The sequence below is a fragment of the Lagopus leucura genome, unplaced genomic scaffold (assembly GCF_019238085.1).
Source record: "Lagopus leucura isolate 7727_CA_CO unplaced genomic scaffold, USGS_WTPT01 Super-Scaffold_100017, whole genome shotgun sequence".
In the NCBI taxonomy this organism is placed as follows: Eukaryota; Metazoa; Chordata; class Aves; order Galliformes; family Phasianidae; genus Lagopus; species Lagopus leucura.
The window spans coordinates 10,509,081-10,581,169 of NW_024962271.1; the positions used below are offsets into that span (position 1 = coordinate 10,509,081).

The window sequence follows — 72,089 nt, forward strand, 5'->3', positions numbered from 1 at the left end:
AGCAATTAAGTGTAGTTTTCAGGAAAATGCCAGAGGCATTACACTGTCTGGATGGGAGTCTCAACCCAATTATTTTCAGCTAGTTGTGAACTGTGGAAAGTGGACTTTACTTCATTATAACTTCAGTTCCCACTGATTAAAAGTCTAGTGTGTTACAGACAGTAAGGAAAAATGAAAACAATTAAACTTTCCGTCAATAAAATGGCTGCATATTCTTCAACATAGGAGTTTACTTCTCTCTAGAGAAGTGATTAAAATGAACTGATTGAACTATAATTTGATTGACTGAAGAGCCTCAATCCATTGCACTAAAGCTTAAATTCCATCTTATTGCTCTATTTAACTCTGAATATAAAAAAAAAATTACTTGCAGTGTCACAAACCTCTTACACAGTCATCCAGTTGAAATTTCTTACTACTCACAGGCTGTGGTAGATTCTGTTCCTTCTCTGCATGGTTCACAATAGACTGATGCTGAAAAGTGACAAAGACCCTTAAGAAATGACATTAATATAGCTTTAAAATCTTCGTCTTGTACCTATCACATAATCGTCATTTGGGGATTCTAAACTCAACCACAGATTGAGTTGACCTAAGACAATGAAAAAGAATGATGTTCAGGTTATCTACAGCTGTTGCAGCAAGAAAATAATCTCCTCATGAAAACCACAGCCATGAGGAAGCCTCCTACCACAGATCTGCCTTCAGCAAGGTGTAAGGTTGCCAGATGCACAGGTTTGTTTGCATACATACACATTCCTTCAAGGAGATACTAAAGAAAGAGGCACATTTAGCCTGGTTTCAGTGGTAAATTGTGTTGGCTAAGAATCAAGATGCCTAGGATCTCAGGCAAAGATCATTTTCTTTGGACTCAGGGCAAATTTCTACAGTGTTTATTCTACAAGACTATCATCTACAGCTGAGTAACTGTTCTGCCAAATTCTGGGACTCCTGTTGCACTAACAAAAGCTAGTCAAGAAACATTAAGGCATGCATGCTTTCATTGACAAGCTACTATGATATCGAAAATACCCAACTTAGCATTCACCACTCTGAAAATTTAACTGAAATGGCATTCCGCTTTAGAAGGTTGCCACTCTATTGGTTGACATTTTATTTCTTTAGTTCATATTTGGAATTAAAATACAGCATTTGAAATACAGCTGTACTGCAGTAAAATTGAATTGGAATATATTATAGCTTTAAATTAAATTATGTTGGTAATTAAGTGAATGAGGCTGGGTAGGATGAGCAAATAAAGATGGGCAGCAAGCACTGGGCTAAATTCTTACATGCTTCCTTTCACAGGCAGCTCGAACTCCAAAGGAAGTCAGTAGATATTTTTCTATTACCATCAGCATGAACTGGGACACTGATCCATGAGCTGTAGTACTTTGTTGCTGAGCTCAGTCTGCTGTAGAGCTTTACTCTTCTGGCTGTGACTGACCTACAACACTAGCTCCACAAGCAAGCCATAGCTCTAACACAAACAGTTCCAACCCTTAGATTCTGCCAATCCCAGCATTACAGGGATTTCTGACCACACTCAAGAGTTACTAATTCACTATACTGTTTGGTTTTATTATGCGTAGTTCATACCACAAACATGAAATTCTCCAAGTTTGTTAGCCAAAAGCTACCAAGACTGCACTGGAGTCACTAAGGGAATATTGCTGCACTAAGGTAAAATGCTGCCTCTACCATTGAAGGTCCACTTTTGACAAATTACATAACTCTTAATAGCTGCCTTGCATTACTGGCCTTCTCTTTTGTTTCTCCCTTCATTCTGATTACCAAATGCTATGTCATTCTCTACTCCACCTCAACATCTGTAACTTTGAATGACAGATACACAATAACAGGAAAGGAGACAAGGGCAAATGCTCAACCACAAATTCCAGGGTGCCTCTGGAGACTGCAGGATATTTGCTACATTCCCTGTTCCCAGTTTTACGCTACACACACCAGAAGCACATAGGGCACCAAACAGCCTAAATGCCTATTTGAACCTTTCAGTTCTTACATAGACAGATACACTCACAGTTTACAAACCCACCTTTATCTGCATAACAGCTGCATAAGAAAGAGCTGTGTTTGAAGTCATTTATTTTCTTGCAGAACAAGAAACATTTTTGACAGCAAAAAGACAAGCCCCAAGCGTGAAAGTAGCCTCAAGTCTTCTCTTTTTCTGAAATTATAAAGTGGCATTTATTTGTCTTTCATAGTGCTCCTACAGCCATGGTAGCAAACAGCACATGGGCAGGGTTTCTTACTGTGCTGACAGAATGGTCATGAGTAAGCTGAGCAGCATGCAAACAATGTCAAGATGAGGGCAGGACAGGGCCTTCTTCCAAGTCCAACCTGTGAGAGGCAGATGAAGGATTAAGAGGCATTTCCTGACTCAAGCAATTGCTTAATATATCCCCCTCCCTGGAAAGCATCATCAACTGTATGGTTAGGAACTTGCCAACACTTCCACCAAACTACACTGGACATCAGGAGAGAAAAAAAAAAAAAAAGAGATTCAAGTGGGTTTGATGCACTTCCTGCATGCAGGATCAGCATTTTCTCTTTTCAATATCAAGTTGATTTCAAATATCTGTAATTATGAAAACATATTAAAATGTATTAGCCAGTAGATTTATGTTTGAAAGGTGCCATTTTAATTAGACAGGCCACAATTCTCAGTTTTTGAGCAAATGTGATTACTGCAATTTCTTCATTGAATTATAGCTTCGCTACTTAAGAAAACATTATTTAAAGGGCAGTGTTAGCCACCTACACCACACTGATGAAAATCTCAGCAAAACATAAGGAAACACTTGAATACACTCTTCCTAGCAACCAAGGTCTTTCATCAGAAAAGCAGCATATTTTATTTGTTGATTTGTGGTGGTGTTTTTTTTTTCTTTCCTTGAACATTATATTTCTAGCTTGCACTCCCTCAGCTAATTCATCAAATCCCTGGAATATACTTTTCAGTGAAAATGTAAGCCATTGACAAAGCCACCTTACTGTTTATGTGCTAAAAAAAATTAACTGAACTTTTTTTTCCCCAAAATCCATATTCGAGTGCTTGTGTCATCACTATTTATGTGTCGCACTGTGGCAGTGAGGCCACATTCTCAGAATTCTGAGCATCCCTGACTTCCGCTAACAGAAATACCAAGAGGTTAATTTTCATTACTAATCTTCTTCACATACACTGACCTGCTGTATTACTTCCTAAAATTAACAGCAGTATTTTAAGTAATGCTGAATTTCTACAATTCTTACTGAGTAGAACATAGAGATATCAAATACTTACCTGAATGTTGGTCTGTCTTTTCAGGCTGGGACAACTTTGATGTTGTTACTTAAGAAATGGTTATTTTGGATCTCCTAAGTACTTCATAGAATGCTGGAGATCCAATTAAAAAAAAAAAAAAAAAAAAAAAAAAGAAACCCAGACCTGTTAAGTTAAATATTAAGTAAAAATGAGCGCACTTTGATAAAGAAAAACAAAGACTGCCATTTTGAATAGGTTTTTCCCAACAGACAGTACCATTTCTTCCATGATGTACCACCTCTTTTCTCCTACAAAAAGAACTGTTTTTAGGAGAATTTTCTGCTTCTGTATATGCCTTCTTTTCTTACCTAAGGGTTTTTACTCCTATATTTCTTTCTTTCTTGTAGGAGGCAGACCAATGGTTTTGTCACTAACTCTTCAAGAAAATCAGAGGAGCAAAATGGGAAATCTGTCTTCCATGGAAAAGAGGAAAGATGCTAAGGGACAGGATGTATCCTCCTTGACATAATGTGGTCAAAGAGCCAGCTTCCTCACTTCTCCCTAAAGAGCTCTCAGACAACTGTCTAGAAAAGCGCACAGTGTCCCCAGCTGTTAACAGCAGGATATACTGCAGCTCTCTAGACTGCTGCTGCCATGTCGTTTCTGCGCCTCCAGGGTCAGCTTAGTGTATTAAATTAACAGTTTTCCCAGGCAAGGCAAAATGTCTGTGAGCAGAATGGTGCAGCATAATAATGGGATACGAGGGGAAGATACCTCCTGAAATATTAGATGTTTTGGTAAGAGCAGGAAACATTGAAGTGATTCTGACTTACATGGCTTAGTGCCAAACAACATGTTATCATGCAGAAGTCCCAGCACAATGTGCGTCTGTTTACCACCACTTAACATTTTCATAGCTCATTTTAGAATTGTTGCTTTTTTTTTCCACCCTTAATAATTTATGAGCTCAGAATTATCAATAACGTGAAGCTTCATTACAAGCTATCTGGAGGATTCTCATCTGACTCTTCCCATTAAATTATTATTCCCAAACATGATTTATATTTGATAAGACATCAACTGGACATCAATAAAATAATAATTAATGAACTATATCTTCATGGAAATACTGAGCTTAAATACACAAGCAAATGCAGTGTGCAGTCTGCAGGTCAGCTGTCAGATCTCTCTGAGAATATTTGTCTGTTTAGTATTTAGAATATAATAATAAACCACAAAAATATTTAATTGCTATGGTCGTCGGCTAGTTGTTGTGACAGTTGTGAACTACGCCAAACTACGAACCTGTAAGGCAGAACTGGGAAGTAACAATGTGTTCAATGTAGGTGAGAAGGTAATCTCAAAACAGTACAAATGCTGAAGGGACTTCACATTTCCACAAAATGAAACGTTGAAAGAATTTTGGTTTGGGTAACTATCTGTTTGTTTGTTTTTTCCTTAACATTATCTATCGGATTGAAATGCTCTATTTCTCCATACAGAAAGTTAAAATAAAGAATTTTAATGACTGAAACTTCTGCCTAAAAACAAACAAACAAAAAAACCCACCACATTAAAATAGCTTAGCATTCAACAATGTTGTTTGGGTCTTCTGTTCCAACAAACTATCACTCCAAAGGACAAGCTTGACCAAATATTTGTATTCAGAAAGAAGTGACATTACTTCATCCCAGGGAATTTCAGCAAAGGCCCTTAATCCTATTGCACCTCACAGCTTTGCAGTAGTGTTTATCACTAATCAGGGACCACTTCTGCTTACATTTCCTCAACATACACAGATCCCACATGAATCTTAATGGAGGATGAGAAAGAACAGGAGTAAAAGTTTTTCTGGATTTTTTTCTTAATTTCTAGGGTTTATTTCTTGCTTTCCCTTACTGTTCAAATTTCATCAGGGATTGAACAAGAGCTTTAGATGGACAAGGTGACCACATTGTCAGTATCACACTTACCTTCGTCCCAGTTCATTAAGAAGCATTTAGCCCCTGCTCCCTCAGACCCTCACTCATGTAGGATTTACAAAAGGGCTTTAATTGCAGATCTCTGGAAGAAAGCCAGAAGACATTACCATCCTTCAGTGACAGCTTGATTTTTTTTTTTTAAATATTCATTGAATCTCCTTTTCATCCACAACATGTGTCTTTTTTAGATGCTCATGTCCGCTATTTGGCTTCTCCATTACACAGTCAAGGATTATAAGGGCAGCTGTCCTCTGGTATAAAACAAAAGGACATGAACATATCATGGTCCCATTTAAAACCTTAATGCCCCTTGAGCTTGAGATGCTTACAGCTCTACAGAGATGTGCTATTCAAACCCCAGCATAGAGAGGTTTCAGTTTAACTTTCCTAAAACATTAAGAGCTGAAGAAACTGTAAAAACATTCTGGTCTGACCTCCTACATCACGTTTTTTCTCAGTCACTCCCACCTTAATTCCCATTATATGCCTGAGTCAAACCCATCTTCCTGAAAGGCTTATATCTTATTCTGTAAATAAAAAAAATAAAAAAAAAATAAAAAAAAAAAATCAATTTTACCACCACATAATTACCTCACACTCCAAAGTACAATTGAGAAGCCCAATCGAGCTTCTCGGTTTGTCACTCCCACCTCCAGCCAATGATTTTTACTTTTCTCTGCCGCTCAGTGGTTTGGCATTCCCTAATTTGGTCCCTTGAGGGAGCTAGACACATCGGAGGTCGTAGCATTTCTACCATCCAGAAACATGCGAGCAATAGCACGCACACACGTACGTCTCTAGTATGTCTTCTTACCTTGAAGGACTCACCAGAATCCAAAACCAAGTACACCTGCTGTGTTCTCTTCCTCCTGAACACATCCAAGTCCATTCCTTTCTGAGATGCCTTCTCAGGGAAATGCTGGAAAGTTTAACATGGAAAGAATGTGCCTGTAGCTTTGAGACAGCTCTATTTTTAAAGCAACCAGCTTACCACATATTCCATTTTCTCCCACTTAACCAGACAAGTTTTAAAATAATCTCTCTTTTTTAAACACATCCACTCCAGACTAGTTTCACCACCTCATTCAATCAAAATACTTGCTAATTTTAATGGATATTTTTCTTGAGTAAGAAATAATATAATCTTTGATTTCCGAGCCTTCTTTACAATGGATTCTGTGAAAGTCAAAACAAATAACATACAGCAATTCACCTTTAGGTAGTGCAAAAACAGTCCCCAGAGTGATAGCTTTTAGTTCATCTCCAGTGAGAGCTGTATAAGCTGTAAGCTCTTCTATAAACACACCAATGAATAACAATCAGTCTCTTACTCCTCTCAGTCTCTCGTGTGACAGACCCTTAATTATGGCTATTAGATTATTACTTTCTCCAGAGAATTCTGTAAGGCAAAAGCAGTGTTCTTCTCCAGACATCAAAGACAGAATTAAGACCCTGCTTCGGAACACTCCTCAGAAACAGCTGCTGTTCATTCCCACTAAGGAATGCCCTGTTTGAGACAAAGGGCACAGCTGCAGCTTGCTGCCTCCTACTCTGTATGAGGCAAAAACTGATACTCTGCTTTGAAGGGAAAGATGCCCACCTAAAACACAAGGAAGCCCACCCCCTACTAAGCTCTGAAAAATTATTCAGATTTCTGTTATCTTAGCCAGACCTCTGTATCCTGCAAAGATCACCCATTCTCAATAAGTTCTGGACCAGCAAGGCTTGCAAAACAACAGCGCAAAAGCAGGACCACAAATTACGACTTTGTAGCAGAGAAAAGGGAATAGAAACCACCCACCTAAGGCACTGCACCACCAGCATCTATTAGTGCACATATCTTCTTTTTACGTGTAATATTTATTAGCTTCCTTCAGGGATAGCTCTGCATGCTCCCACAGTCAACTAGGAAGAACGTCTGACCCCAAGGAGAGAACAACGGGGCAGAATCAAGACTCAGGCTGGCACCACGCAAACAAATGATTCCTGAACACTTTATATGTAGGTAACACGAATCAATTCTTAAATAGTAATTACTAGAAAATTAAAGTAACTGCCTCTCAGGAGAATTACTGGTTAATACTATTATCTTCTGTGGGCACAGCAGATGAGAACGTGTGTTATGATAACCTATGTGGTTTAGGCTCATTTTGGAATACTGTAGCAACTTATTGCTAACCAACATCTTACAAGAGCACCAACATAAAAAGTAATGTGTGGCAATTTATCAGTTCTTAATAAAACACTGTGCTTAGAAGTTCAACTGTTGAAGCTGCTCTTGATTTTGATTCAGCTGATTTTTGTCTGGGCTCAGCACTATCGCTTATCCCTGCTTTTTCCGGGCTCCTCTAGGATTTGGCAGTTCCAAATCCTTACTTGATTGGACTTAAAAATAAATAAAAATTGGGAGCTGCTTATGCAGCACTGCCCCTATCTCTCCCCAGCCTGTGTGTGAAATTAACATTGGTTCAAAATGCTGGAAATGCAAATTTGCACATTAAGAGCATAGGTTCCAGGGCGAACATCACACTACCTGTGAATTCCACAACCTAAATGCATACTGTCACTCAATTAAGTGAAATCCAGGTAGCCTGTATGTGCCAAGCAGGTAAAGTATTTTCACATGAAACACATTAGTAAAGGTAAGTTCTTTCAGAGTTGCACAGACACATGGCTACTAAGCAAAATATAAGTACATTTAAAATGACTGCCAAAAATTGAACTGGTTCCATGCCTATACAATTGTAATTACTTAGGTGCTTCTACGGCACGACTGCATTTGAAGCAGAATATATCACACATCACAACTGTCAAGAACTGTCATAAGCCATTATGATAAACAAAGACGTGATCCTCAGTTACACACAATAGGTAACACTTCTGTGTGAAAGCTTCTCTGTCCAAATATCTCTTGCCTGCATGCATCAAATACTCTGTGAGATACATCCCTCAGCTGTGGGAGCTCAGCACCTTTCCACCAATTTAAGTCAACTAATTTGGATTGCTAAAGATAACTCTCATGTCATTCTGAGCTCTCAAAAGTGTTGTGAAATGGGACATTTAAACTATTTACCATAATTCTTGTTGCAGTTTAAAAGCTGCACAATATTTTTGATGAAGCTTTGTGATTCCAGAAATCCACTGTCTAAATGAAGGTCTGCTGGGAAAAGAAAAAATAGCCGATTTGTCACAAAAATCAATCTTCCACTGCCCAATTCCATTCTTAATGAATGAGACAATTCAGAAACCTATGGGAACATGCTTTATTGATTCATTCACAAGTCAGTAAAACCCACTGCCTGGGCTCCCTCCAATAAGACAAACCGCACAGTGCTTCAAGTGTACTGAATTGCAGGAAAAGCCAATGACTCCACATCTGTTCTGCTGGAAGTCCAGTGAGACTAAACATAGCCAATAAATCTAAAGGAGCACACCACTAGGTTAATGATAAATGTGTGGAGAAGACAAAGAGACTTGTATTTCCTCTTTATTATCCCTTCAGTTGAGCCACTGCCTTATCTGTAATTTATTTACCCAGGACAGTTGGGCCCAGATGCATACCTGTTTTTTTTTACTGAAGTACTTGTTTTTCTCCATTTTGCAGATGGATTAAATAAGCCAGGAGGAGGCCAACCTACATGTGTGAGGTCACACAGAGAACTGTAATCTACACTGCAGTAGATGCCTGAATCCATTCAAGTTCAAGACCTAATTTGGCATAAAGCTAGCGTGTAGCTGTACTGCACTGTATATTTTATAAACATATCTTTCAATAATCTCCTGTGCTTCTCATGAAAGCAATAACAAGCAGTAAGAACAGCTGAGTCTGTATTGGGCAAGCTTTCCTATTAAATTCCAGCAATACATCTCAGCTGTGACCTGTAGCAATTTGGGTAACCTAATAAGGCTGACTATCCCATAAGAATCAGGGATGATACACTGTCTACCCGCAAGATATGAGGAAGTACAAGAGAGCAACTTTACAGCAAGGATCACCTAGCAGAGCAAAAGTGAACCTAAAGAACAGGTCTAAGAAAGCACAGTAAGAGAAAACACATTACTGAGAACAGAAAATTTGTTTATGTAGTCCGATAGATACCACCATTTCAACATTCATTTCCAGCTCAAAACATCACATCTGCATGTCCTGTTTAATGGAGTATGCTAAACTGAGACTTCATACAGGGCTTTCTGGGAACTATAGTTAGTACAGTTATTCCAGTGCACGTTACCTGAAGTTAGGCATTTTGTCAGACTCCCCACCTTTTGCTAGAAATCCAAACGGTCTTCTGTCTTACGATGCAATAGCATTCAAAGAACTCCTCTAAAAATCATTCTCATATATTTGCTTCCTTTACGTGTGCATTTAGTAAGTGTGCACAGGTCCAGTCAGGCATATATTATCTCTACCTCAAAACTCACCTGTTCAGCCGTATTATGATTTCCCTCCCCTAGTGGTTCTAGTACAAACTTGCCTACAGAATGGCCTCAGAAAGTGGTCTCTGCTCTCGTATCTGCTGGATAAAAAAAAGCAACAAGCAATTTAGAGGAGGACAGAAGAATTAAACAATTTTTATGCACTTCAATGTTCCCCCTAATTCTAAAAATCAACCAAAAACTTCAATATAAAATTCACTTTTCCTTTAGAAACGTCTCTCAGCAGGGTGGTGCTCATAGCCGCATTGTCACTGTGTGTTCAAAGCCATCAGTATTCAGTGTGCTAAGAAGCAACACTGAATTCTGCAATCAGAGCTACGAAGTTTCAGAAGATTTCAGAATTTATGTGAATATAAATAGCTGTACTGAATGCTTCAAAGATTGAAAACATTGTAGAGATTTACATTTCAGTTTGTTTTGACAGATAAACAGACAAAAATATATTTTAGAAAGGAGCAGTAAGATTTCCACTGTAACACTTCCCATAATTAGATTGTAAGAGACACTGAAATATTTACATTCACTGTACTGAAGGCTTATGTCTCAGTTCTGCTTACTACTTGAGCTCCAGAAAAGCACTTAATTGTTTAACATGTACTACTGTGAGCCCCAAGCTTTCTGCAGATGTTCACACCCACCATCATTTTTCCCACCCTGCTCACTGCTCATTGTGTAGTGGAGAGATTCACATTTTTCAAAGGTTTTCTCTTCTTCTGAAACAGAAGCTAATGTTGCTTAGTGCTTAATGTTAAGCATTAATACACATATCAAACTAAAAACATTGATAAAACTTTCCTCTGAAAGGAAATGTAATTGGAAAGATGCTTTTTCTAACAGTGCTTCCTGTCCTCACTCCAAACGACTGAAATGTTTTTTATTGTTTTCTGTGTTCTCTCAGTACAGCATAATTTGTTTGAGTTCCAAATCCCTCATGAGTTCTGTAACCAACCTCGAGTGTGTTTCCAGGACGTAAAGGTCAGAGCTGGAGAAGACACAGACAGAGGATACAGAAGAAAAGTCTCAGAACCTCTTGCTTCAAATCCATCACTTTCATAGAGAAATAAAAAGACAGCAAAGTGCTCCTCTTTTAGAGGCAAATCAGCCATGGTGGGAACCTCTCAAACAACTGAAAATGGGCACTCCTGAAATCAAGGAGAGAGGATGGCTTTCCCAGAGAACTTCTGCATGGAGATTTGACTTCTGAATTTCTTGGATTTCTTAAATGAAAACCTTACACTGGGAATTCCAAACAACACAGCCTGTAATGTTCGGCTGGCGTTCAGGATTCAGTGAAATCTCCTGGGCTGTGTTCCTGGACTTGTCCCACCCCCACACTACAAAGATGCCTTTCTCAGCCAGCTCTCTGCCAACCAAGTTCCTGCTGCTTTGGTCTGAACATTGGTTAATCTTCCCCATACTGGCAGGCTCTGTTGCTGTTAAAGAAATCCCATCCAATCTCAGTCCCAGTGCTCCCCAGCTGCTTTATTCTCACTTTTACATTTTATACTTCTTATAATTACTTCTTAGGAATAACTGTAATACTAGTTAGCGGAACAGGTGTCATTACCAAGAACATCTATAAAAAGGAAAACCAGTATCCCACCAAACATACATAGCAGACGCACCTTCCAACATTAAAGCTCTGATTTGCAACCTGAAAGAATTCTCTGCTGCTTTTGTACAACAGGCTTAAGTTTCACCTTATTTGTTGTTGTCTGTTTCATCAAGGTCTTCCACGGTACAAATGTGATCACCAGTATGCTAATCACTGCATTAGACATGCAAATATGTAAACATTTGTGTGCCAAATTATTAAGTTTTTGTCTATAGTGTTATGCCCCTATTTACTATCTATCTTTTATGTCTTATGGATTTCCAAACATTTAGATTTATATCAGCGCTGTCACATATCTGCAAGCAGAGACAGTTTTACGAGCACTAAAAAAGCTGCAACACGCAGACACTAAATACTAATGACATAAATGGTATCCACTAATGGTCTCTATTTTTATTACAATGCAAAACTTCAATATATTGCAATTACCACTGCTCTCAGACTGAGCCATACACGGCATATAATGCCAGCTTCCATCTCTACAGCATAAAATGGCATTATTTGTTGCATATAGTTCAGCCCTGTACTGCAGATGTTGACTGAACGCTCAAGTCAGCAGTTGCAGCTAAAATTCACTCTATTTACTGAGTCTTACTGTTAACTAATACCCTAAATTGTCAGATATGCCAATGCATTAGACATTTTTCAAAGCCTACTGCACTAATAGCATGTAAGCGTAGCACGTCTTGTTGTACCTGTCAACAGCCCAGTAACTTTGCAAAGGTAAAACATGTCAAAAAATGAAATTATCTTTCTATGCGTCTGTCTTCAAAAATCTTCAGCAAGAGATTTTTTCCAAAATATTTCAATACAAAAGTGCACTTGACAAAGCTTATTCTCTTGTAAATGAGTCTCCATTTTAGCTTTTTAATGATAAATGTTACATTTTTTGTTCATAATTAGAAGAGTCTCTCCTTTTACAGCAGCTATCAGAGAGTGAAAAGTTTGTTCTTCAGATTTCAAGACAGTAGAAACCATGCATCAGTTACATCCATAAAACTGGGTGAAAAAGGAATATGGCAAAATCTCGTACAAATATTTGGGAGGAAACAAAACTGATTTCACCTACACTTTTTACTTGCCAGAAACTGTCACCAAAATGGAGCGCTAAGACTTTCTTGTATGTATTTATCTGGCATAAAACAAGCATAGTTACTCCTTTCCATTGACTTCAGCTGAGAATATCCTCCAGTAGGCTGGAAGCTTGTAAGAAGCAGCATTTTTCCTATTTCCATGCAGCTGGGTACTCTTTCACACAAGGAAAACACTGGAGACAAAGTAGGTGTCAGACTTGGTAGCATTTTACATGCATTTTCTGACACAAAGCAGACAACAGAAACGTGCACACAAAAATATTTCCCTTCAAGGACCAGCTAGTGAGAACAACAAAACCTAGTAAATCTGTATACTTATTATAGTTATCATATATTTCCAAATGATACTTGCCTTTAAAAACTGCAATGGAATTATTACTGTTAACTTTAACTGTGATAAACCACTCCACTGGAAGTTAGTATTTTCCTAAAATGTTCTCACTGGGCTTTGCATAAATCTAAGCATACATGACTGACTATAGAAGAATGACTGATGCAAAATCCATAAAATAATAATATCTAGAGCTTCCAACTGAGAATACTGATATGGTATTCCTTATTTTTCCCATCATATTTTCTCTGACAATAATATTGAATATGACAAGTGCTTTCTAATGTAATCTGTACCCACCTCAGTGTTCTAATCTTTTGACTGAATGGGTTTCTATCAGTGATCCTAGTTAACTGCCTCTGTTATGCAGTTACAGCAACAAAATTCCAACTGAAAATTCAGTGACAGTTTAATTTCAGAAAACAGGATTTCTCAAAAGAGCAAATACATTGATTTAAGTAGTTGGACGAAAATACAGGTTTTCAATATAAGTAAATATTTTAATTCATTTTCTCAACTGGAATTGAAAGTTATGGCTCATTTTCTCAATTCCAAATGTTGATTCTCTTCATTTGCAATCCTCCCAACACAACGTTAGAGTTGAAACAGTCTGATTGACTTTAGTAACATCAAAATGGAGAATTTAAGTACATGAAAAGCATTTTATTTTCTAACGAATTCCTTCTTTCTCTTAAGGAAATTTCTGGGTAAATATAACCACTTTGAGGTGTATTTTTGGACGTTATAAAATTTTGTCTTTTGCATACTCTGTTGTTCACCAAAGTTCCCTCTCCTTGCTTAACAATAACTTTGCACAAAAGGAGAAAGCTCTTTCATGAACGCCATGGACAAAATCTGAAGTATATCAGCTTGAAAGAAAACATTGACTAAGTTTCTAATTTAATTCCTCAGATAGAAAAGAAGCAATAGACCACAGATCTGCTAATGTCAGATCAACAAGAGCCTTACCCACTTTTTTGTTGCTTTTCTTTTTTCCCTTAAGTTGGACTTCACAGGTTTGCCAGAGCAGCTCTCTATGCAGCAAGGCCTGGTGCCATCCCTCCATTAGGGAACATGGCACTTGGATCCCTCACCTTCCACCTGGCTGCATAAAATAAAATTTCCTTCACTGAAATTACAATAAAGAACCTATGGAAACTAACAAGAGCCTTTCTTACACTTCATTGGATGGTCAAAAATCAAGCCCTAAATTAAAAGCCACTAACCTCTCTTACTTGCCTAGAATATTTGGCTACAGATGGTTTTCTTTTCACATGTAGACATCAACTACCTTAAGAAGTGCATTCTAAGAAAGTCAGTTGCCTACATTCACATGCCCTCCAAAGGAACTGAATTAAAATATTTATACCTAAGGAAAAAGTTCTAAGGTTTCTTCTTGTAACAATTCAATAAAACAGCTCTATTATAATATCTGGAAGATTTAGACTTTTGTCTTGTATCCCTGGAAATGGATAGCTCCAACCTTTGAAAGAAATTGCAGTATGAATGTTGGTTTTACTCTGGAGTTGTGTCTGAGCAGACTATTAGCAGAATACTGATAAATGTTACAATAGCTATTCTTTTTCCTCCCCTTCTGCTTTTATGCCACTGCCAATACCTGCCCTTCCCCTGGTGCTTTCAGCTGATGCCTGTCTCATAACTCGCCAGCTAACAGCATTAGAAGAAAAAGAAATTAAGCTCAAATAAAACTGCCAGGTAGAATTCAACATTACGAGATTACGACTGAATTGTTTTCAGAAGCAGGCACATATATGCACAGTTACAACACTAATGACCTACAAAGGACTTACACGATAAAGGTTAATCACTATAAAGATATATATATATATATATATAAATATATATATATATTTTAATTTTATTTAAAATATATTTTTTTTATTTTTTTTTATTTTTTTTAAGGGTAAATATATTGAAGCTGATTATTTTTCCTCTTCTGGTAGTTCTACAGTGTTTAATGGCAATAATTAACTTTGTCTTCTCCATACCTTTCCCAAGGTCCACATTTGTAGCATCCTACACTGCTCCGTGTCTGCATACAGTCATTCAAAACACGCATGTTGTCAGGACAACAAGCAGGCAGTCAGGCACACAGTCGCATCTGTACAATTCTAAACATTTGCACTTTTGTAGTAAGTTTGCAAACATAAGGAGCTGCAAGCACAACTGTCCCGTGAGTAACAATAAATCACCGAAATGATGGAAAGGAACACACAGTATAAAGACTACATAATATTTATGAAGAAATTTGAAAAGTAATTGCAAGCCATGTAAGTAAGAAAAGATGAGTACTCGGTTGTAACGTCAGCTTAAAATAGCAGTATAGAATTGTTTATGTGCCTTTGTGAAACAAATGGGTGAAGCCTAACACATCACAGAAAAGTTACTCGTGCTATAATTTATGCCATATATTCATCTTCAAACCACAGTCATATATTTCTCTGGAGCAACTGCCATCACCATCAGAAACAATCAGCGCCTTAAACGGCTCTTTCAAGGCAGCTGAACAACAAAGCGTCACAGAGAAGAAATAAGGTTTTTGCTCCCAGAAGTAACATCTTTCGAGAGCTTAAAGGAAGCACCTACGTTCCAGAGCAGATCATAAGGCTGTAATTCATGTTCCATTTTTTTGAATAAAATGTATTTTGTATTGCTCTTACAGAATGAGGGTTAGTAAAAAATAATGCATGTAATGAGAGAAAGAGAGAAACAAAAATCTCTTCTTCTCATAGAAATCTAAATGTGTTTGAGAAGGAGCAGAAACTTCTAGATGTTTGTCCAATCTAACACAATCCAACATAGCAACTTTTTGTGTGAAAGGCTTTAACATGTCCATAGTGACCATAACAGGCCTACTGAGTAATAAATTGACTTGCACAAATGGAACTTATGAATAACTAACGTTTGCTCATTGCCAAAAGCAGCATTGGCAGAAAAGCAAAGATGAGCAGTCTTGGGAATACATTATAATAAAATTAACAGCAGAACTCAAAGAACAGTGTGTGTGAATATATGTGTTGAGCAGGAGATCCAAGGAAAAAAAATGGGAATTTCCAGGAATGCTGAATCAGCTGCTGCTCTGTTGGTTGGAAGCCTGGGCATCAACAGATGTCAGAGGAAATCCCACATATCAGCCCACCAAAAGAAAACTGACTCGTGGGGATTGCAGTGCACAAAGGGCTATAAATGCATTAAAACACTATTAGAAGACTGAAAAAGAACTAGCAGTACTAATGGCTGAATGTCAATGAATGCCAGAAGCGCTAGAAATTAGAATGGTGCAGTAGTCATGGTGAAGCAGATATCAAAAGATAAAAGGAAATCAGAATAGACCTATTCTGGCAGAGAAAATTGACAAATGATACATAAAGCAGCAGCTGATGTAAAAATGGGAGTGGCAGTTAGGACAGAAGAAATAAAAAGAAGCTAGAACATTTATCAGGAGATCTATGCAAAGTGATTTGGAAACATGCCTTGATATCTGCAAAAAGCAAGGATTTCTCTTCAACTATTTTCTCCTATTTTCACCTACGCACAGTTTCAAGGACTGCCAGTTTTGGAGATTACATCACATGCACATCAGTCTTCCAACATACCAAAACATTACTTTCTGACCTTTCCTGAAGGTCTATATAATTTAGTCTGATTCACATAGTTCCTAATCTGTCATCGCATCGAACATCTAAAAGATGCAGAGCACAACTATTTCAAAGAATGAACAGAGTAAACAGACCTGCCGATATAGTAAATGAACAACTTTAATGACTTGCCTAGAAACTGTGAGAACTTTAAACCTGCTCTCATCACTTTCTTACCGCCTTCCCTGTGGATGCACAGCTGTGTTCCTACGTAGGTGAAGCACACACAGAGATGGAAATGGCTGCTAAGCAGCTCTAAGTAAGAATGCTCCTTCCTCTCAAGTTCTATCACCAGAACTGTCCCCTTCCACACGTCCATCTCATCTTTGTGATGGCTAACACCAGTATTCTCACACTTTCCAGATGGTAATCAGCTAATGAGGATCTTAGAACATTGGCAGTAGCGACTCGGAATTTCACACAGGGCTTGATGAATACCCTGCTTACCAAATACAACCTCAGGAAAACCTCCAGTTAATTTTCTCATCCTGTCTTGCTCGTACTCATGCTGCAGAAATGGCATTTAGGCTTCCCTACTTCCCATCCCCACCTTTAAAACTATGGACAAAGAGAACAGGCCACCACTGAGACAGTGAAGCTCTAATCAGAGTCCACTAGCTGGCAGCTGTTTGCTTTCTACGGTCAGTCATTCTCATCTGTGACCACAGCTAACAGGAGATTCCCTGCTAATGCCAGCTTTCACCAGTATCTTTTTCATTGCCCTTTCATATTAACCATTGTACAATCAACAAATATACAGTTATCAGAGTGGCGTGGTTAGGATGATATTTTAGAGGTTGCATAATTAGAAAGATTATTGTGGTGGAAAGAGATAACCAAAACATAAATGAAATGCTCACCCATGTTCTAGGCTCACAGTAGAAAACTCCAAAGGGAACAATCTCCATAAAGAGACCCTTCCCCAGTGGCAGTCAGCCTTAAATGAGGTCTACCCCTTCCAGTCACACAGCTGAATTGCCTTCACCTGTGCTCCCAGGGCTGACTCAATGCTTGCCTCAGGTGATCAATCAGTGGTTCAGGCCATGATTCAACAGTTACCACACAACCATAAACTCCAAATATCTGAGGTGTCTAATTATGGGAATGAACCAGAACAGACTTTAAAGGCATCTGCAACATGAAGGTTAAGAGCTAGGGATTTCTTCATATAGCTATGCACTAAGCAGCGAGAAACTAAATTAAATGCAATAGTAAAGCAGAGCTGAACTTTCAAATGCACCCCCTCCACTGGATACGTCTCTCCTTCGTAATGAAGATAGTGCTCAAAAACATAAAACCTAACTAGCTGGTATAAACTAACTTTACATAAGCAGTTATGACCTAAACAAAGTTTGAAGAGTACACAGCCTCTGGGTACTCTTGCCCCAGTAAGACATTCCGAGTTTAAATTTAGATTTTTATTGCCCTTGGAATGCTGAGATAAACTTTTAGTCCCACCGGTGCAACTCCAGGAAGAGACTATATTAAATTTTGCTGTTCGTGAGGGAGCGAGCCTTCCTTCTATTCATTACCAGGCACGCAAGCCAGGTAATAAAGCTGAGCTGTTTTTATTGTATACAATGTGCACCTTATTATGGCTAGCAGAACTCTGCAGGAGCAGTTGCTATTACCAGGTGGTATCCCATCAGCTGGGAATTACACCAGGGGCTGGAAACACAGACCTGACACACACTGGGGCCTTTCAGGGTGCATTCAGACTGCATTCTCTGCTTCCCAGCCCTGAGACAGTTACCTCTGATTTCACTACTGCTGTGGAGGAACATTGGGGAGTAACCAAAATACAAATGTACCAGCCTACTGAAGTGGCACTGTGACAATACAACAGCTAGATTAAACACATGAGTTTTGAAAAGACAAACCAAGGACCTGTTATTTGACAAGGAAAAAAGGTTCCAAATGCCCTAATGTTAATAACATGCATTAGTCTTAAGTGCCTAACATTTTATGAGCAAAACAAAATAAGTACTTATTGCTAGGTCCAAGTTATTCCATCAGGAATAACCTGAAATACCAATAGAAGCAAAAATCCTGTTTCGTCTGTGGTTTCAGTTAACTGGAAACACGAAGCAGCAACCTTTGTCTCACAAGTTGCAAGGAAAGATTCATTCACTTCATTGCATTTTGAGTCTTTTTAAACTAGAAGCAGCATTCCTTATTTCAGCTGTAACAATCCATAATGTTGCACAGGCCTTAGGCAGAATGTTTAAGGAAACTGTTTTATTATGCAATGAAGTAGTGATTCCTACACATGAGAACCAATGCAAATTATCATTTGACTCAATAAAATAAACTCAAAAAGCAACATACTCAAAGTTACACAGATTCTAATAACCTGAAACCAGTTTTCAAGGCAAATAATGGAGTCACCCCTATGACAAAAGAAACAAACGCTGTGTTATTTCTGGCTGTAACTTGTCATTATCTCATTGATGTCCTCTCATCAAAATCTCATGCAGTTCTGCTTTTATTTCAAGCAAACCATTCTCAGCCTTCAAGGCACTGTGCTCATGCCACAGGCTGATGCTCTCCACTGGTGGCAGAAACATTTCCTTTCTGAGAAAACAGACAGAAGTTACCCAGATCTTGATCCTGCTAATAGCAGCTGGAGTTGGTAGGAAATGCAGTGCTAAGAATGAAGCACACAGCACCTTATTGATGTCGTTCTCCATTTCATTATTTGCTTTTCAAGTAGTATGGAATTGAAGCCCTATGGTTTTAATCATGTTCATTAAAGGAGAAGAGATGCTGCAATCTCACCTCTGACATATTTACTAACTTTAAAGGAGAATCCGGGCTTTATTTGTCCATGTTTTGACTGAAGGAAATTTTTAAGATTTATAGTTTGGACTCCTTGTTGTTATTTGAAGACAGAGGAGGTTTGATGAGAAAGCTGCAGGGCTGTTTGTTTATTTTTTAAACACTGTCTCTGTAATATAGTCAAATCGACTGTGCTTCTCTGATCCCTTTTACCCAGAGGAAAGTTTGTGATTATTTTTTTTCCTTTCTGCACATAATATTAATCAGAATTCCTTAACATTCCCTGCCTCTTCAGTTCCTAACCTACTCAGAACTGGCTTAGATGAGATTTCCTTTTGCTGGTTTGGGGGACTTCCCCCATCTTCCGGCCTCACTTTTGAGTCTTTCTGAAGTTGTTTCCTCCCAGAATAGCTCTGATTTGTGTTCCTCACTCTGGCCCTTCCTCCCCTTCTACGGTGTTTTGAAGTTAAATAGTGCTTTTGATTTCATTAAGTTGGTTTTCCTTATAACTCCTGTAGCTGTCTCTTCTTTCTGCTTTCACAGATATTGATAACATTATGAATTACATTATACTGTGCAGAAATAAAGCTCAGAAATAATTGAAACTCACTGCCATTTTCTTCCAGTTTTTGCAAAGGGTTGAGACTCTCTGGGAATTTATTTAAAACTCTCCTTTAATCCTCATGCAGGACTGATGTTTCCTTTCAGAAAAGGAGGACACTGCTCCAGCCAGAAGAAATGACATAGCATGAGGAAAAGAGGAAAAAAGTCCTGAGTCATGAAAGCAAAGAAAAAAATGCAGCTGAAATAGAATTGAGAGACGATTAAACTCCACAAACTGCAAGGGACAGAAAAGTAGGATGGAGCTCTAATTGAAAGGAAATTGAGGACTGACTCTACAGAAGAGCTAGGCAGATCAAGAAGGAGCAGGAATTTGGCCAAGGGAGAGCTGAACTACAGAACAACTCTCACCTTCCAGCTCTGCTCATTATCCACCCTCTGTCTTCTGTTCCCACTGAGAGCCTGGGACCCTTCTGACAAAACATTCTCCAGCAACAGTCAATCCAGGAGCTCAGGAGCAGAGCCTCTGGGACAGGAGTTGTTCTAAGGTCAAAACAGCACTGCCAGGGTGCAGTAGTGGATCTGCACTATCCTCAGAGTGGGGGCAAATATCCGAACTCCAAGGGACACCAGTCACTTCTTGTTCCCACATCACAGAGAAGAGGAAAGAACTGTATCTCAAGTTTGCAAGCTGACACACTTTGTGAATAAGCACTTCCCTTTGTTCCCGGTACCCTGAAAGTCTGATTGCTGCAGAAGCAAAAAACAAAACCAAGAAAAGCCACCAACCCTCTGCTAAGAGCTAAGCACACTGCAGCTGTCTTTCAGACATCAGAATGCCTAATACAGTCATCAATAACTAACCACCATCCAAGATCACAGACCACAGCCTGCTTGCCTCAACTGTGTGCAGTCTAGCTGATTCCCTGCAGACCTTTTGTCAATTAGAAAAGCTTTTTTTTTTTCCACCCCATCCATAACAGGCGCATTAACCTTCTTCCTACTCCTACAGACCATTTTGGAAAACCCATGTTTACAGTAACTGAATCCACTCTCTGTGCTCATCAAAAGAAGTGTGAACAGTGTTAAATCAGAGCCCACAGTTACAGAAAGTACTGCTTAATCTGGCATTCTTAGCAGCTCTCTAGTGTGAGGTAACAGCATTCAAAGCACAGCAGTGCCATATTAAAAAGTGGAAAAGGGCACTATTTTCTGCAGAACTGGATTAAAAAAAAAAAGTGTGATCCTTTAATACTCATCTTTCTCAAGTGGACATTGAGAATTCTCTGAGCATTCTGGACACATTTTAAAGATGAGTCCAACAATTAAAAAAAAAAATCCTATGCAAAATTAATACATTTCCTAATAGATAAAAAAGAAATATCTCAATGTATGACATGTTTGCCACATAGGTGATATATGATACTGACATCCTAATAATAGGAGGCTATGAAGATAATCTGAAATTATTTTCTGTTCCTTCCCTATCTGCTCTTCATCCTCAGGTTCTTCAATGAATCAGATTTGCCAGCAAAGCAATTTAAGCTTCCAGGGATAACAAAATTCTTCCTTTTCTAACAGAGCTAAGAACTATTGGATGAGGACAGAAAGCCCAAGAGGAAGAGTTATCTATTGATACCGAGCTACATTTTTATCCCTAGGAATAGAAGCAGCACTATTTTGGAAGAAATAACATTGATTTAGCTAGAGCACAAGGAAGACATCTTCTATTTAATATACGTTGCTTCCTGGGCAAGGGTAGGACAATACTTGTATGCCCTGAACTAAATGCCTCCTGCTGTGTTTTCACTACTATTTAGAGAGAAGTATTTTATTCCCTTGTAACACTGAGCTCTGAACCATAAGAAACTTCATGCTCAGCCATGAACCTGGATGGATGCTTAGTTAAGGAGCCACTTTTGGAGTAATTCTTCTAGGCTCTTATGTCATGTATGACTGGAAAAGGGAAGAGTTGCTGTCCTGTCCTGCATACATCATGAAGCAAAGCATGCCAGCCAAAGTAACGGGTACAATTAATCTCCTTGTTCAGAAAGCAGACACAGAAACCAGCCATCCCTGAGAACAGACATAAGGTTTGCTGCAACCTGGCCACAACATAACAGGAGGGAAATTTCCATGGACTGCAGAGGTGGAAGGCTGAGTGAGAGGCATCCGAGTCAGGTAGGAGCTTCCTGCACTAGGAACAAAAGCTTCAGTGCAGCATTATTGACAAGACATTAGCGTAGGTACAGAAAGATGGGAACACAGAGCGGTATGACATGCTGTCACTATGACGGTAAGATGTGACAGATGTATTCAGGAAATATAAAATATGTTCCCATAACTTCAAATTAAGAGAATACACGGGAAGCCAAGCTGAATAAATAACCCTCCCTTCTCTGAAACATGCTGATACTAGCTGCACTAATCACACCAGATCTAATTACGTCAATTTAGAAACAACACTCCAATGTTGTATTTGCAATATTTTTCAGCTTTGCTGAGAACACAATAAGGGGAACATTAAAAACATGCGTAAACATTAAACTAAATGTATCATCCTGCAGTTGATCTATAGTTACACAGGACTCATTTATCTTCCCAGCTGCTGAAATACAACCAAAGGGATGTGGCTGCACTACCACCATTCTTGCCATTAGGCAGCCATAACCACACCTGAGGTACTGACCAGTTGCCTAGAGAATGCAAACATGGGCTCTCTTGCTTTCAAAAGCATCAGCACTTCCTGATACTCTGACAAAACATGCCATAAAATGCACAAAAACACATCAGCAACAAATGCTGTATTTCTGTTCTTGTTACTGTTCTCCATGTTTTAATATGTATTTCATTTGTTTTGTTTTAAAACAGCTCCAGCACAATTCAACTGCTCCTTCCTTCACCCCCCCACAAGACAATAATTTAAGTCTTCAGTATCATTTAAGAGACTGTCAGTGAGTGGAGGGGAGATTGTTTCTTTATAAATCCATCTACTGTTTGAAGAAAAAAAATGAGAGATGCTATACAATGAAAACGTAATAATTAACTTTTAACCATTTCTCTTCATTTATAACCACTTATTAAGGACACAGAAAATATTTTAAGTAGGAAAAGCTTCTCATGAAACTAGAGTAGGTTAGGCAACTCAAACCCTATACTGAGGCAATTTGATGTGACCATCACCAGGACCACTGGACAGCCCTGACCTTTTGATACAACAGTTATGTAAAGAACAAACAACACTTATCTTAGACATCTTAAATTTCGGACAACAAAGCCATGCCTTTGCAGTGGGATGCCTCCAGTAATCCGAAAGTTTTAGGCAATCTTACAAACAAGGGTAAAAGTTGGTTACATAGGCCAAAGGAAAGATAAGAAAATGGCAGAAAGGGAACATGGATGTGTTTCTTGCCAAGTTTGAGTTATCCACACCACCTCTGCCTCATGCAGGTACAGCAGCTGCATGCCACAGCAGAAGTAATAGGGCTGGAACACATTCCTGTAGCATCATTTCCTGGCTTCTGCCACAAGGTCCCAGGTGTAAAATAAGATGCAAGAATCTGCACTGCAATACAACTAAGCAAATTTTTGTCAGCAGAAAAACCTCATTTAACAACCCACTGGAATTTAAAGCTACAGTTTGAATCCTGAGCCCTGGCACCACTGCTGTAACAATGAAAGATCCTCCTCCTCCTGAAGATTGCTTTCTCTCAATGTACCCTTTCCAAAGTACCTTTAAGTCAATGAAGTCTTTTCACTATGTACATTAGGAAAACAAATATGACTTTCATAGATCAAAGATGCTGCATTAAACCAGTACTTCCAGACTCAACACTGACTTATCCCAGTGTGGGAAAATAATTTAATTCTGATCAGACTCACACAATTTTTGTGTACGTGGCACACAAAATGTGGAGTTGGTAAGTTTATGCATATCGATAGTAGTGAATTAATGGCCAGATTCCCAATTAGCTTAATCAAGCCACAGTAGAGAACTGGGAATATGTTGCAGGAAATTCAGTAAATATCTCTACTCAGTTCACCACTGCATGATGTTGGCCACATGACAAACTGCACGACTACCTCCCTTATTATTTCTATTATGTACCTAATAAGTGCTGAGCCTCATTTTGTTATTATAGATACGAGTGGTTGTGCCATGTGTTTTAACACCACAGGCTGCAATCCAGGTTCTAAGAACAAGTGACCCCTTGGAAAGGTGCTCCAAAGACTGAAATAGTGAGATTAATCACCAGAAAGGAGACAGCAAAGGAACAATAAAACCAGATTAAAAAGAGACAGATCAGAAGCTTCTCTATAACTAAAACTTAACAGACAGAGCAGTAGGGAAATTCAGTTCTGTTGACAGCTTGGAAGTACAAAACCAGGCAGAAGAAGTGACATAAACACTCAAAATGGAGCAACAGATCAACACCAATGGAGAATTTGAGCAGGCGACTCAAAATATGTACAAGGATTATGGGGAAGATAGAGTATGAAGGAGAACTGATGGGATTTCAAGTTCTGAAGACCAGATTTTAACAGTTACGAATCCAGGAACACCTGAGTGGGAAAGAACACCGTGTTGCTCTGTTCCTCCAATGGAAGTGTTATTTATCAGGTCAGCAGACCAGGCAGCCTGACCAGCACCCCACAGCGCTTCACAAGGAACGTTGAAGGAAAGATGTTAGAATGAGAAATACCACGTTTACCTTTTCTCCTTCCCCTCTCTCCTCCCTCTCCCCCCAAAACCCAGCACTTTCATTTGATAGCAGAAAGAGAAAAGTACAACTACTTTGGTGACAGCTGCTCTGAAAACCACTGCCACACAACTACTGGCCGTTTTTATTATTAATTCTGGATTACAATATTTATCTTTGAAGTAGCATCATTTACCACTGACAAAGTTAGGAAACACTGCCAATATAGAAGCTCAAGGAGGATGGCCTCGACTTGGTTGACCCTGAGCCAAAAATACCAAAAGCACATTAAAATGTATTAGCATTAAGTGCAAGTATGAAATGAGAATTTTCACTATGAGCTGAGGGACTTCTAATTGAAAAATAAAGCAAGAGTCCTGTGATCCTCCAGTCCTTGAATGAGGGTTGCACAGACAAAACAAAAAGCAGAGCCCCACGCTATTTCTGGATGAAAGACATTTTCAGCACTTCTGATGGGATTTATAACTGAAGGAGTTGCATTCTTCAAGGAACGCTCCTAATGCTCAGTGCTCTGTTGCCAGTGATACAAGCACAAAAAGCAGGAGAGTCCTGGGCTTTGCAAGTCCAGGTATTATGCAGCGTTAGAACCTGTGATAGCACAGCTGCCTTCCCAAGCGCTTTCTCAGCCCCAAGGCCCGAACTCAGAACAGCAACTGTTGCCTTTCAAAAACCCCACGCTGTAAGAAACTAAATTCAACTCCTGCAACTTAAAAGGCACTTCCCTCATCATCGCAGCGCAGATCCGAAGAAGCAGAAGGACAAACATCATCATCTTCCTCACTCGTCCAATAGAAGGCTCAAAGCCGCTATAAGACGAGGAACGGAGAGCCCCGCACCCAGACGTTCACATCGTGGCAGCGCCTGGCTGTCCCAGGGCGCCTGGGGGGAGGTGTGGAGACGCCCGTAGCGCGGATACCCGCGGTGCGGCGCGCAGCCGCCGGGCCGTGCCGGGCCTTCTGGAGCGCAGCGCTGTCCCGAGGCGCGCAATGACCGACCACCGCCGGCCTCGCTGAGCCCTTCCCTTCCCCCCACGCTGCACGTGGCTCCCGGCACTGCCCGCACACCCACGGCGCTCCCGGCAGCGACGTAGCCTGCTCACCCTCCCCATCCCGCGCAGCTGCGCCGCGGGGCTCCCGCAGAGCCCTATTACTCCCCCCGCCTCCGGCAGCGCTCCGACCGCTGCGCTCCACAAAACCTCTCGCGTCAGCGGATCCCTGAGGTCACCCTCGGGGATAACGCGCCGGCAAGAGCCGACGGCTAACGCGGGCTGCTCTAACCCCGCGCCTCGCGCTCCGTTCCTCTTTCCCCGCCTCCCGAATCCCACCTGGCGTCCGCACCGCACGGTCCCGGAGGAGCGGGGCAGGCTGGCTGCCGGGGGCGGCCCCGCGGCGCGCTGTGCGCGGATTTCCCCCCCTCCCCGGTCGCCCGGCTCCGAGCCCAGCCCACACGGCACGCGGCAGCTACGGGCAACGGAACGCGGAGCCCGGACCGCGAGGGGAACGCTCTGCGCGGCGCCAGCCCCGGAGTTACGGCACTTTTCCTTTAGGACCAAACTTGCCATCTCTTGCCGGCGCCATTAATCTCCATCCCCGCACCGCTCACGCAGGAGCGAGGCGGTTGGCTTCTCCTTTTCCTCCCCTCGCCCCCACACGCGCTCCCTAAAAACCCAACAATTATCAGTGTGGATTTTTTTCCTTAATTCCCCTACATCTGCGTCATTATATTCGCATTAGAAATCAATCAGCTCCGGTCATTAGCATTAGCGATCTACTCATAAAGCAAACACCCGTCACGCTAATGAACTGAACGAGGCATAATTTCTTGTTGTGTAAACCGATGCTCAACTCTAATCAGCAATAAATTCAATCAGAAATTACTTACATCAACCGGAGAGTGACGGCTGAGAGGAACGGACACCCCGGACGCCGGCAGAGCGCTGCGGGGAGCGGAACGCGGCCGTGGAGCCGTTGGGGGGACGCAGCCCTGAGCCTGAGGAAGCACCCGGCTGCAGCCCCCACCGCGTGCCCGACCTCGAGGTGAAGCCTCGCGCTTCTGATCAGAGCAGCGCAGAGCGGCGGCGCTTCGCTACAATCGGACAGAGCGAACTCCAGGTGCAGTGACTTAACGAGGCGCTCGCAATCAGGGGAGAACTCACAGCTGAAGGTGGGGGGTTAGTTACTTTGCGTAGGAGGACAAAAGAAAAGAGAGAAGAAGGGAGAGAAAAAAAAAAAAAAGACATCAACAGCACCTGCGGCCCTCAGACGGTTTTCTGCAGCCCGGTGGCTCTGCGGCTTCGGCCCGGCCGCGGGACACCGCGCTGTGCTGCCGCGCTCGGGGGAAGCAATGACGGCTCTGTGCGGGGCTGCGGCGCAGCTCCGGGAGAAGGCAGCCCGACTGCCGTCGTTATCAGCCCTTCCTCGCAGACCTCGCAGTAGTTTCCCAGTCGCGCGGCTGCGGGCTCCCGCTGAGCTCCCGAGGGCGGGTAGCGGGGCCGGGGCCGGCTTCCCTCCTCGCCCTGAGCTTCGGCGGGACCCGAACCAGCGGCCCCGGGCGTGGGCACAGAGCCGCCCCGCCGCCGCGCGCTCCTCGCCCCGCTTCAACTCGTCTTCGCGTTTCGTTCCAACCGAAATCCTCGTCCGCACCTTTTAATAAAAGTAGTTATCTGTCCGAGCGCTGCAAAATTATAGCATTTCCACCTTTAAAAGACCGTAAACAAAATAATACTGGCGAATAAATGCTGCTAGCATCGAAGGATAAACACGTCGTAAAGCCGCTTCAGACGGCCGTACAAAATGTGCTGCGCTTTATAGGCTGGAGTACAGACAGACGCATCGATACTGCGATCCGGGAGCCCCTGCCCGGGGCCGCGCCGCCGCCTGCAGTGAGGAACCTCAGTGCGGGTTAAGAAAAATAAAAGTCCCATTTAAACTTTATTGAATTAAAGCAAAAATTAATTTTCAATATTCACACATATATTACAGAGTAATAGTAAAAGTTCAATATACTTCCTGGCGTTTAGTTGGGCCACATTTTACAAGAGCAAAACAAGCATCAAAACATTTAGCAGCCTTAAATTTCACAATCACTCAGAATTACATAGAAATATTGAAATACTGCGGTCAGCCCTCGCTGCAAACAGTTCTTCACGTAGAAACGTCTCCTTCAGCCCGCACACAGCCAGAGCGGCATCTGCTCTTCCACCGTGGCATCCACGTATTCAAAAATACTTTGCACTTTTGTTTTGTTGTGTGGGTTGGTTTTTTTTAAGTTAAAACTCAGAGAAAAGAGTCGAGATTAACATGTTTTAAAAACAAAACTACAAAATATGCTGTAAAGGACAATGGAAATACCTAAAGTCTACTTGTGCGAGGCAGAAACCATGGGGAACGATGGCCGATTACACAGTGACACAGAGATGGGAACTAATTCTGTGGGAGGAGAGAGGAATAGAAATGGGGCTGTGATCAATTATAGTGTCTCCTGCCTGTTGGCTGCAACACAACAGAAATAAGGAGTAATTCTTCAAAGCGATGTACACAACCTAAGCAGGATTTAGCTTCTTAAATATTTGCACGTAAAAAGTCCGCTGTCCACAGCTCCGTACACCCAGCTGGGGCTGGGGAACTTGTAGGAGATTCTCTGACTTGCAGCTCTCCCTTCTCTCAGATGAGATGTGGTTTAAAGCGGGAACACCAGAAATCCAGAGAATGTCGAGTACTTCCAGCCCCCCATCAGGTTCCCTCTCTCCAGTTTTAGATAAGCTCTGTCTCCTTTCTCCATCTGTATCAGCACTCCGTTGCTGGCAGCTTCTCGGGTCACATCTTGGTCTCCTGCAAAGGCAGAAATCACTGGCCACCCATTTAGCATCAAACTCACCTAAAGAGCAAGATAAAACAAAGCCCTCCGTCAGTGCAAGGCTCGCCTCGCAGGGGAAAGTCGTTAGGAAAGGGCCTCTTTTGGCAGCTGCAACTCCAGCCCATAAAAATGAAACAGCGATGTGAGCCTGGCTGAGGTGTGCCCTCCAAGGGAAGAGGGCTTTCACCGCTGTTTCAGAGCGGCAGCCACATCAAAACCCCTGGTGCATATAGAACAAGGCATTGATCCTATTCTGAAGGATTTCAGTGGGGTGCCCGCATGTTTTCAGGCTATGAAAGAGCTCTGCTCACACTCAAAGGTGGCTCTATGCGGAACCTCAGAGCCGTGTGGAGGGCTGTCACAGACACCCCTCAGCACATCTGAGGTGAGTTCAGGGGTGTTTGCCTTTGCCAGGCAGCAAAGACAGTGTGCCACAACAGTCAATAGGCATTCCTCGGATCACACTGCCGACCCCAGGACTGTGTACCCCGCATTAACAATGCGCTCCCTGCCCAACCTAACATGGGAAGCACTACGTCGCTGCAGCTGTGCGTTCACCTTTGCAATGCGCATCGCTGCACAGACATTTTCCGCCTGGGTTCTGCTACCTGGCTTCGGGCTGGTAGTTCCATATCCCTACCCAGAGGTGCATGTGCACCGAGCCACACACCAGAGGCGTGTACGGGGTGTCTGCATGTCTGCATGCGGCGCTGCATTCATACATTCCAGATGGGTCCGCGTCCCGGAGCCCCCCAGCTCCCTCGGTCCCAGGAGCCTCCCCTCCGGCGGCCGTGCAGCGCTGCCCTTGATCCGGGATTTCAGCTCCCGGCCCGGGGCGGCTCTCGCTGCCGGTGCAGGCCTCGTGGCCGCGCGGCCCTCGGGCGGGGCGGCGGGGGGTGCCCGGGGACACGGCACAGCCCCGCCGCGTCCCGCTTAGCTCCGCTCCCCCCACGCCGCTGCTCCCGCGGGCTGACCTGGATGGTTTGCCTGTTGTAGACTTTCACCACGTGAAAATTAAAACTGTAAATTCCTTTCCTTGGCGCTATGAACGTGCTCCTCTCCGAGTCGAAGTTGCTGCCGATGTTCACTAGTACCTGCAAGGAAAGGGCACCGTCAGCGCTCCGCCGAACCCCGGCCCCCGGCTCCCCCCTGGGGCGGGCAGAGCCCCGCGGGGCGGTGCGTCCCCTCCTAGCCCCGACAACTTCCCGTCCGCAGCCCCGCTCCGCACCTGGTCGAAGTAGATGATCATGGTGCGGTTGCTCATCTCGGAGGGCTCGTGGTTGGTGCTGCGGATGGCGGAGAAGGCGACCTTGGCGCTGCCGGAGCGCACGGAGATGCCGAGCGCGGTGCCGGTGGGGTCGGACGTGGGGTTGGAGTCGCACACCACGAGGCACTTCCCCTCCAGCACGATGGGCTCCGTCTCGTTCTGCCCGCACACCAGCCACGCCGCGCCCAGCAGCAGCCCCAGCGCCAGCGCCGGCCCCGGGCCTCGCATGGCGCCGCGCTCCCTTCGCTCCGCTCCGCGCCGCGCGGTACGGCACGGCACGGCACGTCCGGGCACGGCACGTCTGGGCACGGCACCGCTCCGCTCGCCCTGCCCCGCCGCGCTCAGAGAGGGGCCGGGAGCGCCCCACCGGGAGGGAAGCGGCCGCGAGAAGGCACGGCAGCACCGGCGCACATAGCGCGGAGAGGTGCGGGGAGGTGCGGTGCGGGGCCGAGCGAAGCCGTCCGCAGCCGCGCGGGGCTGAGGGAGGCGGCGGGAGGCGGCGGCGCTGCCGGGGCTGCCGGCGAGCACAAAGACGGCGCGGGGCGCGGCCCCGCCTCCCCACCGGCCCCGCGCTGGCGTCAGCGCCCCGCGCCCGCCCCCGCCGCGCCCGACCCAACCGGCGCCGGTCCCGCACGGCCGCCGCCAATGGCCGCGCGGTCCGCCTGCTGCTGCCGCGCTTGTTAGGCGGCGCGGGCGCGGGAGCAGGTGCCCAGCAGCAGGTGCCCGGCAGCAGCCCGCACCGCACCGCGCAGCGCAGGTAGGAGCGCGGCGGCGGCGGCGCCGTGTGGGGCTGGGGCGGCGCGGGGCGGAGCGGGGCGGGGGGTACGGGAAGCGAGCGGCTGCAGGCGGGGTAGGGGCCTCCCGCCACCTCCGAGCAGCAACGTCGGGGCGTGCGGCAATCTCTGCAGCCGGCCCCTCCTGCGTTACGGGACGATGCCCTGACCGCGCCGTCTTGTTCCGCAGGAGCGGAGGGGCTCGAGCAAGAGGCGCGGTCCCGGCTGTAAGCAAGAAAATTTCCTCGCTCAGCGAGCCCTCTTCGAGCAGCGCGGCGCTCCGCTGCCAGGGAGCTCCTGGCGCCGGTCCGGCCCCGCTGCCGCCGCCCCCCGCAGCGCGCCCCGGCGCCCTTCTGGCTGCGCTTCCGGCCCGACGGACCCCGCGCCGCGTCCGTGCCGAGGGGACGCCGCCAAATCTGGGCCGGAACAGAAGGGATTCACTGTGAACTATGAGTGCCGCAACATAAGTTTTCTAAATGGCAAATGCGTCCAAAAGTAAACTTGTATTCAGACATTAAAATCAACTGGAGTTGGTAGCATCCTCTCTGGAAGTTAAATATCACTGAAAGCTGGGGCGGTAGGGGGGTCGGGTTGCGCGTAGCCGATCCCTCGGGCCCTGCGGGAGCCGGTACCGCGGCGGGGAGGGCACCCGGGAGCCGGGTACTGCTGCGGGATGGGCAGCAGCACTGAGGCGGCTGGGGGCAGTGCAACTGCAGCAAGGAGACGGGGGAAGGAAGACGGACAGAGCGGCGTCGGAGACAGCAGAAAGAAAAACTCCTGAGAAGTGTGAAAAGAAAAGGAGGGGGAGGAGCTACCCACAGGCTGCCAGGAGCCGTCCCGCTGGCAGCTTCTGGTCTCTGCTGTATCGTTGCCGAACTGGGCATCAAGGTCAGAAACAGAAACTTTCTTCAAATCAAATCGTTATTTCTAAATATGTCTAAGGGCTAAAGCAAATCAGAATCAGCCACAATAAGAATTTTGCTTCCTTATCAATACTGGTGAAACGGCAGAGGGAAACGCAAACTGAAGGAGCGCAACTTTGTAAAAAATTCTGAGTGCTTAGCTGCGTTCTTCTGACATTACGAAAAAATATCTCTATGCTCCTCTTTTAAGGCACTTCCTCTGCACAGCAGACACATTTCTTGTGCGCTGCTTTCTGTAGCACTGTTCTGATGGGTTCCCTCCTCAGCTGGAGTTCGCCCATGATGATTCCGGGGGACTGCTGTGGCAGAAGCAAGGTTGGCTCTGGTTCCCAGCTCCGTGGGCTCAGAGGGATGGAAGTAACAGAGAACAAGAACTGCAGGGGCTGGGAAAAGGAACAGATCTGTCGATTTCCTAGAAGCCGTACCCTACAAACAGGAGATGGGCAGACAGGCAGGGGGAAGTGCAAACCTGCCTGTGCTGGACACCATCATTCCTATGGACTATCAGCCTTGCACACTTGACTTGCGCTGTAGCGCCCAGCTTCTGCAGCTCTGGCTTTAATAAAGTAACACCAGCCATGCAAATGAGATATTACTTCATTTTCATTAAATGTCACATGCTGAGCTAGGCAGTTATGATGGTTTTCTCTGCATTGACAACAGGCTGTTATTTGTACTGGGAACAGAGAAAGGATGCTCAGCAGGAGGATGTATGTACTGATATATAAGAACATGCCTTAATTAGTGATGTGTGGCAAAGAGCTCCCAAGCTAGGAGTGCAGATTTGCAAATCCAGATGTTTACAGAGGGATGAGAATTACACGACTCCATCAAATTACAAATTGCTTTGTTAATCAATGTCACTGAGATACAACAGGACAATTGCTGTTCAGATACAATGGCAACAATATTAATTCGTTGACAAACTATAGTATTTGTTATTTGGTGTTAGACTGAAACACAGTCTAACTCTAAGAGATGGTATTTCTCATGTAGGGCCCTTTTTTTTTTGTCTTTGTTTTCAGAAACATTTCTGTGGGTAAGGAGAAAATGTGTGAACCATCTACCTTGTGGTAACTAGCCCTGAGCTGGTTATGTGACTGGTTGGCTGGTCTGGCTTACAGATTCAGAATGGATTGTCAGTCTGCAAAACTCCCCTAATGCTTCACCTGGTTGTGAGGAAAAACACCAACTTGGAAGTAATCTGGAGGAAAAAAAATAGTTCAGTGATTCTCATAAATTTCTGATGATCCATTTCAGGACTGGTTACTGTCCTGCTCAGGCAATGAGAAAGTTGCTTGTTTTAGTCCAGAAAAATACGGGAAGACCAAAAAACCTTTTTGTTTGTTTTTTTACCTTACAGAAGGAAGTTAGAAGCTCAGAGGTATTGAATTGATGCCTTTAGAAACTGAAATATAATTTAGCCATAAAGCAGTTTAAACCATGAGCAACAGCAGCATTACCTGCCCTGCATTACATTGTCAGTAAGCCCTAATCCTGTTTTAGGGAAATCACCCTTGGAAACTCAGTCTCACTGGACATTTAACTAGCTTCCCTTATAAAGAAAACCTCTAAGGGGAGAAACTACAAGCTTCTGAAAACAAATACAGAAAAATCTATTAGAAGCCTTTTTTCCTTCAAGAGAACGATTTATCAAGAGTTTAGCTGGCTGTGTATAAAACCACCTTTTCATGGACTACATGCCTTTTGATTTAATCCTTTTTGAGTTATAAATACAAGGTCTGGCCTGTAACCAGATAACTTATATGAAATGTGGTTTGTTCACAGTTCTGAAAATGCAGTTTGTTCTCTGCTATATTAGTTGAACAGCAAAAAGGCAATTCAGGGATTCATCTTTGCCCTTATAAACTTCAGATACCCCTCTCCCCTAGCATCTGCTGGGATTTTGTACAAAGTCTGAAGATGTATGAAAATGAGATTTAAAGCAAAAGACCTCTTGCTGATCTATACTGTGCACTACTACAACTGTTTGATTTGCAGTTGTAAGAGAGATTTGTATGTATTTATGGTGATTTGCTTATGGTGTCACCTTCAGCTTCCACAGCAAGCAATTAAGGTATCTCAAAGAGCAGGTTGAGTCAGGTGAGAGCACACAGCAGGAACAAATAAGCTGTTGGGGTCCCACCCAGCAGCAGCGATCTGTCAGCCCACTCCCTATGGAATAAGAATGACTGCAGATTTGCTGCATTGTGCTTGCCAGCACAGGTTTTGCACAGCAGAGAAAAGACAGAATGGCACAGGCAGGCCGTTTCAGGTGCCAGTGGGGAACAGCACTGGGCCTAGGGAATTCTCCTGTGATTACTTCTTCTTGTAGGAGAAAACAGGCACAGAGGGTAAAACCCAGCCAGTAATGTGAACAGCTAAGGAGTGCATAAGCTTTCTGAGGTGTGCACCCAAGAATAACTGCCAGGTAGACAGTTGTGTAGATTCATATCCAAACATTCTGTAATTTTATTTGGCCCAATTAAACCAGATTGGTTCCCAAATTTAATCATGCCCCGCTTCCTATAGAAAAATAGTTCTGATTTTCTACTTTCAGATCTTCTGCCCAGAGACTAACAAAATAACATTGGTGTTTTCCCAGAAAATTGATGTATTTTAAAATGTTTGCAAAGATTGTGATAAGATGTTTAAATAAAAATTCACATTTTCCAGTTACAATTTTGGCAAATCTCAATCTCAGAAATGAGAATTTTTTATCTTTACAGGTAGCTGTAAACAGGAGGATAACAGGGAAACTGTTAGATGATCTTAACCAAACTGGGAACGGCAGCAGTAGACAAATACAAAACTGTTGACCTTGAAGGATCATTGGGCTGCATGGACATTGGGTTCTGTACCTTCTGAAGAACAAATTTATTAAGACAGTGCCAGTAGTGTCATCTGCTGCTTTTCATTGGGTGCCTGCAATGCAGTCTTTGACTTCTAATCTCCCATTCATACATTACATTGGATGAAGTTAAAAGTGAGAAAATATTAGCTCAATGTAAAAGATGGTTACAGAATCACAGAATCACAGAATTGTAGGGGTTGGAAAATCATTAAACATGCTGGTTTATATAGCCGTAATTGTCCATATACCCATAATGCTGCCAAGCATTTCTTTCTTTCCTATTTTAAACTAACATTGGATTTCAGTCTTACCTTGAGAGAGCATCTTCTTCAGAGGCAAATCTCTTTGGTATTTACTGATGCCATGAAAGTTGCTCAGATAGGATATCAGCAGGTTTTCTTTCAGGTGCAAAGAATTCCTAAGCAAGCAAAGATGCAAGTGTCAGGAGCTTGACCTGTTTTTTTTGTCAGACGCTTCTGTCAAAACAAGTGCATTGTTACAAAGAAATAACTCAAATTGAAAATTATTTGCTATTCGAATGGGTAATTGTATTTTAACAGGGCAAAATCCCAACCCAACTTGCCAGAGAACACTCAGCTAAAGCCAGCATGTGTTGGAACAGCATGTGTGCTCACTGTAATTGTAAATGGGGATACTGTGACCATGCTGCCTCTTCTGATTTAAAAGAATTAAAACCAACACTGTCCAAATTTTAACTGAAACTCCTAATAATTAGGGGTTATTAGGGGCTAGCTTTATTTTCTGCAACAGTTCTGTTGTATTTGGAGATTCTATTTAAATCTAGAATTAAGAGCTGTGTTTGAACAGGTAATCCAATCTTCTCTGTGTAATTTAGCCAATGATTTTTTTTTCCTGGTCCTTAGTTTTGGCTGTGTTTCAAGATAAACACTGAAACTGCAATACTAAAAATAACCTCATTCAATATATTTTACCCAAAAGGATATACCAGGACAGCCTACAAATGATCTGTAAAATTCTGATTTGTTTATTTATTACTTACTGAGGAAGCTCAGTGACAGGGTACTGATGGGGACTTCACAGTGTACATCCTCCCCTCTAGCGGCTGTTCCTCTCACAGAAAAGTTGCAACACTTCAGCATTTCATCTGTAGTAGGTACAAAGTGATGGGCACAGCATGGAGGAAAGCTAGACAGGAAGAAGACATTAGATACAATCTTTTATGCACTAGGATATTCAAATCTTGGTGTGATAAGAGCTATAAGAAGACAGAGATGCACAATGAGAGCTGCAGGTTTGACAATATTTTTGTGAAAAATATGTTTTCCTTGAAAGATGATAGCAGTTGTGATCACCTGCATGCAAAACCAGCTTCACAGCCATTTCTCAGCCTCTCAGACCAATCTTTTTGTCAGCTTGTCTTGCTTTCCTATATTGCCAGTGCCTTACAGGACTCATAGAGTGAAAAAAAAAAAAAAAAGTCAGTAAGCCTATAGAATATCTATCCCTCTTATTTCCTCCAAACCTTTTTCTGCTATCCACTACATTCTGCAATTCACCTGTCCTTTTGTCCTTAACATTAGCAAACCCATATCCTAGTCTTCATGTACATTGTTTACTTTTTTGCTATTTCTACTATGAGATAAGTGCCTCTAATACAACCCAACACACATTCCCAAATTGCTGTCAAAGTGATGTGGCAAACCCATGACTCTCAGGAGAATAGATCACTGCAAAAGCAGAGCTATCCAGAAACTAGGTTGCAGAGGCACAATCAGCACATGGAATATTTTGTAAGGACTTATTTCTTGCCTGCACACAGGGGCAAGTGGTCATGCAAGGAAGTCCCTGCACTGTACTGCAGCTCTGGCCAGCTTTTCCAGGCATTGCACCAGGGGCACTACGAAGTCTAAATATCTCAAACTTTGGAAGTAGGCTGGAAAAAAAAAACAAACAGGGGGAGAGAAAAATTGCTGGAATTTCATTCATGTCTCACAATGAGAACCACACTGTGAGAGTTTCCTGTCCCTTCAACTGAAGATCTCTCTTTTTCCTCTGCTTACTGTCACCCTATTTGATTACATACACTTACACCAGTTTCATAGCAAGGTTGGTCTCTCCAGCTGTATTTGTCCATTCTGGTTCTGAACAGAACAGTCTAGGTCTTTGTAACCTACAGTAACTAGATTTCATCAGTGCTTGTCAGTGCTCTGGCAGAATATACCAGCGAAGGCTATTAGATGCCGCCCTGTTTTCATAGCGCTTACTGGACATACAGTCTCAGAGTACATTTCCATCAAAAATAAAAATCTGGCATGATGTGACTATCAGATCTGGAGACTTTTAACCACAAGTCACCAGCAATTAAAATCCTAATATTAATATTTCGTTAAGGTCTCCTCTTTCTGAGTAAGTAACTCATTATTCAACTAGTCAAATTTGTTTGCAGCCTTCCCAGCAGGATAACTCTCTAAAATAATGGGTTACTTACCAATTCTTTGAACTTCATCTGGGACAATTCTTACTGCCTTTTTTCCTCTCTGGATTTGGATAGGAAAATTATTAATAGTTACATGTATTTTCAGCAAAAAAAAAAAAAAAAAAGAAAAAAAAAAGAAATAGAAAATTCCATCAGATACTGACTACAGCTACTTTTTATCATAAAATGTTACAAATTCCCCACCAGTGAGCTCATTAGTATAAATGATAGAACCTTATCCCAGGTTTAAAGTCAGCATTTTTCCTTAGCTACCAAACAGTCTGTTTCCTTTCGTGACATGATAATGGAGGACTTTACTCTAGAGAGCAAGGAAAATATTCTTATCTGTTTTTGTAGGGCAATCAAGTAAGGCTGGTAAAAAAACAAGTGGATCAAGTGAGATTTTAATGCTTCTGGTATTCTTGTGGAAGCCTTTTCCAAAGGAAGCAGAGCCTCTGCAGGGGAAAGAAGTGCACACTGTGACTGCCTGCAAATTGTGTGGGGCAGATGTCAAGGGAAAGCAGAAGATGAAGGGTAAAGAAAATAAATACTCTTCCCTCCTCAGTTTTGCCCTCCAAAATCTTTGCAACATTGACTAATCACATCTTCATACCTGTTGGTAACTCAGTATAACATCAGTATTGCTCAGCACACACTGGTTCTTCAGTTCTGGGAAACCACGGTGATGCTGGCAACAGGTGCAGGAAGTGAAGTCTTCTTGCTCTCCAGAAGCAAGAGGTAGCTGTGAGAGGTGTGAGGTTAAGCTCTTAAGGACACTGGCAACTAGAGATAAAGGTAACGCTTAAAAAATTTCAGTTGAAAAGGATGACTTCAGATTACTTTAGTGGCTGAGAAAGCAGAAAGGGAGGGCAAAATCCTACATGCCAACCAAACTTTCATGAATTCAGGCTGGAAAGTACAAATCTAATAAGGATAGGGTTAACCTATAAACGAGCATATAACTCTGTTCATACTGCTCAGAGTACATCAAAATATCTCTAATGAATAAGGTCAAAGGCTACAGTGGCACTGGTCAGAGGGCTTGCTGCGTTGGGAGCAGCTGGTCAAAAAGAGAGGTGAGCTCATATTCAGTATGTTACATGCTCGTCTGCTGCTTTCTGGATTTGTAATATTGCTAATTTCCATCTTCTGAATACATCCAGTATTGAGGGAGTTCGTGCCTGTGAACAAGTGCCCCATCCCCCAGAGCTCACTCAGGCAAAAGCTTGTTTGGCTCCCAGCGGTGCTGGGAAGCTCTGCTCGCATCCTCACCCACAGGACCCAGTGGCTGAGCGGGTGCCTGGCACGACAGCCCCCAGCAGGTTCTGCGAGCTCCTGCGGCTCTGCTCCAACCTCAGCGTGGGCGAGCTGCAAGGCAGTTCACTGGAGTGACACGAGAGAAAATAGGATAGCTGCAGACACAAGACCTTTTCTGGTGAAATGCTATCAGTCTGCAGCAGTGCAACAAACAGAACAACCGCAACATATAGATGCTTAGATTTTGTATGTCTGAATCAATAAAGAGAGACATATCTATTTGTGACATAAATTCACTGATGGCTTTTCAAGGAAACCTATTACTAGTCAAGTGCAACTTAGAAAAAAATGCTGAATGGAAATACAATGTTTTACTTTTGGGGAGAGAGATATATCTCAGAAAACAAAATGTCTTCAGTAATTGGAACAATATAGTTTAAATGCTATGAAGCTACGAAACAAAGTGCCATTAATAATGCTTGGGCCACACAGAGCATTCCCACCTCTAAATAATGCATTTTCAGCTGTGCAAGTCAAGTCTGTATTTCACATGTCCAGATGGGTCCCCATTGCAACAGCATCCTTTGCAACTCTTGTAAAGCTTCATCCAAAGCCTACCAGGCTCCAGGTCCATTTTTTTGTTCTTTTATCCTCTCTCAGTCTTGAATATACTTAACAATCTGTGGATTTTGATGTTTTCATTCATTTCTGAAGCTGCATTTGCACTACAAGATAAGAGAAGAAAAAGAATAAAAAGCAGAACTGCTTTACACAAAGAGTGAAGTTTTAGATTTCTGTGGTTTTTTTTCATGTTCACAGAGCACAAGGAAATGCCTGTATGCTGCAGTAAGCTCTGGATCAGCTACAAAGCTCACGGCTGTGGAGAGGGGATTTTTTATTTATTCAGCATCATAAGGACCCCCTAGTGACACTGGTGTGGAGGGTGGCTGGGATATGCAGTTCTGTTCTTTCCCAAGAGCCAAATCTACTTGTTTAGGAAACTGCTGATGTATGTGAACTTCACAGGAGATACAAATTGTGCTTAGTGTAGATGTGGCTACTGCCTGGCCCAGATTCTCATTTACATTAGAATAAGTTTTGCATGTGTATTAAATATCGTAGAGATGGAAAGAACAACAGATAAAAATAGGTACCTTGCTTTCTATATGCATGGCTTCCACATGTACATTTTATTCCTGAAAACAAAACTCAAACAATACTAAGCTGAGCCTGTCACAATTACCATATTTTCTTACATCTTCCTTCCACGACTATACCCACAAAGCACTAGTCCATCAGTGCCCCCAGCAGCTTGTGACAAACTGCTGTTTCAGTAATTACTGAGCATCCATATCACATCTGTGATACAACTCACTGGAGGGGTTCAAATCTAGAAAGACAGACATCATCATTTTTCTTTTGAAGCTGAGTCTGAGTCACTGAGCTGGACACTGACTGGCTCAGCAGATCAGCAGTGGCACCAAGCATATTATGTTTATTGAACATAACAGAGGGGAACAGTAAGATACGGGATGGAAACAGCAATGATACAAACGGAGCTAGACAGCACTGGATAAGGAATCAAGTCAGGTATTGGCCAGCCACCAGGATGACATATTCATAACAAAGATCATTTGATCGTCAGTATCAAGAAATAATGGGAGTTTTGCTTTGCAGTCCCATGTTTGGAATGATTCACAGTTCACCAACATCATTCATTGTTATGTATTTGACAAGATTTAAATCTAAAAGGACTTTTTGCACTTGATGACTTTTAATTATCCTTTTAGCATTTTCATGAATTTCTTCATTTGGATTATGTAAAATATTTACCAATGGAGAACCCGAGCTGCATTCAATGACTCTGCATTACTCCATTTTCTTAGAGGGTCAGCACAATTTTTAAAGGCTGAAGTGTAAGAATTATGTTGCACTGCATTTCTACACTGCCTGTCCTTTATTGATGGAAACTCACCCCACTGGCCTAAGCGCTTCTGCATGCTGGGTTTTATTTACAAATTGGCAGTAAAATGCTGCAGTCTCTTGGACTGCGTGCAATTAATTGCATGCAATCTCTTTAGGCTTCAAGATTTCATAAATGATGATAGATTCTAAAATGCAGACCCATCGGCTGTTTTGCATATTGCACATATTTTTCATATTTCCAAGTCAGGACATATGCAAAATCATTTCACTGTGGCATAAACACAAGAAAGATGGTTTGGGAGAAAGGACAGGGGCCAGAGTGTCTGTCTCTTGTTCTCCCACTCACTGCTGCAAACTGGGTAGGTCATCTAATATCTCTGCCTTTATTCTGCTTCTGCACAAGGTTATTTTTTCTTGAGAGCTTGATTTCAGTGAATGAAATTCCAATTTATTAGTATTAATATATTCCAATAAATGGTTGCAGTGCTTTAGCATTGCTTTGAAGTCAGTCAAATAAGCATTAAAGAAATTGTGAATTGGAAGAAACCTCAGTTCGATCCATCTGATATGCCTCTGTTGAAATGTTAGGTGTGGGATGGCCTTCTCAAAACAAGAAACTGATAAAGTTACACATGCTAAATGGATCCTGAAGGCTTGAGAAGCTTTTTCTCTAATCACTCATCCATTATGAATACACTGACATGAGTCGTGGCCCCAAATCACTAGAAGTAACTTTGACAACATAAAGCATTTAAATGTTCTAGTAAATACATTACAACATCATCATATCTATGGCTACTCATACAACTTTCTTCTATCTACTTCTATTATTCTTTCCTTCCTGCCTTACTGTTGTGAATTATCGGCAGCTGTTGGAAAAGTGACACAGACTCTAATTATGTATATAATACCATAATTGAATCCAACTACTTTGTTTCCCCAAAATGCTACTCTTTATTAGCTAGCAGGCCGCTTGTTTGTGATCCTAGCATTGTTGGTCACATCAGGAAAGCCATCTCAGTAATAAAACAGCTATTGTAGGGGAAGTATTATTGGTTTTGTACAGAGCTCTTTAGCAGCAATTATGTACAGCTTTTAGTTACATTGAGGCTTACCCAAGCATTGCTGAAACAAACCATTTGCAACGACATGCAACAATGCCTGTACAGTATTTTTACAAGCAAACTGAAATAAGACATTTTGGTGGTAACATGTAAATTAGCCTTGAGGCTTGCAATGCAATGTTCATCAAGTGTGTAACATTTAATTACAAGACCATTGAGCATGAGTCCTCTGAGATTTTTCATCCTGACAACAGAAAGATTATCCCACTGAACAGACAATTTGATTCCTCTTATCAGATGTGGAATGAATCCTCCAGTCCCTCAGCAGGCCAAGCAGGCATTTAAAGAGTGATGAGTTTCAGAACCCTACCTGGTAAAGTACTTTGTGGAGGCTTAAGATACCTTGCTGAATTCCATCTGCAAGGAATTGAGACTTGTAGTCTCCACGTACAAAGTACCATAATCATGGGGAGTCTAATCTAACAAAGAGCTCAGTCTGGCTTATCTTGATTTCTACCTTTACAAACAAAGCCATATTGCACTTGAGGAGCTACATCATGGGCACTGCAGTGTCTTCATACATTCATTCAGAACTGGTTGTTCCCAACACACCTCAGAGCATAGCAGCACAGGAAGCTCCAGCAGTTCTGGGCCGGTGCAGTTTGCATCCACTTGTGTACAGAAATACAGACCAGATTTTTCATTGGCTACAGCCCCTAGCACAAACAGTACTAAATTATTTGTGTCAGCCTCTAGTTCTAGACACTTCTAGAAGAGGTAGTGAATATTTTGCTGTGGGTTGCAAGGTGGTTACACAATGGCATTTGTGGAGCTTGCTTCAAAAGTAATGCCTCCCATTTATTTCCATGGAAATTACAACACAGAGCACAATAACCCTCCTTGGTAGGGCTTAGCTACAGAACACCATTTTTCTACATAGTCACCACCATTAGCTATGCATCTTCACCAGTGGTGCTTAAAACTTGCACACGAAGGTTTCACCTCTCTCAAAGGCTGACCACACAATGTGAAATAGACCACCTTCCTCCATTTGTTTCTCTGACTTTCCCCTGTCTCTGACAAATGCCTGCACACTCTTCAGAGCTCTGCTCAGAGCCTGGTTAGAGCCCCCCAATGACCTATACCCTTTCTGTTAGCATGTTTTATTTTCTGGTTATCTACACTGCTCTTCAAGTGAAGTCCTCAACGAATACACTTGCGGATGTTTTTCATGACTAACCCTACTAGCTGACATGGACAAAGGACAGAAATCATCTATGTGGAAACGTCAAAGTATCTCATACAGGTAAGTTTTGTGGCAAACACAGCTTAGTAAGTGTTGCCTATTTGATGTTGAGTGTTAAAATTTCATGTTTTTTGTTTTGTTTTTTAAGTAATAAAGCTTGGAGTTATAAATGGTGTATATAAGTGTGTGTAAAATTTGGCATTTGTCTATAAAGAGTGTAGAAAGATTCTATCCTCATTTTTAGTCTGTATCTTTGATGAACTGCATTAAAAATCAGAGAGTTGAAGTGGGAAAGAATAAACCATACAAAAGTTTTGCTCATCATCCTAAGGGCCTCCTCGTTTTTTAGTCTGGAATAATTGAAGATGACATTAGCATTTTGTCAGGAGGAAGGAAAGTTTACAAGAATTTGATTACAAGAACTGACTGAAATTAATTAAACTGAGTTCTGGATTATACGAATCATACAAAATCATACAAAATCATTAGCCATTTCAAAAATCCAAAATTGATGCTATTTTCAAGTATACTTGAGAGACAAAACAATATCCTGTAGATTTGCTGAAGATAGGATTTTCATTTTCAGTAGCTACTTTGCACAACAAATATATTTGCTAACTTAATGTTTGTTTAGATGCTGGAAAATGAGAAGCCTAAGGAACTGGTTGCCCTGCTGGATGTGGCAAGGGATATGACCACATCTGGGACAGCTACTGTTAATGTTCTGAGAGCATCTCGCTTCTCAATACTCAAATGTTAGCTTTTTATGCAAATAGTCATCACAACAGCATGCTCAATCTTTGCTATTGCATGATTAGTGTTCTCAAGTCTAATCAATAAATCCCCAGAGCCTCTCCATCTAATGGCCATTTTGCTTAGTCTCTCCAGTAGGGAGGTCTGTTTAACAGCAGGTTTTCAGCAGAACAAAATGTGGAATCAATAGCCTGAGAATAATCTGCCAGGTTGTCCTTATGAAATATTTGTATTTTTCCATGCAAGTTCTAACAAACCAAATGACTTTTCCAATACGGGAGGGCTTAGTGCCCCGTATGGAAATACATCAACTACACGATCACCAGCACACACAATAGGATCTCTCAAGGTCACTGGTGAATTGACTGAAGAGCTTCAATAAAGCTTTAAAGTCACATCATGCAGATACTGAACACCCACCTAAATGTTTACAAATTGCCTCTCAGAGATTACAGTGTGTAAGTGAGCGTGGCCCTGGGAGGACGCGTGGCTTTTGTCTTCAGGGCTCGCTCCACTCCTCTACCTCCCTGCTGCTGCACATAACAAAAATCGAAATCTTCTCTGCTCTTTGTTCTAGGCCTGATCTGGGGAAGGGATCCTGATGTCAGCCTCCTCTTCTGTTTGGTTTAACCAGCACAGTATATGACAGCAGCCCACTCCTTAGTGCCCCATGAGTGAAGTCAGAGCCAGGGACACATCTGCATGCACATCTACACTCTGGCCTCCAGGCAGCCCACTCCATCTTCTGTTGTGCCAAGTGATTTGAAAAGTTTAACACACTAATGTTCTTATTAATAATTATAATTTATAATTATAATTTAATTATAAATGTTGATTTAATAGGATTTAAGAGCTATTCACAACTGGTCTCTTCTCTTGACTCCTTTAATGTAGCCACAAGAACAGAGTAATCTCCACAGATGACTTTTCTGATCTGGGATACATATGTTCTTATCCTGGCTTTCAAAGCCCTCAGGAAAGGGTCTGGGGTTACATTTTCTTTTTTAGCTTGGTTTCCTAAGGAAATAAGGGTCATGCCACTGCTGTTTGTCTGTCTGTCTGTCCTTGTTTTTCTCTCACACTGCCTCAAAGAGACTTTCCAGCTTGTGAGAAAATTTCAGCCAAAATACAAAAGCATTGCATGTCTTGAAAAATAAATGCTTATCTGCAAGAACTCATGGACATTTTTGATTGGGTTGAGCGTGGTGAAGCAGCTCTCACACAAGACCATTATTGTTTTCACTATATAGCAGGTCTACACGCTATCACAGCATCATTCCTGTTACCCATGGAGCATGATGGAGCCTGACCCTGCATCATCTCCCAGTTACCTATAGGCTACAGGCATGGCATGACCAGATTTCCTCCAACCTTATCCAGAGCTCTGGTGACGTGGCTAATTGGTGAAGGCATGATTACGTGCTAGGATATTTGGCTATGTCATAGTCAAAAATGGAAAAGGACCCAAATCATTAAAAACTACTCTCTAAAAATCAATCATATCATGATCCTGTAAATAGTCACTCTAAGCAAGACCTCTTGGAGCTCTCTGGAACCACAGCAAGCTGTGGCTTGGGAGCTCCCCCTGAGTCTTCTCAGGGAAGACTCCTTGAGGTTTCACAGTCATCTGCTGACAGCCAACACATCACTTGTTTGTGTCATATTTATGGTTATTACTCTGTTAAACTGCTATCTTGCAACAATAAATATAATATTGCTTCTCTCTCACAAGTTATTTGCATTGCTCCCTTCAGTGACAGAGAGGGAGGAGACACAAATCCCCACTGTTACTGAGCATTCAGCAGCAGCCAAAGGACAAACCAACACTCATCACTATCACTGCTCATTAGCACAAGGGTTAGTTGGGACAAGCCAGTGCAGCAACTTCATCTTAGCTGATGAGGGTGCATTAGGGATACCCGTGGCATACATCAGCGAGATGCTCCAAGGAGCACAGAGCACAGCTCTTGCAGGCAAGCCTCAGGTTCTGCACTTCACAGCTGTAGTTACAATTATGTCATCTTCAGGATGTTTTGTGGATGACACACAGCAACACAATTTCTGCTTTAGAGATTTTACAATTGAGCAGTACAAATTATATTAATTCTTAAAACCTACTGTTTGCCTAAATCTTCAGTTACAGATTGTGACATAATCTCACCAATCAAAAACACCCCAGCTGCTCTCACATAGGGTCTGATCTTTTTTTTTTCCTGAAGCAAAGCTCCCAGTGATTATTATGAGGTAGTATGAAACTTGAGTTGTGCTGCTCTGCATTTGTTTAGTATCACTTGATAGGATAATGTAAGTACACTTGTCTGTGTATACTTTGTAAGTAGCAGCACTTGCTGGTAGACAAAAACAGAGGGAAATATCCACAGAAATAAAGAAACCAAACAACTGATGGTGATAAAGAAAAAAAAATCACCACTATGAAAGATAAAATCAATAGATTATGAAAGCTACTCCGAGGCTTCCACTACTATAATCTCAAGGTTTTATTATCAAATATCAAAAAATCATTACTGCAATATCAAAACATTCATAATAACAAAATAAAAACTCCACTCATTCTATTCCTGCAGGGTTCTGATTGAAAAATCCACAAGGAAAAGAAACTACATAATTGTTGAGTTGTGAAAATGGCAGTTGGTCAGTTCAATCACTCAGTCAGTGTGGGTCTGCAACTGTACACTAGTCACTGCATTTCAGTGCCACCACTGTAGATAATTCCAAAAGAATTGCTCATGCAAACAAACTATAACCAAATTAGACAAAACATGAAGCCTTTTAGAAAAGCTCATAAGTGCTTCTATCAGGTGCTCTATTTGAAGCTTAATGTCTTTTTAAATCTAGTATAAGTCATTCTCTATCATTTTGAAATAACAACTTATTCAAAATAAATCCTACCTTGCTTCCTTCTGCAGTTCTTACCAACTTTAACTTTCACCACATCTCCTTTCCTTAAAAGCAAGAGGCACTCCAGGTAGCACAGGAAGCTTTCATTATTGCTACAAGGAACAAAGCTTTAATGAAATCAACTCTCTGGAACATCACTTTTGTTCATTTGACACTAATTTGGCACCTTTCATATATACTTACACACAGTACTTCCAAAGCTAACAATTCCTTTTTGACCCTACAGATAAACATAGCCTGTAATTCATAATGGCAGTATTTTAGGGGGTCATATTCCATTTGCTTGCATAAGAAGAAAAGTAAAAAAAAGCTTTCTGGACCAGTTCACCCAGGGTGATCTGTTTTATTCCTGTTTGACATCTGAAACCCTAAGTCTGGCCTGAGATTCATAACTCCAGTCAACTCTTTGTAGTGCATTAATGTATTTAACAAATATTTATAAGGCCCTCCTTTACTAGGGAGCAAATCATAAATATACACCAGTAATGAATAAAAGGAATAAAGCTTACTGCACTTCCATTAAAACTTGGAAAAATTATACCTTATCATGGCCCTTCTGAATCCCCAGAAGATACACCAAGTTAGCTGTCTAGACAAAAATAAGATTTAAAAATTGAAAGGAATGCACAGGAACAACAGAGTTAAACCAGGATGCTTAGAGTTGGACAAGCTCACGTGGCCTTATGCTGTGATGTTACATATGGGAAAAGACCTGTGAGAAAAGTACCCCAACCCCCACAGAACGAGACATTTGTAGGTGAGGAACATCAAACCAAAATAGCATGTGAACAGCATGCAGATCTGGCTTATGCATTCTGCCTACACGTCCTTGGCTTTTCTTCTGCTATGGGAAGAGTATCTGAAGCCACGCTCCAGCCCTTCAGCCAATAACCTACTTCCTGACAGCAACCAGCGAGCGCTAACATTGCACTTGGCTCTGCAGTAGACTCAAAACAGCCCACAGGCACGGTGCAGGGTCAGCCTGCTGCTAGGCTGTTTGTTTATTTTGGTTGACATTTTCCTTTGTTGAGTATCTGTTCCTTGTTATTCTTATGTACAGCCCTGCACATATCCTATCTGTTTAACTGTCTTTGGATAAAAGTGAGTATTTTCCCATGTCAATAAATGTTCTGGTGTGAAGCTGTGAGCTGGCCTTTGAGAGAACCACCCCCTGCTGTGTATCTCACTTCTGCATTGAGTTTTCTTTGTTAATCATGTGCAAAATAAGAAAGCTTTCTGTCTAGCAAAAACCCACCATTAATTTTTCATATGAGCACTAAAGTCTTGAGCAGAATCCTTAAGTGGCTTAAAAGAAAAAGGAATAATAAAACCAAAGAGCTAGATTTTCCTTTTCCCTTCCTTCATTATTTGATATTTTAAGAAAACTTCTTAATGCATTTCTCTCAGTTTCCCGATGACACATTCATTTTTGAAGACTACATTTGACCTTCAACTTTGTCCTTCATTAGCAGGACTACACCTAAGCATGCCTTCACTTTACTGCAAATGAGACAGATGCAATGTGTATTCTGTTCAGCCCCAGCATTAGGATTATCCCAAGAGTGGCATTTATGTTCTTGTAGTTCTTTGGTATAAATAAATATCAAAGTAGGAAGACCAATCTGTACTCCACAAGGAATAATAAACTAAAATAATATGGCACTGATTCTGTTTGGGTTGTCTAAATGTGTTTTTATGATTGTATATGTTTATGGCTTTCTCACACAGCCACCATGAATTCCAGGCAATTAAAGAGGACATGAGTTCTGAAGCATTTTAAAAGGAGCTTTGCTTCCAAATGATATGTATTAAAAGTAGAATACATTTTTTTGACAGGGCTACTGCAAAGTCAACAGTCACACATTTCCCTTGTTCCAAATTTCTTCCCTTCTCCTCCTGCCTGCAATAACTAATTAGAATATTCCTCTAAGTTGAGAAGAAAGGGAGGGAAAGACTACTTTTATGTTTGCATATATATTAGATGCATTGCAATCATAAGCCTGTGGGCCCCAGATTTCAAAGCAGTTCAGAGACAGTATATAGCAGGTCTTGTATCAAGAGTATCAACCTACGTATATGCTAAACCACCTGCTTTTCTGCACTGGACAAGTTCCACACCTCTGTGCACAACTGAGAACACACCTGTCCTTGCTGTACAATGCCCAGTTTACCCCCACTTGACTGACCAACACGGATTTTTGAGGCATGGTCGTAGAAAAGCGCCGTATTTAACTGGAGCACTTCTGCTCCAATATACCGAGAACTGGCATAAGCTACTGAACAAAGATCTGAACAGAAAAGTAAAAAAAAAACAAGCAGAGAAAAAGCAGTACTTTTGATCATAAAGTTACAAACTGTTGGCTTGGTTTTGTCATTTACATAAATTCAAACACAGTATTGAGAGAAAAAAGACTAAACAATTTTCCAACTATGACCTGAATCCAGTCCAGTTTCAAAAACTTATGTTCAACACCACTTGGGAAGACTAGAAATAATTGGTTTTATAGGCAAATCAAATAGGTGTATTTTTAAAGGTATATATTGTTTCCTGCACACGTCAATTGCACAACTTTTACATAAGAAGATGCTAATAAAGGAAAAAGAGAGAAAGAGAATGACAAAGTTTCTTTTTTCTCTTCCTCTCAGTAATGTTGGGGAGTTTAAGCTTCCTTAATTTTAGCAATCTATACCCTGTTCCATAAAATATCTCACGGCAGTCAGTGGAACAACTCATAATCTTCCTGTCTCTTCTGATGTGGAATCAGGTTAATGGACTTTCCCCGGGTGGTATTTTAAGGACTCCGGAAGAGATGCAGTAGGGCAGGTACTTATGAACTGTGCTGCTGAGCTTTCCCCCTGTCACCTGCCACAGCAAGTAAGAGAAGGAGGAAGAGTGAGGTGCTGCCAGGCAGACTCCTCTTTCCCTTTCTCTAAGTGGCCTATGGAGATGTTTGCATTTCACCAAAAGAGTTAATTGAGGAGTTACAATGGAGTGTCCCTATGCTTTCTGATTCTTTTTGTCCATCCTTAGCTTAAACTCTTGCATGACTCCTTTGCTCTCTGTTTGGCATAAAGCTATAAATTAGCAGTTTAAAACAGTAGAATTGCCATTCAAATTTGGAGTTGGATTAGATGCCCTTTAAGAGTTCCTTCCAGCTCAAAAGATTCTATGATTTTCTATCATTTTAGAGATGTACTCACTGGAGAAATGAAATCCCGTATAGGATAGAGTCATGTCAGTCCATACAGGCACCCTAGTACTGAAAGATGAGTTTTCAATAGGTAAAAAGCAGCAACCATCAACACTGATGCTGTGTGACATCGAGCAGGGTCAGACTAACCTCTTGGACAGAGTGCACTTGAATCATCGAAGAGAATGCCCCAGCAGCTAATTAACTACATGGCAAAGAAAGAGCTTCTTTTTCATTTCTCTTTAGCCTAGTAAAGTATGAATAAACAGTAGGAGCGGGTACACACAAATGGCACAGGCAAACATATAACTCAGAGAAAATAGACCTTTCAGAGTCCACAAATACCAGTATTTTATGAGAAAATCGCTGGGGATTTCTGCCACTTTGGTCATAAGGCATTGCCTCTTCTGTACTGTTTACTGTAGCTTTGGACATTCACCTATTACATAAATAGATTAATCACTGTGTGGTCATAAAGAGAACTATTATCCCATCGTGCTTAAGTGCAGAATACCAGCTGTGTTAATAGAAATGTATCGTCATGTCATTATTAAATATTCATACTGTTGTATCACCAAGAGACCAATCCTGTCAGGTTTCCTCTGTTAAATTATTAATAAACAACAGTCCCTGACAAGCTGACATGTGTCTGTGAAAGAGTAAGAACTGATACAGGCTTCCTGTCTTTTCAAAGGAAGTGTGTAAATCCTACTCAGGACCCATTTTTAATAATAAGATCCTTGCAGAAGATGGAACAGGTGCTCTTGAGACGACCTTTGGCAGCAGCAGGGCAGAGAGGAAAAATCTGATGAGCCAAAAGTGGTTCCAAAGGCAAGTGGTAGTAATATCATCCTGCTAAGGAACTCAGGAGGCAAGAAACGAAAACAGATAGAATATGCAGCTCATTACAATTAAATTATAGCCTGGTTTTCACAGGTTTACCCAAGCCAAATTCTGAGCCTAGAAAAATTATCCCTAAGTAATGAAGACTTCCCTGGCTATTCAGGGCCAGCATCTAGCAGCAGACTCCAGAGCTGCCCCAGGTAAGACTGCTGCAGGAGCAGAGCTCTCCTCCTTACTGTGTGGAATGTCTCCTGCTTGTCTATTTCAGCAGGAAATGTTTTGAAATCTGAACAATGCAGGAGATCTGAGGGCAGACAGCACAGATAATGAAAAGAAAAAAGAACTGTTACTTGGAAATGATTGTTGCTTTGTCACTTTTCCTTAATTTCCTCAGTAACTGGTAGAAACTGTTCCTTAGAAAATATTTAGGAAATAACATCCATAACACCATTTCCCTGCCTCAGTCTTGGCCATTGTTTCTGTGCTTTTACTTTTGATGACAGGTGATTTTCAATTGTAGTCATTTTTATGAATACTCAGTGTATAAATTATGCAAATAGCCTCTAATTTAGAATACATTTCAAAGACTCCCCTCACCTTGAGATTTATAACAAGTTCATAACATTTTATTTAATGCTTCAGATGCTTTATGATCAAAAAATTTGTTTTAGAAAATGTCCATAAAATCCCTACATTCCCTTATGAAAGCAGTATTCTGAGAACTCGAATAGCAAGGTTTGCACGGTTTGATCTCCAGTTAATTTGTTAAACTTAGGTAAATAACACATGTTCACGCTGTAACATATAATTTGGAAGAAAACCTATTTTTGTAATTCATAATTGAGTATGGCCCATGGCTAGAACAAGCTGACCAGGAGGAAGACTTTAGCAGATGCAAAGCTTATTTGATGCTGTTGGAGCTATTCAACTCTAACAAAGACTATCTGTATCCAAAGGGAGTGTTACGGATTTGATGGAACCAAGGGAACAAGATCTCCTTTGGTTCAAGGATGGGAAATAATTTCCTACCATTTTCCTGCCATTTTCATTTTTGAACTTTCTCTTGCTGTTCATTAGCAAATTCAGTGACATTCTCTGTACAATGAAGAAAACTCATTTCACAAAAAACTTTTGGATTTCAAATAAACTTATTGTCAAGTGTTGGCAAGAAAGAGATTTCTCAAAATGATAAACTCTCCCTCCTATGTCAAAATACTTTCCCCAGTGCATAGTCAATGGATATTTAACTTCCATAAAATGAACAAACTTGATCAGGAGCAATTCAACAAGGCTTTGGAGCAGTCTGTTAATTCACAGCTAGGTGACACAGTAAGGATGAGAAAGGAAAAGCATATATTTTGTGTGTTGATAAAACCAGGCAAAAACACCTTAACAGCACTTTTTTACAATTCTTGCACAAGCTCCTTGAGTACTGAGCTGCTGGCTACTGCGGCTCAGGCAAAGGCCTCAGTTTCATCTGTGTAAGAATCAGTGTTTTGGCAACAACAAAATATCTTTGGCCTTGAAATTCAGTGCCTTACAATCCCCCACCAATTAGCACAAAATTACCTGATTAGCTGACTTGATTTTTTTTTTAAATTAATCTTTAAAACATTGAGATGGTACCAAAAAAAAAAAAAAAGGAAATAGAGAAATTCGAAATTGTCTTGAAAATCATGTGTCTTCTCTATTTTTCTTGCATGACAATTAATGAGCTGAAGGTCAGCTGCAGTCTTGCAGCCATTACAGTGGAATTGCTGTGTGTCACAAGCCTTTTCACAAGGACCTGACAAATCTCTCTCATTAATAACAAATGACAATCTCTTTGGTGCTACAATGCATGTTACATTTAATCAATTTGCTATTTGTATTCATTGTGTACCTCTACTGTTTGGGTCATGAAAAATTGAAAAGTAATTACAACATGGAAGAGCATCATGGATAACAAATGAGATAAGACTAGAAAATGTTCTATTAATTGGTCGGTTGTGCTTGTCAGTACATTGAAAGTAGTTAAAACAGGGAATGAGATAAGACAATTCTATGCCTCTAAAGTGATACAGAGCTTAAGGATAACCACTGCTATGATACTTTTGTTATGATAAAAATTCAATCATCTAAGCAGTATGGTGCTACAAGGAGCTTTAGAAAGCTGTTTAACTACAGCTTTCAAGAAGTCAAAGTAACTTCCCTGATTGAATTGTATTACAGTAATGCCTGGTAGCACAGCCACACTTTTGTCTCTACAAGAGAGATTTGTATTTGTTGGACCAAACACTATCTGCATTTAATGAACAGATGCCAAGTACTTCTAACCTATTAACTTATAAGCCTTTGATCAAACCTATGAGTCTACGTTACCTACACACATGCAAAGCAGAATTTCCATGTTACAGTACTTAGCTTTTGTAAGCTGTATGAGAACAAGGGCTAATATATCAGTAGTGGTGGCAGTACTATCATCTTTACTCCCTTTGCTTTTTTCCCCACATTAGCAACATGTTTATATACAGTAACAGGCACTCTGTCCACTAACACAGACCAGGCAAAACTGGGCTGATCATAGGCACTATTTTGTATCTGTACAGTAGAAAAAAAAAAAATAATGAATTTCCTAAAAATAAATTTCAAAATATACATCTGGAATTAAAATAAATGTACAAGTTCTTCACTACTTCCTATGCTTCAGAATTAGAATTTGCCTGTATAATTATGCTTCAGAAGAGGGCAGTGGTCAGAGGTTCCTGCTATGCAGAGTCTACAATTGTAGACTTCAGACTGTTTCTGCTGAAAAGGGTAGCTTTAAGGTTGAATCAGAACAGAAAGCAGAGTAAAGAAGTAAGAATAGAAAAAGCCATAGCTGACAATCACGTTCTTGAGAAAGAGAACCACGGTGACAAGGGAGGGCAAAAGTGCTGAAGAAGGTGATGACTGCATTGCTCTGACATCTGGAAAGTAGAGTTTGGTCATAAAAACTCCGCAGCATTAGCAATTAGAGTAGCTTTTCTTTGACATTGCCCCTGAAGTTTAGAGGGAATATCATTGATTTCATAATGAAAGCTATTCATTTTGCAAAGGTTTTTTGTAAAGTGTCATGAGGAAAGGCATCCTCAAGGCATTAGGAAATATAGTGAAAAACCTGCAAAAAAGGTGTAAAGAATTCTAAATCACTGCATTGTCTATATATTAATGTAAATAGGTGCTAAATGCCTTGGCTGATTAATGCTCCCTTCCCATAGGGAAGGAGAATTACTAAAACAGTATTAAAAGAAATAGAGGAGTGAATAAAACCAGTACTAGCAGCATAATGATTACATAGGAAACAAGATGCAGTAAAGCTAATGTCCTTTCTCAGATAGGATTTGGTCTAGAAATTGGCCGCTAAAGCTATTCAACTAGGCAAGACAAAGCTTTCATTACCTTCACATAAAACATTTTTATCACTCAAGTAAGTATCTTGCCAGCTGTGTGTGTGTGAGTGTGTGACACTATGCAGTCTATTACCATCAGCAGTGAGGTGTGAAAATTCTTCATGAAACCATTCTAGAGAAAAGCTTCAGGTTATCAGGGCACTTCTTAAGGAGCTTGTTCAAAAGTATGAGAACTGTTTAAAAATCCTGTAGGCAGCAAAAATGTTGGGGTTTTCTGAAATGGTAGAAGTCTGGGGTTTTTGAAGAAGATGCTGCCTGCATGTACTTGTCTACTCTAACACTCTCTTTGAAGGAGATCAAGGATACTGGCTCCAGACAGTTCACTGGTGTAAACAAACCAATAAAGGCAAGTCTAAATAAATAAATAAATAATGTGGAATAGGATTTTCTATACAGGTGTGAAAGTCTGGGACATGTCCTAGTCAGCCTCAGTGTGATAAAACACACTGGTTCCCAGTGCTTTGTAGTGTTTGCTTGGCCACAAAGATTTTGATGCCTGCTGAGCATGTCAGCACAGTGCTGCACCTGTGCTGGTGACTCCCTGCAGGCACAGCACTCTCCCTGTGTTGCAGGGTCGGGGTTGAAGTAGAGGTATTTTATCTATAAATGCATAGCATATTTATATTATTACAAGTATTAGGGGATATAATTACGTAACTTACAACTGTGCTTTGCTAGATTTATTAATGTATTGTAGATCATGTGGTTACTTGGACAGAAATGTTTGCATCAAGCAATCTGAGTAGTGGTATGTACTCAACTTTTATTGACTCACAGACAGTTGGAAATAATTATATGATTTCTCAATAAGTATCAGAAGTTTACCATAAAGTTCAATTATTTTGATGTGAGATATCAATAACAGGAATCTGAAGCAATTAAAGACACATAATTCAGAAACTGCTTGGCTAAAAAAAGTCATGCAGTGAATCTGTTCCTAACTTCAGCTACAATGTGAAGTTCAATCAGTGGTGCTGTTCATCATATCAAAGCAAATATAGTCAATGACTGTTAACATAAGATCTTGTTATGCACTTCCCAAGCATATACCACATCATGGGCTGCATCCTATACTGCACACTATTCTTTACCACTGTAACTTTGAATGTAATATTGAAATCTGCCATCATTCATCTCTGAGAAGCACAGAGATAAGAGTACACATTCATTGTTAAATTAAATGTGTTTTTATTATATAATGTGTTTTATAGGGTTAGGGTTAGGGTTAGGGTTAGGGTTATGAATGTATATTTAATGATTATGTGTTAAATTATGTGTTTTTAAACCTAGCATCAAAACACAATTTCTTGCATTAAATACTAATTAAACCTCAGACTTAATGAGTTTTTCACTGAACAAACCACTTTTACCCTCTTCATTCTAATTTTTTTTTCCCTTTGCTTAGATTAGCAAGATATTTGTGCACACCAGGCTCTCTGTCCACTAACTCAGATGGCCAAAATGTCTCTTCTGCAATAATCAATCTATAGATGAGCCATTGACTGCCTCCCTCCATTCCTCACCAGCCCATACCACTTTATAACCCCTGCTGCCATGGGACACTCTGACAAAGTGTTGCATCTGCCTTTGGCTCCTTTTGGCAGCAGGTTCTGCAAGTTACAACTGAGTGATAGCAAGTAATTACCCTGTGCTTCCCAGCTCCTCACCAAGATGCCTCTTGCCCAAAGCAATGCTGGTAATATCTAAAGACCTTAATAATGCAAAAGTACTGTATCCCTTTAAGTGCTTATCTCATTCCCAGTGTTTTCTCCCAGTTCTTTTGCCGTAATAAGCAGACAGCTGGCACCAAACACCAGTGTTTTTTTTCCTGGGTATGCTAATGATCTAACATAAAAGATAATGTTAGTCACAGTTAGGTACAGATGTGACTTCGGCACTTTCCCTCCTTTTCCATTTCCTTCTGCTGCCTTTGAAGGAAGAGTGCAGCCAGTAAAAATTAGCAGTGAAGTATTGCTGCTCTCTATTTTGTTTGAATTACAAAAGCTACTGCATTTGGACAGATGTTGACTGCCATTTCATCTGAATGGACCTAAACAAGGTCAACTGTTAGGAATTTGAGGCATTTACACTTTTTCATCGCAGTTATTACATTTCAAATATGTGGAGGACAGTTCTACAGTACAACAACTTACCCTACAATACAAAAATATAGCAAAATTACATGTAATATGGGCTCCAATGTAGAATACCAAGGGTCACAGTCAAGGTTGTCTTGTAATCTATATCAAACAGTATGACTAAAAGTTTGACTAAACAAACAGTAAAGCTTTGTTAGTAATGTGCTGTTCTTTTTTTCCTTTCTTTTTTTTTTTTCAAGACTAATTTCATTCAAAAATAATTAAAAACCCAACCAACAAAAAACATAACAAACAAACAAACAAAAAACAAAACCAACACAAATCAACAACAAAAAACACCAAAACCCCAAACCGAAGAAGGGTCTCCTTCAGAAGGTTCAAAAGTTGATTGGTTTTAGTCATAGAGATGAGCATATACTGAGCCTTAGTGCTGACAGTTAAGAACATTTTGGTGTCCGTCTATAGATGGATGCTAAACATAGTGCTTGCAAAAAGATCAGGCAAAAACATTTCCTCTTTTTTTACTTTCTATCCTGATTTAGCAGTCAAAAATCCATTATTTTAAAAATTTCAACCAACCATAGAATGGGTTAGAAGCAAGAAAAAATGAATTGTAGATTTTGATTATATTTTCACTCCACCAGTAGTCAAAACATTCACATTGCATTTTCAAATCCATAAATTTTTACAAGCTTTGCTCACCAAAAGAACCTGAAAAGCAAGACAGACTCATGCCACTGGCAAGTTTTAAAGAGTGTCCTTCAAGTTTCTAGAAATCAGAGCTTTTTGAAAAAAGCAGCCATAAAGATTTAGTGTAGACTGACACTTGGAAAGCACAGACTATAAGAAAAATCACAGCACATTTCTTTAAAGCATAACATCTACTAATATTTTATATCTTAGGATCTATAAATGAACTTGCTGATTATACACAAGCATCATCACAATACTAGCATGGTCTTAGCCATCGTAATGGTACATGTCTGAACTTCAAATGTGAATTCATTAACCACTGTGTCCAAACCTCTTTAGACCATCCAAATCAGATCTTTCTGTCAGTTGTCTTATGTGGGAACTCCTCAAATGAAACCTTTGTAAATGGGAATCACTACTATTTTTCCACGGGCTGCTCCTGTAAGCCACTGCCTGTGTCTGTGCAGGATCACAGCTAAAGCCATTTGTTTCTTTGCAGCACTTCTGTTAGTGAGCATGCTTGGAATCTCCAGGTCTATTAAAGGTAAAACACACCTGCAGTTCAAGCTGCCAGCAAGTTCTTCGGAGGAATCTCCTGGCCTTGGCATTATCTGTGTGCTTTGTCCAGGGAAAGAGCATTTATTTCTTAAAACTGGAGCAACCAGCATAGTGCAGCAGCCCAGCCAGGTCATGCTGCCTAGATTCTTCCCAGCTGCTCTGCTGACCAGTTCTGTGCCAAACTCATCTGCTACCCACACAAGTCTTTCCAAAAACAAGTTCCTTTCTGGCTCTTCTCTGAAGAACCATTGACTCCTGGGCTTCCCCTGACCACTGGGACACAAACAAGGTAGCAAGAGCAAGATTCACCCTGCCTATCTTAAAGCGAGCAACAGCTCCTGCATACAACTAGTATGTAAGTTTAGCAGTAGCCTGTGTTACCTGCCGTGGTTTTTGCTTTTTATTAAATATTCACATGTATTCCCTTCCCTTATTGTTTTTGGTTAATTTGTAAAATTCTAAGTGATGTTATTTTATTTTTTTCCTTCTCTGGTTCTGTGGAAGAAGTCTCTGCCATTCTGGTTGCGTGAGCACTGACAAATACATCCCTGAGAGACAACTAATTAATTAGTCACAGAGAAGCTTAAGTCTCAATCCTAAATAAGGAGGTAACATCATGGTGACACAACCTGTCACCTTTGCCCAATCAGTCTGGAGGGAGAAAGACTGTTACCGCACATTCCAATCCACTTGCATGACAGAAAAGGATACTGGGATGGAAAATGTAATAATCTAAAAACATTCAAAGAGAAATAGCCTACATTTGCATGGTCTACACTCTCTTCCCAGTGCAACAAATGAATCAGAATATCAGCAACTAAGTGATGGGCAGTTATTTAATGAGTTAATCTCATTAGGATATTTGAACTCTCAGAAGAGGCTCGAACCATTAGCTACATGAGAGCTTTGAAATAAGCCTTTCAAGAGGACTATAAGAATATATTAAAAAGTGGTTAATACACTGTGAACTTTACCAGGATTCCCCTTGGAGCAGGCTGTCTGGCAGGAGGTTTTTACTGGGGAGCTTCTCCACAAGTCTTGCAGACACAGTCACTAATAGGCTCAAGTTTCCCCTAGAGCCCATCAAGTAACATCGCCAACAATTTGGATTGTGGCAGTTTCTAAGATTGGCCTCAATATGTTACACAATTTCACCTTGCTTCCCAATTTTTAAATCCTTTAGCTTTAAGTCTGGATAGTTAAAACTGGAATAGTCATCACTATTATGTATCTGACTAAGAGACCTGATAGTATTTTTAAATACAAGTTATTTAGCCTCACATTCTCTACAGCAGCAGTATTATTCCCTCTAACCTTTTCCTTTCTTTAACTTGAATTTGGGCACAATCTATGTTTATGTTAGCATGCAATTAACTAAGTTAAAAACAGCCCAGTCTCCTCTCAAACAACATTACATTGTTACTTCTTGTCAAACAATCCCACCTCCTGAATTTAGGTTGTATAACTATTTTCTGCTGTTTACTTTTATTAGCTCCAGTGGAATTATTCATATCAATAAAGTGAACAGCATTTGACCCTGTAGAAGTAAATGAAAGACATTAATAGAAGAATCTAGAGAATATCTTCTAGCAGTAATTAAAGCTCAGAGTAGAATAATTTCTTCAGTCATTATAAATCATAATGAAAAGTGGATACCTACTATCTGATTGTTCAGATCTGCTCCATGAAAGCAGTCAGGAAATGTCCAGCTCTTTTAATTGCTAATAATTATTTTGTAGTTTAAGAAGCAATAGTACATAATAGTATATAATAGAAGCAAAAGATTCTTATTGTTTAGAGTATTATAAAAATTAACTGTAAGTAATGCATTTTCAAGAGTTTGGAGAACATTATTAAAGTTCATTTCCATGCTGCAGCTGCAGGAGTTAGAATTATGAAAGTGAAGAAGCTGTAAAATTGAAAAGGTCAGCAATGACATTCATCTATTCCAGCTGTCAAATCAAGGGAATGTTAACAAAACTAGTCACTGGTAGGAAAGCTAATGGTCTACATGTATTTTGGCTGCTCCAAAACACGTACTCTAGTGTGGCTAATCTATAGAAAGACCATGCTGGAACAGCACATCTTTTTTTGAACAGGCCTTTTACAAACAAAGGAACCTCACTGCCCCAAATAAGTTCTAATGACTGTAACTTCAACCAGCCTAAAAAGCAGCCAAATGTTCCCAGTCAACGTTTAAAGAAAAAAGCACATAAATGAAGTTTATAGACTCCTGGAAGCAGAGTTCAATTTTCAGAGTGCTGGGAGTACAGGGCAAATTTAAAATTTTACTCTAATGTTGTGCTCTTAAAAATATTTCTAAAAATATTTCTTAAAAGTATTTCTAAAACGTTTCCTGCCAAGGCATGTTTTATTATAACAACATATAGAAAAGTCTCTATTGCAGACCAAATCTTTTGTAGGTGACCTGGATTTAGTAATCCCTCAGTGTGAAGGACCTTCTCTTCAACATTCTATTCCCCACAGAGTAAGAGTGCAAACCTAATGCAGCTAAACACGGATCATCAGTGAAGACTGAGTCTAGGACCTTTGCTATTGAATGACAGACCCCTGCCTTGTGCAGGAGGAGCTCTCAGCAAGGAACAGTGAGAGACTTATGCCTTTTATTATGCACCAAATTCCACCTTCCTCAGACAATGACACTCCTCAGCAATTGAGAACAAAGAAAAGTGACCCCAGACATGTAGCATGGCACACATTCAAAGGAATCCTGTGCTTAATCTTCTCTAGACAAATTCATTGCAAACCCCTCTGGCCATTTGCTATTGTTTATTTTTGTATTTTCACCTTCTATGTTGCAGGTGTTCTCAAAGGTCTATACACACAACTCTACCAACCACAAGAAGCTGATTGTCAGTGTGAAAGCTGTATTCCTATACTGAACCGTATACAACAGCTCACACCTCAATTTATCCAGTGTTATGCAATACAGATGTGACAGAAACGATCCAATTTGACCTATGACAACATATTATTAGGTCAGTATGTAGCTTTCTGAGTAATTTTTTAAAAATCTGTTATCTGACCTTTGTGGGTTTTTTTTTTCCTATGGAGAAGCATTGCAAAAGCCAGAAACAATACTGACAATTCATGAAATATTCAAGTGTACAGTTGCAATCTTTTAATAAATGGAAGTGACCTTCAAAAGAGACATCCCAAAGATTAAGAGAACTTCTCCATAGATGGCATTTGTCACTAATCAATGACTCAAAGAACTTACACTCTTCCTAGAAAAGAATACAAAAAAGATCTTTCAGAATTTTATTACTTTAAAAGTAAATTGTCCACAAAGCCCACAGAAAAGAGCATTAATGAGCTAACAAAACAACAGAACAAAACATCAAGCAGGCAAATTGAAAGGATACATCCCCCTGCGCCTATTGGTACCTATGTCCACATTTAGAGAGCTAGAGAGTCATCTGCACATCCACACACCAGATTCTGAGGCTAGATGATCCTACCAGAATTAACTGCATTTCTTCAACGGCATTGATATGTCAAAATACATGCAACATTTTACTAACCAATTTTCTTTTTCGTCTTTGCAAAGATATTGGGCTCTAACTGGGTCGTGGTATTGGAACAGATGTAATCTCAGCAGAACACTGTCAGAAATCTGGGTTACGTTAATGACTGATCCAATTACAGTGGAAATCTCTAGAAAACCCTGATCTACTAAGAACCAGGAGATAATTATGATGTATTTCTAGGGATGACCAGATGGACCAGCCAGTCTCAAACTCTATAAGGAGACGAGAGCTGAATGAGAGGCAGCCATGCTGTTGTCTACATAGTTGGACATGAAAACAGACATATTTTTAGCAGACACTTGAGGGGACTGAATCAAAACATATGCTATACTGGGAAGCAGCATGGCTTATGCCCTGCTGTGATGACAGGGTGACAGAGAAATAGGTATCAGAAGAGAATGAAAGTGCAGGAATCAAGAAACCACAGGCAGCAAGTTATGTTTTCTCTCCTGAATAGGATACAGCAATCTGATACCACACCTAAGCAAACCCAACAATCTACTGTAGCTTTGCACCCACAAAGAAAGAAAAAAAACTTGAGAAATCTGAGTATAAACACCTCCTTTCAGCACTCCAAAGGCAGGTAAAATTTCTTAGCATCCTTATCTGTGATCTTGATAACATCTGTCAGAGAGATGTGCCTCTGCCTCTATGAAAATTACCTGTCTGGTAGTCCCATTAAGGTAATTTGGATCTAAGAGGATGTATGATGTTAAACATTTAGTTAATTATAAATGTTGCTGAATCAAGATTTTTTTTCAGATAAATATTTTACCAGAGAAGATATATTAAACAGTGGAAAGTAATATTTCTTATTTATAGAACTTGCTGCCAGCTCCAAGCTAGTAAATATTTACATTTCAGGCACTTTGATGGCTAATGTGACCTTTCTGTTGCACACTTTACACCTGTGCTGTATTTTACTTTCAGTGTTAACATCCTTTCTAGTCCATCTTACATTAACAAGCAGTATTTAAATATATGCAAATTTCATATTTTAGCTGATGTTTTAGGAACATTTTTAAGGTCACACTGTTTGATCTATCATACAGACACAGCAAATTTATGCACCATATATTCTATCTCTACTTGTTTTTACCTACATCTGTCTTCTCTGATTGCATTTGAATGGGCTTATTTTCTACTTTAAATAAAAGATTTATGCCTTAGCTGTCAGTTTGCCTTTATTTGAAAATTTAATTTTGTTTCTAGGAGTCTAGATTAACTTATTAGATTTAACTGTCCCTTGTGCTTTGCAGTGATAGCAGAAGTATATTTTTCCTTGTGGAGAGAATACATAAACAAAATGCTCTTAGCTTAAGAATAAAGAATGTTATTACTTAGACCAATACAACACAGTTGGTCCAGGATACAAAGCTGATGTTATGATATTTTTTTAATTTATGATGGCCAGCAGTGAGAACTGACTCATAAATATGACCTCTCACAAATCCTGGAGCCTCCAAAACATGGAAAATGCTTTGCAGAAAAGGTGCGTTCCCCCAGAATGTCACCTACATTTAGGATACAGAATACCCTTTCACGAAGCAGTACCACTGGGAAACACAACTTGATTCTTGATACTCATGGATTCACTTAAGTGAGCAACAAATGAGAATCTGCCCCAGTTAGCCAGAAACCTATTTATTGGTTCAGTGTGCTATTCCACATCTTCAGTGTGACATGTTCTTTACTGTCTCTCAGTAGAGCTACATTCATAATCAAGCCCTGGAATTTCAGGGCTTGCCCAAAAGGAGACCAGGCTCACTGCAGTTGCTGCATGTGGTCCTTGCAATGCTCAAAACAGCTGCGTTCTCCAATGGCTGGGCTGGGGTGTCTGGGGAGGTTAATCTTTTCAACTGTGTTCATCCATTTTGACCTTTTTCTCTGTTTCTAGAAGTGCCTGGGATTCTGACCAACTCTGATTTTTCTCTTTTTTTTTTTTTTTGCAACATCCACATAGATCTGAATAGAATCTGTATTTAATCAATCCCTACACATTTTATAAACTCTAAAAACCTATAGCTTTTGGTTCTGCACTCTCAAAAACATGCACTCCTTTTGAAAGCAATTGAAGTGTTCCCTCATCAATAATGCTCATAGAAGCACCAGGAGATTGCAGTATAAGAATATCAGAACAAAGAAAGTAGAAAATTGAAGGACCAGTATTTACTGAGCTACTCTAGCAAGCCTTCAGTCACACAGCTGTTAACTATATCCTGATTCACTTTGTTAAATAGTGAACATCATGAGCACAGGACTTTCGTGGAGAAACAGGGATTCATTATACAAAGAAAACAAATATCTGTTTATGATGGCTTTCATCACTCACAAAATATCAGCAGAGATAAATGGCACATAAGAACACGAGGCCCTCTATTCTGCCAGTCAGAGCAATACAGCTGTTATAGAATATGATAAGCAGTGATGAAGAATAACATGACCAGCAGTAAAATAATAATCATAAAGGCATTAAGGTGGATAGGACAGGACAAAACTGATCCCACTTGATAGCCTCCAGTCTGTGACACTGTATGTATAAAGAGACAACAGATTCAAGAAAGGACAGTAATTCGTACTGGCATCAATAAAAAAAATCAGTGAAAATGCCATGAAGCACAATCTCTGCATGTACAGCACTATTAACACAAAGCAGAGTTTTCACAAAGTTCTTCAAGAATCTCTTCAGCTCAGAAATGCTCTCTTTCAGGAATAATCATAAATATGATCCATCTACCATCATACCCAGATAAAGAATACAGATGTGGCATGTAATAACACTTTGGTGTGGTTTGAACACATTGGCAGAGGCACTGGGCAGGTAACCATCTGGCAGGGAAGGCTTACAGTCATCTGCTCTCTTGGTAGTGAGTTTCCCTGCTGCTGAAGGGCAGAAGTAAATCTATTCCAGTCATTCCCTTCTGTTGTGATAGCAAAAACTTATCAAGGATGTGTTATGTTAAATCCTATGACAGCAACCATTTCAAAGCATCAGACAAGACAGATAATAAAAGGGTAAAACCTGCAAGGAAATAAACCATGCACTACACATGTAAAGAATTCTTTATCATGGTTAGGTAGAATAATCTATTATTGTGACAATTATTTAGTTATAGAAGGAACCACCAAATAACAAACTGATTGTACAAACCGCTGCACCAACAGAGCTGCTTTTTTTCCAGCTTCTCCAAAGACAGTAGTCTGGTTTTGATTTAACAAGTAATTAATGAATACATAAACCCTGGACAGAACTTTAATCTATCCCAGTGCCAAATAATTAATCATTCATTCCACGTTTAATCCTGTTCTGATAGATGTAATTAATATTTCATCGTGGCACTGCAGAGTAGAAGAGTACCTGGGAGCAGAGAAAAGCAGACTTCTATTTCTTCCCTCATTCCAACTCTGGAGTCAAAGGCACTGTCTACAATTGACAGGTAGGTAATCCAGAATACAGTGTTCCCCTGCAGCTGTAAATTAGGTTTTATGCATGGCATACATTGTGATTGTAAGGAGGCTTTTCTTCCTGTGACCTATTATTAAAATAGCAGAACAAAATAAAAACCAACAATGAGAAATACATCACCAGAGCATGGTAAACCATCTGACAGCATTTGGGAAACCAGTGCTTGCACCAATGTCTTGGTTTATACAATGCCACTGAGCATATGCTAGGGTTCTGAAGAGAGAACAAAGCACATGTAGGTTGTCTGCTTCTGTCCACAGAAAGCAGCATTATGTGCACAAACAAGTGGATGAAGATTTAAGTAACAATTTTACTGCAGGGAAACTCCAGCATCTCTTTTGAAAACTTTCAGTGTAATCAAGAACTGTGTTGATAGGTAGAAAATTAAGTTGCAAGAAACCCTATGCTGATTTTACAGGGTGTTTCATCTCAGGAACACACAAATTTCAGCAAATAGTTCTGTGAAGAAGATTCTACAGCAAACAAATTGCATTGGGATCCTGCTGCACAATTACTCAGAAACAGAGAGGCATCCCTTCACAGTTATCTCCTTGCTCAGCATTCTCCTGTATAGCCACAAATTGTTTTTGCTGAACAAATTTCAACTATACTTACAATTATAATTCCCTCTCATTCAAATGCAGGGGGAAAAAAACCTACTGCAATTAGTTATCCCAGTTGCCCTGATGAATATTTACAGTCCTTGCAAGAAACCCAGCTTGTGGTGTATGAGTCTCCCAGCATCACACACTGACACTGAAAGGAGGCTGTAATTTATCCCCTTCCAAAGATCCTATATTATGCTGTTATCTCAGCTGTTATGTCATTAATCTAACCCTCTGTTATGTCCCAAATCAGTAAGGAGACAACTTTCTAATGGTAGGGGAGTGTCTCTGGCAGAGTAGGACTAAGCAGAGCTATACGAAATCAGGTGATTTTAGTCCAGGGGCCTGCTAGAGCTACTTTATACACAAACTCATTTTCACTCTTCGTAGCTGCTCATTGTAGTGACTGCTATCTGTAACTTCTAGGCAGCTATTCTAGATAATTATGCTGGAAAGCATTTACACATTTACAGAGAATTTTGATTATGGATAATGGTTTTATAAGCTAAGATTCATTTCAAAATGCTTTGTTTTCCAAATACTCTAAAAATGAACTTAACCTCTTGCTACTCAAACAGAATCTAAAATTGTTATGAATCTGAGTCATTCCCCTTCTCAAAGCACTTTTGAACACTAAAATAAATGTAGAAAGCTTTAAGTACCTAGGAAGTACTAGTTCATACTGTGTTCATAAAAAACTAAACCGGTTAGGAGCATTGGATCACTGAGGCAAGGATCCTGCTTCTGACATTGACCAGCACCAGAATCTTCAAAGGAATGAATTCCTGCCTGCAATATAACCTAAACAATGTAAATTTTTACTTGTGTATCTGGACTGATTCAACAGTTCTTTTGCACCAGAGCCAGTTTAACAAATGATTGTATATGCCAAATTTTAAACTTCTGCTTGCAGCAATGGATGATAAATACCCTTGCTCCAAAAGTCACACAGCCCTGATGGCCAGCTGCTGCACTGTCACCTCATTTCTGAATCCCACAAGGAAACCTCTTCCATATTCATAAAGAGTGCATTCATTTCTAAGACCCTGGAAACCTTCACTGAATCTCACATTATAATCCAATTGATTCGTTATCTCCTAAGATCAACAAATCCTTAACTCATTGTAGAAAGTGTTGTGCGATGTTCCATATACATGCACATACACATTGTTACATCTTTCCTACTGTATACGAATTTTATTTCCCTTAAGTCATTCATTCTACTTGTTTAAAACAGGAAAGATCATTCATAAGTGTGAGTCTACCATTCTGTGTTGGATTTGGTGAGGCTGTATTATGAAAAACATCTATCTGCTTTGTAAGAAAATTGATGCTGAATTGAAAGAGTAGCCATTGACTAAGGTTACATCCATTCATGCTAATACGACCTTCAATTAGTGAAGCAAACACATTTTGAGATCCAGCCATTTTATCAGACACTCACGGTAGGATGAAGAAACGCTGGTATCCTTGAAAAATTCTACTCTGAGGTGACCTTCTACTTTTCCAGGCTCATTAGGCAAAACAAAAATAATTGTGCCGTTTCTTTGTGGTCTCTCTTCAGAAGGTTTTCAGGATATCTCAAATTACAAATAATGATTTAACCCACAAATTCATGCTGATACATAGCAGCTTAGACAGTTAACACATTCATTCCGTGCAGTTCCCCAGAGACACTGGTTTACAGTGTTTTCTTTTACTTAGCAGCAGCTATTGGCATTTAAATAGAAACCACTACAAATCCAGTTAGTTCAAGATTTTTGAAAGAGTAAATACCATTGTGGCATCCTTAAATCAGCAAAGAAGAATGCAGTAGTGCCTCTTATTTTCATCCACATTTTCAAGGACTGGTAGTTTTCTCACTGAGGTGTCCAAACAGCAGCAAAGTTCTTCTGAAAGCCAGACTAACATCAATGCTTAAGTAGCTGAATTATGAAAATTTTTATTCATATTTAAAAATATAGCACCTTTGATATGCAAAGAAGTAGAAATACGTATTATGCTTCCATTTGTGAGGTCTAATATATTTAAAGAAGTTTGTGGCTGCTAAAAAAAAGTATTTACCCAAGCCAGAATGAAAAATAACAAGATGATCATTTTGAATTTTCTCTGATTTTTATATGAGCCTTTTCAGCCACATGCTGTATGCTACAAAGTAGTTAGATACGATGCTTATTTACAAACAGTTGTACTCCTGTTAGGTCACCTAAAGAGAATTGAATTAGAGAGAGATGCTTGAGCACCTAAGCTGAAAAAATATCTTCACGAGACCAAAAAGGACATTAAGCCACAGTACTTAAAGACAAGAAACTGGCTGAACAAAGGAGGGCTTTCCCAGGAAAGGTTGAAGAGTTGGGAGGGCTGCAGAGGGATGCCAATGTGTACAGCTGGTATGTGTTGGCACAGCTTGATGAAGTCAGCTGAGGTATAACAGCTGACATTAATTAAAGATTTGGTTGCACAAGGCTAATAGATAGAATGAGATAATGGACTGATACAATTGGATCATGATGGATTTCCAGTGCAGGAGAAAGAATCTGAAATAAGCTATATTACATACATTAATACTCTCCCATTTCATTTGTTAACACACTGCCTTTTTGTCTGCTAAACTAAAAAATAAAAAATAAAAATACAGTTTGTTAAACATCCCTTTAGTTTCCATGTATCCAAACATGTCCTAGTACCTCGTTTCTCTTGAAGGTTGTCTGCTTATCTGAAACTATTTCCATTACATTCCCCTGTAGCATTGTCATCATGCATGCATTCTCGCTTCTCCAGCACTCTCCCAAGTAGGGGAGCATGGAGTCATTTGTGGGCCTTCCAGCATACTGCTACAGCCCAGGAACACTCACAGCCAGTGAGATTCCAAGGACATAGAGATTTCTCTCATTAATCATAAAAAAAGCTCTCTCTAAATCAAACTTTAAGCTGGTAAAGGGCAGTTAGGCTCTTAAATCACCATGTGCTCTGAAGCTTTGAAGAGGTTTTCATAACTTCAGCAAGCAAATGTTTGCACTGCTTCCATAAAATCTCTTTCAGCCAGGGGATCAGGCTGGACATTAAAACCAGTCTCCACGACTGGCTCCTGCTGAAATTTAGCTCCCTAAATACTGCTGTGACCACAGGACTGGTGTTTTTCACATTTCTGAGTGGAAGTTCTTGACATTTACCGTTTTCCTTTCCCTAAACTACACGAATCGCACCAGCGGAGAGCAGGAGTCGGTGGGAGCGTTCTGTCTATCCTTCCCTCGCCCCGCTGCCGGAGCGCAGCCCGCCTCGCTGCTGCAGCACCAGCCCCACCTGCTGCCCCGCGCCGGCAGCTGCAGCCACAGCGCGGGCCAGGGGCAGGGCAGGCCGAAGGCGGCGAGCCGGCAGTGCGCTCCGCAGAGCTCCTGCTCCTTTTGTGGGTGAGCGGTATTTGCGGGACCTTTTCCTGGACGACAGTGCTAGAAACTCGTCTTTCTCTACATTAGTGGAAAGGAATAAAACCAGTAAAGGAAAAAGGCTCTGATATGAGTGTGGGTAAGTGCAGTCGTTAAGGTGAACGACGGAAGCTCTGCTGAGTTTCTCAGGGACATGGCAGGCATAGTGGACCAAGACAGCACACTCACAGGAATACAGCTGCATTTCCTAGAACACTGTTTTAAATTGCACCTTTGGAGCAAGGGAACATCTTTTTTTCCCAAGATCATCATCTGTTGAGCTGCCAACAAAACGTTTATTTGCAACCAATTAAAATACAAATATACACTGCTGACTTCACACCCACACATACTTTGCTCGCAACTTGCAGGAATGTGTGTCAGCTCTTCTTAAAAGGGATTTCCTTTCTTTCCCAGCTGCTTTGACAGAAGACCTTCTGATGTCCCACAGACCACAGCCTGAGAAACAGCCTGGCAGCGAGGCTATAGGGATACCTTGTTTACCAGTTATTTGATTCATTGGATTCAGGCTGATTCCTGGCTTCATGGCTTTTTGATTTAGCTTCTGTTTCTAGCATCTGTAGTGGATTCTTTTATGTACAATCACCTAAAACCATGTCTTGTACACAGGAACAAAAGCAGCGATTTGATAGTGCGGTGTTCATTTTGGCAATGTACTTTATCAAAGATGTATTTTGCCTGCAGCAAAATGAGCTGTCAGCTGTTACAGTGAGCTGTCACATATTCACATTTTAATATGAAAAATAATTATTCCTCCATTTCTATTAAATAGCTACCTATTCTTCAGGCTGGAAATCGGAACTGCTTTCACAGAGTATCCACAGCTCGCTACTGAAATGATTAAATGGGTCGAGTGTAACACTGCAAATATGATCAAGGCAAAAAGCCAGCCAATAAAACTGGCGGTTTTATCCTAATAAAAAGGGAGGCCTTTGCCATTTCTATGTGGCGGATAGTGAATTGTTCAGCTGTACACAACAACTTCAGGACATCTGGCCACTTAACCAATGAATCCGAGGTCCGAAATGCCAGATGACCCATAAGTGAAATAATGACTGGTCTGACTCATTTATAGTGAAGTCCCCGCACGCAATTCTGACATCAGTGGTCAAAACTAAATTAACGTGACTGCAAGTGCTGGTCTTACTACATCCCCAACACCTGCCTCAAGATACAGCTGGGAGCACCAAGAGTAGCAGTGGTCCCAGCTGGGACACAGACACAAAAGAGCCAAGATAGGGTGGCTGCCTACTGTTCTGCTCTGTAACAAAGTTGTGGCTTACCTGTATCCTAATTTAGGATGAAGAATGAGTAAACATACAGTGCAGTCATCACTTGGTACTGCCTCTATGTAAAACCACGATTCTTTGCTTCAGTCAACCCAAAAGTAGCTTCAGCCCAGGCTGAAACATCAACGAAGCTATACAACTAACCCAGCCATCTCCTCCCCCTGCAAGCCCTTCTGTGAGACCTCAGGTAATCACACACACACAGAAATCACCTTGCTTTATCAAACACACAAAACTAACTTTTGTTGCAATAGTTCAGGGCTTAAAAATAGACTTGATGTATGGATTTTCTGTTTTATAGGCAGAGCTAAGGTTCAATATATTGATTTGAGCTGTAAGGCTTACTTCATTCAGGGTGCAATCAAAGCATGTGGATTTCTACAACCTCAGGTGCACAGTTTTGACCAGACTGGAGGTGCAGAAGTTGTGAGACAAGCCTGCATGAGCATGTTAGTAGGCAATGCTGACCTGCATGCTTTCATTCCTACAACGATCCCATGTCTTGTGCTTTTAGTGAATTAATTTCCTCCAGGATAGCTCTAGAGAGCAGTTAAGAGATACCTTCTAATGAGGTAACTGTCCTCACTGCCATTTTATCAAGACTTAACATCACTCCTTCCTATGTAGTGAGCTTAACGCAGGTATCTTCGCTATCTCACAAGAATGGCAGCAATGGACTTGGAAGGCCAAGGAGCTTTGGTGATTCTCCTCCCCTGCCTGTACTGTCAGGGTCAATTACAAGGAGGCTAGGCTATTGCATACACAATTTACTGGAGAAGTGATAGGAAGTTGTTACCAGCTTATCTGTTTCATTACAGTAGTAAGTTGTCAGCAGCCCGCAGGCACCCTCAGACTACAGAGGGCTTCCTAAATGCAGGAATGGAGCATTAACCCATCACACACAGATGGAAAATAAGATAAGGACATAACAAATCAGGGCTAAAAATGGATAAGACACCAAATATCCCTCTTTTCAAGGTGAATTTCTCCTTCTACGGAAATGGACAACCGTCCATCATCTACCATTTTGCTTATGCTTGTTCAGTTGCAGAAAAATCTATCTAAAGAAGTGAAACACCACCTCCAATAAATGAGATAGCTGTTAAGTGAGAACACTAGATTCACAGAGGCTTCATGGCAAATGCCTTAGGACTGATCTGTTCAACCTGGAATGGAAAACAAATTTTTTTTTTCCTTCCCACAGGGCATAAGTCTTCCCTGTCTCTCTGTTGTGCTGGTGAAAGCAAATTTCACCAGAAACTGAATCCATTTACAAATATTTTGATAGATTGAGACAGCTGCTCAGGAAAAAAGAAAGATTAAACACATGCAGTTAAGATATAGTGTCACACAAACAGCTGTTGCAGAGACCCACAGCCTATGTGGAATTCATTTTATTTATGCCTTTTAAAGATTATGTGGGTTTTCCTGTAAAATAAAACAAAGTGAACACTATTTTTGTTGGTAATAAATTAAAGAAAAATCTCAGATAATTAATCCCCCAAAATGCACAGTCTTGACTTTTTTTTAACTTGTTTTGGCAGGAAGACAGACATGCAGAATGTACTAGCACTGCTCTTGTATATACTCACATCTCATTCTGTAGATCTGGTTGGCAAATCCTTCTGAGGCTCTCAGTTTCTGACTGGAACAGGTCATTATGTGTGCACCTCAATCCATCACTTCCAAAGCATCCTGTGAAGAAATTGCCATTAGAAGCCAGTGTAGCGAAACCAACTATCTTCTATCTAAAAGCATGACTTGCATTTTTGTACCACATCTCATTTTTTTTATTTGTAACATTACCTATCTATCTGTATAGTTGCTTTCTGTAGCAGCAGAGATTGTGCTGTATCTATTTTTACTGCACCAATTACTGCTATTTTAAGACTGTATAGAAATGTCTACAAATAAAGAATAGCTGAAAGTTCCTGGTGCTTTCCCTTGCAACTGTCATTAGAACCTCACAATTATAAAAGCCCATACCTATAGCAGTTATAATTGATTATGTTTCAAATTCTGGACACCTGAACAGTGCAGTACTCATAATGTTTCAAATACCAGAATCAGTCTACAAACAAAGGGCAACAGATTTCGGATGCAGCTGAAGTTGCACTGAGTTTTCAGTTGTGCTGAGTGACACTAACGGACAAATGGCTTCTCCATAAATGCCACCATTTACTATACCTCTCCTGTCCAGGCTCCATAGTGAGTAATCACTATCAGCACAAAACTGTGATGCTTTACTGCATATATACATTACATTTTCTTACCTTTACAGAACTTGAGGTACATATTTTGACACACAAATGCACATGATTCATCACTCAAAAAAAAAAAAAGTAAGTAAAGGAAAATAACTCTATTGTATGTATGTATCACTGAGAGTTCAATCTTCTTTTCATGTGATAAGGCCACAGCACACAGGGAAAAACAAGCTAGTTCAACAGGATCACAACTTAAACAGAAAATGCAGGGTGCTCAGATTACAAGAGTGAAGTAGCTGTGCATGGCCAGAGCTGCATTTCATGTGAGCAGCTCTGTGGGACACAACGGGTGAACAGGAAGGCTCCCTCAGAGCCCTTCACCTGTTGACATCTGCCTGGTGGCAGCTGGAAACGGGGCAGGACAAAGTAGGGTCCTGCAGTGCTGAACAGGCTGCTCGTCTTCAGACAGTCAGTACTACAGGATGTCTTTGCTGTTTTGAATGTAAGACGCCATGCAGCACCCAGCATGAGTGCATGAAGAATTTAGTGGCGAAGAATTTAGCCTAGCTTGAAGGCAAATCTCACAAGAGTAACAGAGCAAGAGTTTTTAAAAAGTAAGTTTTTTGCCCCCTGACAAAAATCTGATAATAAAAATAACCTATAAATGCCCTATTCAAATGTATAAGGAGTCTCTTAATGTCTGTTGTTCTCCAAGAGCTTTTCTTGTCAAATTCTACTTCGCAGCTAATGAAAAAAAATATCTCCAATGTTTCGTAATGACAGGACATAGCTAGTTTAATGCTGCTGAGGATTAAGGAGGCCTTGAACACAGCAACGTTTGTTGTTTGCCACATCAGAAAACAAATGCCAAACCACTTCATTCAGGGTCTTCTATTCATCAATCTCTTTAAAAAAAAAAAAAAAAAAAAAAAAAGGAGCAAAACATCAGGACTAGAAATAACACAGTGT

At 40.8% G+C, this 72,089-nt stretch overlaps 1 protein-coding gene and 2 long non-coding RNA genes across 4 annotated transcripts in view; all 3 read right to left on the reverse strand.

Annotated features, from left to right (window-relative positions):
- Positions 1-2,158: 2,158 nt before the first annotated feature.
- LOC122183351 lies at positions 2,159-26,465 on the reverse strand. 2 transcript variants are annotated; one of them, XR_006180243.1, is made up of 7 exons: positions 26,328-26,465; positions 9,673-9,767; positions 8,324-8,407; positions 6,065-6,169; positions 5,242-5,332; positions 3,308-3,400; positions 2,159-2,361 (listed from the first exon to the last, which is right to left on the reverse strand). It is a non-coding gene; the product is annotated as an uncharacterized LOC122183351 (long non-coding RNA). The 2 variants fall into 2 exon arrangements; XR_006180242.1 differs by lacking the exon at positions 8,324-8,407.
- Positions 26,466-27,243: 778 nt separating this feature from the next.
- On the reverse strand, positions 27,244-29,796 carry CBLN1 (cerebellin 1 precursor). The gene is made up of 3 exons (XM_042877177.1): positions 29,530-29,796; positions 29,276-29,395; positions 27,244-28,322 (listed from the first exon to the last, which is right to left on the reverse strand). Exons 1-3 carry the CDS (start codon positions 29,794-29,796, stop codon positions 28,125-28,127), a joined length of 585 nt encoding a protein of 194 aa, XP_042733111.1. The 3' UTR covers positions 27,244-28,124.
- A 40,731-nt stretch (positions 29,797-70,527) lies between these two features.
- LOC122183131 overlaps positions 70,528-72,089 on the reverse strand; it is an 11,299-nt gene continuing 9,737 nt past the window's right edge. Inside the window, exon 3 of the long non-coding RNA XR_006180107.1 lies at positions 70,528-70,608. This is a non-coding gene — a long non-coding RNA (uncharacterized LOC122183131). The remainder of the gene's footprint in view (positions 70,609-72,089) is intronic.

What these genes read in the sequence shown, in the direction of transcription:
- CBLN1 (XM_042877177.1), bottom strand. Translation starts at nt 29,796, where the DNA reads ATGCGAGGCCCGGGGCCGGCGCTGGCGCTGGGGCTGCTGCTGGGCGCG. An exon ending in TGATCATCTACTTCGACCAG is followed by an intron (nt 29,396 to 29,529) that starts GTGCGGAGCGGG and finishes CTTTCCTTGCAG; the next exon opens with GTACTAGTGAACATCGGCAG. An exon ending in ACAACAGGCAAACCATCCAG is followed by an intron (nt 28,323 to 29,275) that starts GTCAGCCCGCGG and finishes CTTGCTCTTTAG; the next exon opens with GTGAGTTTGATGCTAAATGG.